This window comes from Lithobates pipiens, unplaced genomic scaffold (assembly GCF_037356315.1).
Source record: "Lithobates pipiens isolate NorthernLeopardFrog02 unplaced genomic scaffold, aLitPip1_a1.2 Scaffold_30, whole genome shotgun sequence".
NCBI lineage: Eukaryota > Metazoa > Chordata > Amphibia > Anura > Ranidae > Lithobates > Lithobates pipiens.
In genome coordinates this window covers 39,239,718-39,311,806 of record NW_027507791.1, presented here as the reverse complement: position 1 = coordinate 39,311,806, position 72,089 = coordinate 39,239,718, and the positions used below count along the sequence as shown (strand labels likewise).

Here is a 72,089-nt window from a genome sequence, read left to right as displayed (position 1 = left end):
GTCCTGTCTATAAAAGAGTGGGCTCACAATGGCAGCCATATTGTCTATTTATGTTGTAGCTTTTAGAGAGAGCTGATAATTCTGTGTGGGCAGAGATACTTTTTTAAAATTAAATATTATTATTTTATTTATTTTTGCCATTGGTACATGACCCCATGGCAGTGCCCAGCTTCCTATACCTTCTGTTTAAGAATAGCTTGCTAAAAAGCCCTAAAATGGCCAGAATAATAAGATTTGCCTCCCATCCATTGACTTTACTAGTGTTTGCTTCCAAGTTTGTGAACTTTGAGCAAGATTCATGAACTGCTTGAGAACTGAACCCAAGCTGATTTGCTCATCACTTATTAGTTCATACTGAAATAATCACAATACAAGGGGTAGGGTTTGGTAAAGGGAAGTCATAACAATAAAGGCCTTCTTCTTCTCCATCATTCAGATGGACTTACAGCAGCATTGTGTCCAAATAGGGCCCTGATGTTGGGGACTTGTATCTTCTCTCTTCATTAACCAACAGTTATATTTAACCACTGATCCCAGCCCAGTAATAGTTCAGGCTCTAATTAAAAGATATTAATTTTTGACACTGGGCAGAAAATTATTGCAGAAGCTCTACATAGTAAAAACGCTGCCATAAAGGAGTCAATACTGGTCAAGTGTCAATGGCCAGAGTCCCTAATGAACATTAATTGGAACCCTAATTGGGGCACTAATTCCACATGGAATAACCCGCATGGAGTAGAATTAGCGCTCCCACAAGAACTCCATCTACATGGACTAACCCTAATTGGGGCACTAATTCCACATGGAACCCTAATTGAATCTCTCACAATTTAATTTCCTTTTATGTCATGGTCAAGTCAATAATGCGTCCTAAAAGAGAGGTCCATAATATGAAGATACTGGGCAGAGAAATTATTGTAAAAGCTTTTCATAGTAAAAAAATCAGTTAAATTTAAAGTGGAAATGCATCTTTTTAATGGTTTGCCAACAAATGGATTTGTAGGATTGGTCAGCCAGTCTTGTGATTTATGCTTCTCTTGAGCAAGTGACACACTTATCTCCCAGTTCAGCTTCATTTCTTCCCGTGTCACCTGTCCTCCTATTATTGGAATAAGTTAGAACATATTACTGGAAAATAAAACAGCGTCATTTCTTCTGTCCAATGAGAAGGAAGCTAATCCAGATCCTTCATATACATTCAGAATTTTTAATAGTTCAAAATTGCATAAATAGCATTTTTTAATTATCTAAAAATCACATGACTTCCATCTCTGGTTCTCTCTTCAGATTACACGGTGCAGAATATTATACGCCTGGTGATCTCTGGATTTGTATTATCTGCTGCCGTATGTTTCATCTACTTCCACAACAAGTGGTAGAGAAGAAGATCATCTAGGAATCTGAAGACCTCAATGAAACATCTAAGTGAACATGGAAAAGGTCTTGGCTGAATTCCAGGGAATTTCATCTTTATTACATGAACTTATATTGACAAAAAACTTGATCTGATTAATCTGAAAAAAATAATGAGTGATTAAACTAATGTGCTTATAAAGTGAATACGGTGAGCGTTGGAAGTAGAAGTGGTGACTGAGATCACACATGGAGGAGAGAATAACAGGAAGGAAATAAAGTGTTTTCTTAAACTAAAAACTGAGAAGAGACCCACAACACAAATGTCACACTTTACTGATCACGTTGTTTATTCTAAGTTCTGAAAACTAAAGAAGATGTGAAGTGGGTTTTGTATATATTGGTGCAGATTTACTAAAACTGGGCAGTACAAAATCTGGCGCAGTTGTCCATGGTAGACAATCAGATTCTAACTTCAGATTGTTCAATTCAACTTTGTAAAAAAAAAAAGGGAAGCTGCTCCAGATTTTGAACTTTCTAGTTTTAGTAAATCAACCTTATTGTCTTGTTTTATTAATGGTCAGGTAATGTAGAATTATTATATGTTAACATTTTATATTCTTATTTTTAGCCAGCAGATAACATTGTAGGCTAATATTCATTCTTCCGCAATCTTCTTACCTCTTTTTGTAAAAAGCTTGTAGCCTTGTACCTACTTTTTAAGATTCTGGTTGGCGCATGCAAGGGTTAATGTAATTGTATGATATGTCTTCCCCTCTATGTGTGTGGTACCTCCCTTCTTCAGGGCCTATATATACAAGGGGAGCCGGCCTGGTGGTACAGTTTGGTGTAGAAGACCAGAATCATACAGTGAGGATCTGTGTATTATGTAAACCGTTCTACCGGCAGCATCCCACTTTAATGTGACCTGTTTTTGGGCACCCATGTAAATGGATTTTATATATCAGAAATGTCCTAATTTTAAGGTATGGGCAGCACCACTATAGAAACAGCACAGCCAAATCAATGTACAGCCAAATGTAATGTAAAGTGAAATCATCTATCACCAGCCCTACAAGTGTTTGCAAAAACTGTCATTGTGACGGGAGACACTTTGGTTGTGGTTGTATTCCATTGTTCTGTTGTGTCTGTTGACCTTGGGAGAAAAGTATATTATGGGATGTATGTCTAGATGGAGGGGAATTACTCCAGCAGCCCCTCCCTGCTGATAAGACTGTTTACTGAGGAAGTTTGAATAGACCTGACCTGTGTGTCTATTGTTATTGGACAGTTTACCCCACCCTAAATACAAGGGAGGGGGGAGTGTCCCCTAGTTGTATATCTGTTGTTACATGTGTTTGAATAAAGAGTCTGATGTTTTTCACCCTACACTGTTACGGCTAGTGACTGGGTGGGCTAAAGGGTCTTGGACCGTGTGGTACCAGACAGAGAAAGCATTTACGGCAGACATAGTCCTGTTGAGGACGGAGGTCCATTACAAAATCATACACCAAATATGATTATCCATTGAGAAAACATAAGTGATCTCTGAGCTCACACATTTAGGAAATAAAGTGATGTTCATGAGAAAATCGAAGATGAGATGAAGATGGGTTTTGTTTATATTTCCTAATATTTGCCGATGTTCTGGAAATGACAGTAAAAAATGAGCATGGTAAATTTCGATACTGAATGGAGAGAAATACAAATCCTTTGGCAGGATAAACCTCTCCCATATACAGTATATATCCCATCTGTGTATATTCAGCCATTTATCCGGAGGTCGGCTTTAATGTGCAAATCAGTACAATGTGGTAAATAGAAAAGGTGGTGGAAATTATTTCCTCCCAGGACCCGTCTCCTGAATTTCACTCATCCACTCTTGTATTACACTTAAAGACATTGTTCAAAGAAACATGTAAAATTTAAGAGGCCCTGTCACCAAATCAATTGCAGGTAAAGCACAGACTAATCAAGTATTTCAAATTTGTACTTGCAATGTATTTGCCTTATATCAATGATGTTTTATTCACTTGCTTGGTGCCTTTGAATTTGCTCAAAACTTTGACTACTCCAGAAGAGCCAATAGCCTAGCTCAGCCACCTCCATCATTGCTCAACCTAGCCCTCTCTCTTCTGGGAGTGTCAGTTACTGTCCATGCTGGCCCAGCTCCTCCAACCTTCACCTCTCTAGAAAACCTTTTATGTAGCAGCTGGGAGAGGAGAGAAGGGAAAATACGATTAAATATTTATTTATTATCATCAGTATATATCTTCCAAAAGGGTGCTTGTGGCTATTCCTATCAGTACATCTACCCCATAGGATTTCCTGTAGGTTGTAACTTAAGTTTACAATTCTTTGCCCTTGTACACACGGTCGGACATTCCGATGGACAATGTCCGATAGGACCGTGTTGTCGGATAATCCAACAGTGTGTGGGCTCCATCGGATTGCTTCCGTCAGAGTATCCGACGGACCAAGTTTTCCAGCTGGGCTATAAAATTTTCCAACAACATGATCTGATCGGACTTTGTCCGATCATGTGTAGAGAATTCCGATAGGGCAAAGTGCCACACATGCTCAGATCAAATTCCTAGACCAAAGCTATTGGCTACTAGCCTGAACGTAGTCCCGTCGTAATGAAATAACGTCATCACATTAAGTACGATTGGATTTTCTGACAACTTTGTCTGACTGTGTGTATGCAACAGTTTCGGACAAAATCCGTCGGACAAAATCCGACGGATTTGGTTGTCAGAATGTCCGACCGTGTGTACAAGGGCTTACGGGTATATCTTCGCCAAATTTTCACCTGTTTCTATTCCTATCAGTACATCTACCTCATAGAAGTTCCTGAATGTTGTCACGTATGTTTACAATTCTTATGGGTATATCTATCCCAGAGGTGCACCTGTTTCTATTCTTATCCATACATCTGCCCCAGTAATCTAAGTTTACAATTTGTATCAATACATCTACCCCAAAGGCTTGTCTATAGATTGTATCCTAAATGTACAATTCTTATTGGTAAATCTACTCCAAAACAGAACCTGCTTCTATTCTTTTTGTAACATCATCACCAATAGATTGCCCCTTGGTTATTGGTACATTTACCCCAGAGAAGTGCCTAATGGTGTCATCTGAGTCTACTATTCAGGGAGAAAGGAATGGAATTTATACCTTGACATAATGACAACATTGGACTCCATACAAGGTCCTTACTATCACGTAATCCAGCTAGACCAGCAAACCTGGGTATAAGACCAGTGGTACTCACCCTAAAATGTCATATGAGTTTTGTTTAGCATATCATATCAGATAAGGCTGAAATGAGATCTTATTGGCTATCATAGATTATTCATCTTTCTACATTCTCACAACATTGGTGTTAAGTCTGGTGAAATGTCCATAAATAACACTCATGAAGTGAGAAGACGTTCATAACTTCTTCTACTCAGGAACACCATCACAACTTTCAGGTCTCGGCTACCATGTCCGTCTTTCTCGCCATTGTGTTTCTATGTAAGTAGAATTATTATTTTTTTTTTTTAATACTTAGTATTCTATTATTTTATTGTAAGTATCAAAGTATCGATGTCTTTACTTTGAGATTGTGTTCAACATAAAATAACTCATTACTATGAACTTGTTAGAGGCTCAATGTAAAGCACACTTATTATAGTTGCATCTCTTGTGGACAAAGTATGATGACCCCTCTTCTTCTTCTTCTTTTTCTTCTGCATCTTCCATCGTATTCACCATCCAATGGGCACTGTATGAGCTGTCTAGTTCCATGAGAAATACTGTACATCATGTTACAGTTGTTAATTAGTATCCATTCTCAGTAATGGTGGATTGTATATTATAGAAAGGAGCTACAGAAGGCATCTAAGCAGAGCATTTCTTGACTTGTGCTGTTATTATCATTGATTGTAAGCTGTGTTCATGGTCTTGTCATGCACGCTGGAAGGTTCACATTAATCTAGATAAGTCAGAACCAGGTGCGGGTTAGTTACAATTGCACAGAACCAAGATTAAATTATCATTACATTTACTTAAAAGTATCACACAAATGCTTGCTGGAAAGACCCGTAGTGGTGAGATTTTAGTTTGTTTCAAACTTAAATTGATCTGAAACCTCCAAAGTTCAAATTTGAGTAAATCTTTAGGAATATATTTTTTGAGTGCATTGAAGTGAATGTGAGGTGTTTTTTGATGGTTGCACTTGGCCCTTCAGAGAACTTCTAAATGAACTACTGTCTCCCAAATGGAGGGAATACGGGAACAGTTGGGGGAGATCTTTGCAAGGTACATGACCTGATTAGACCGGCAGAAGAACTAGACTTCAATTTTTTTATTTATTTTGATGGACAAGATTTTTTTTCTTTTACAAAGAAATTTCCCTGTGGCTTGTGTCTTTGTATATGGGCCTGTTAGTTTTGTCAGAAAACTGTGGTGCCACTAATTAATGTCAAGGTCCATACCTGGGGGCTTTTGCTCTAATGTTTAGATGCCTCCCTGTGGATTGTGTGGTCACGTATAGGTCTGTTGGTGTTTAATGCCAATGCATCTGTCTCCTGTCAAAAACAAGAAAAGAAAAGCCCCTTTCTATCAATAAACACATTTAAGCATTTCGGGGCTACAACTTCTTCAGTTTATAGTATAGTATGAGACCCACCTCTAAAATTAGATTAATGAGATTCAGCTGGTTCAAATTGCGGTTGTATCAACACTACAGGAATCTGCTGAGATGAAATTGGGTTGTCTTGTAATGTTCCAGTGCCTTCAGATATGCAGCTGGCTGAAGCTGGCCATGAAGAGCCATTCCCAACATCCCTCCTAGCAAGCCTGTTAGAAGCTTTGTTTGTTGCGTCCACAAGGTGATGGTCAACTGCGATCCTGTAACCCAGATGAGATGGCAGGCCCTCGCTTACCATTCGAAGAGGCCAGCTCAGCTGATTGGTGTGGCACAGCTACATTCGGGGCCGGACTATAGCTTTGTCTCTGAAAACGCTTCATCTTCCCAAGAATGCCTCTGTTAGTCTCGACTACTGATTCATTTGGCTTCCTGGACAGCAATAGCTGGTCAGCTGACGTAAGTATTTTGGTTATCTCCGGCCTCTGTCCATTTCCGAGATGACCCAGCACAGAAACCGAAACAGAAGGGGCGGAATCCATGGAATCCACGCTTGAGATCCCTTGAGTAGCCATACTTGAAGTTAACGAAAGGCAAGTTTTTAACCAAGCCATGTCTTCGGATCCAGCTCTTTCAAGCAGTTGCTGCATAAGAGACCCGACAGTGCCAGAAGAGCTGTTGGAAGCCATCTATATTATGGCTGAAGAAAGGAGTGAGAAAGAAAGCTGTCCTCTTCAATTTCTTCTGGCAACGGTCTATAACCGTTAGCCCATATTTATAGGGGTACCCTGCTACTCTAAATCATTCATTGGTGGAATGCATGGTTTAGCTGACCTAGCCTATATTAAATTTACAATTTATTTGTTTTTATTGGATACTTTTGCTCTCAAATGAAATCACCCCCTTTTCAAAATGTTTTGAATAGATTTAAGAACAACTGCCACTGCGTCAGATCCCATGAAGAAAGGGGGGCCTATACATTCCCCAAAAACTTGATATTCATTTTGAAAAAAATATAAAGATTAAACTAATGAGTTTATACGCTGAATATAGTGAGCTGTGGACAAAGAGGAAATGGTCACTGAGCTCACACCTTGATGAGAGTTTGTCAGGAAGGAAATAAAGTGGTTTTCTTTGAAAAAAAAAAACTAAGATAAGATGCAAAACACAAATGTCACACTTTACTGATTATGTTGTTTATTCAAAGTTCTGAAAGCTAAAAAAAAGTATGAAATGGGTTTTATATATATTGTCTTTTTTTTTAATAATGGCCAGGTAAAAATGAATTATTTTATATATATATCTTGTATTCTTATTTTTAGCCAGCAGGTAAAATTGTATGCTAATTTTCATTTCTCTACAGTAAAGTTAGCCCAATTTTTTTTAATATTGTGAAAGATAATGTTACACCGAGTAAATTGATACCCAACATGTCAAGCTTCGAAATTATAACCGCTCGTGGAATGGCGACAAACTTTAACCATTAAAAATATCCATGAGCGACATTACAGGTTACCAGGACTACTGCTAGAATTATTGCCCTCACTCTAATGATCGTGGTGATACCTCACATGTGTGGTTTGAACACCGTTTTCATATGTGGGCGTGACTTAATTATGTGTTCACTCCTGCGCGCAAGCTTGGTGGGACAGGGTACTTTAAAAGAAAAAAAAAATCTCATTTATTTTACTTTGTATTTTTTATTTTTACACTAGCCTTTAAAAAAAAAATGGGTCACTTTCATTCCTATTTACAAGGAATGTAAACATCCCTTGTAATAGAAATAAAGCACGACAGAACCTCTTAAATGTGAGATCTGGGGTCAAAAAGACCCTCAGGTCTCACATTTACACTTAAATGCAATAAAATAAATAAATAATTTTTATTAAATTTTCTCCCCTAAATTTTTTTCCATCTTTAAGACCCTTGGGCGGAAGTGGCGGTTGACTTGACACTTCCGCCATCCAATGTTATGGAGCCGAGTGGGGACCATCTTTCCCTCTCTTGACTCCAAGCTGTTGAGGGGAGAGGACGCGTTGATCTTCGCTGCTACCGACGCCTCCAGTAAGCGGAGTGGAGATGACTGGAGGGCGGCAGGAGGGGGGCCCCTCTCCCTCCCCCGATAAGTGATATTGCTGCGAATCTGCCACAGAGACCACTTTTATCTTGAAAATATACAAAAAGCTGCGCCAACAAGGAAATGGTCTATACCTAACTACCCAGAATATGAAAAATGTTAAAGGTTCTAAATGATTAACACAAAAATAAAAAATGACAGTTAATATGATTTCCTAATTAAAGAGTTCATAAAAAGTCCATAGGCAATCCACAATTGCGATCCTTTATGAGAACACCACGGTGGTTACACACACACGAATGCGCACAAGTGCCCGTCACCATGAAGTGAGTGCGCTTACCAGATGGAAGCTTATTTAACCTCCCTGGCGGTATGATTCAGTCTGGAATAAGGTGCTGAAAGCGGTACAATTATTTTGCATGGAAATCTGGCGTTTTATTTTGTAGTCCTGTAATTCTTAGGAATAACGCTCTTAAATCTGTTCAAACCAGAGTCTAGCAGACATCCCGGGTATGATAAAGTTTATAATATAATAAAGAATAATAAAAAATATTCAATAATGTAATCAAATCCTAAAACACTGAAAAAGGGACACTTTTTGGTTGCTATGGACAATCTCCAAATTTCAGGCAGAAAAAAACAGTATTTATAATATAAAAGTGCATGCAGGGCACTGCACAGACCACTAGGGACAAAGGGGGTGTGTATTTTTTAATACAGCAATGTAATCTGTAAGATTACAGTGCTGTGTGTGTTTTGTGTACTTTTACTTTTTTGAATTTGCCGCCGTTCTCCGCTCCCGTGCGCCGTAATGTCGCAGGGAACGGAGCTCGGCGGCATTCGGCACTGTGAATCGAGCGCAGGACGGCTCGATCACACAGCGCGGGGGACATCGCTGGATCCAGGGGACAAGGTGAGTAACTCTCCCTGTGTCCTCCCCTGCATCGAGCGAAGCGATCCCGAGTCTGGCTCGGGGTTACCGCTCCTGTAATTAAAATCTCAACCCGAGCCAGACTCGGGATTACCGCTAGGGGGGTTAAAGCGTTGTATGCAACTCCTCAGTCTCCTCAATATACTCCTCCTTATAATGGATCAGCTAACCGTGGTGAAAAGCAGCATTCACATATAAATATCTCATTCCGCGATCCCAAAAAGTGCTAGCAATGGCTCCAGAAAGGAAAAGGAAACCAACATAGTGTAACACCGTTTGGAAATCTTATTTAAAGCATAAATAATGCACTTACATGGGCATCGATTCAGATACAGCATGCGGAGTAATAAAAAGCCGGCCGGCATTCGGGAGCCCGTCCTCCCCTTCTACAACGTGATGGCGTCACTGCGTGCCTTCCCAGACGCGTTTCGTCATAAATGACGTTGTCAATGCCCCATTATAAGGAGGAGTATATTGAGGAGACTGAGGAGTTACATACAACGCTTTAATTAAGCTTCCATCTGGTAAGCGCACTCACTTCATGGTGACGGGCACTTGTGCGCATTCGTGTGTGTGTAACCACCGTGGTGTTCTCATAAAGGATCGCAATTGTGGATTGTCTATGGACTTTTTATGAACTCTTTAATTAAGAAATCATATTAACTGTCATTTTTTATTTTTGTGTTAATCATTTATAACCTTTAAAATTTTTCATATTCTGAGTAGTTAGGTATAGACCATTTCCTTGTTGGCGCAGCTTTTTGTATTTTTTCATTGCTGTTTGGAGTGTGTATATCACTTACTGCTGCTGCCTTCTTTATAGATTATTGTACATTTTTTTTGTTTGTTTAGCTGTTTTACTCAAGCGCAGTTTATTTTTTCTTTTATCCACTTTTATCTTGTAGCGAACCTCCCACTGTTGAAGAGGATACTGGAGGTTATTGCAGCCAGCTGCTGCCATAACAATGGTTTTCCACTTCAAACAGCCGACATACAACAACGACAACTAAGTGGTTAGGTTTCTAGCTATGCAGGGATTAATGTAATTGAAAAGCAAGCAAAGAATGATTTGGGACTGTACAGGCCACACAAGGAGTAAACTATTTGTAATATAAAATCATACAACCTATTAAATAACAATTGTTAAAAGAATTTCATACAATACATATATATTTTTTAGTTAAAAATAATACTAGTGCTAACAGAATTCACTGTGTATATTCATACACTAGAAGAAAATGCTGGTAAAGTGAGTCTTCAATATGCCAACGTGTTTCGCCAAACGCTGCTTCATCAGAGCTTATGAAGACATTACAGCACATTGAGCCACAAGCGATATTGACCTTCTGTAATCGGAGGTCAACACAAGCTGGTAAGCAAGCATTGTGTAAGGTGAAGTCAATCGCTAAGGATCACGTACCCTTTCTGGTGACGGACGGTGTATTTAACTGTCAATGACAGTAATTGCTGAACTTATTCCTGTATTAACAATTGGCCCCTTATTTGCCTCTATATTTTAAGAAAATAAAACAATTTATACTGACAATATGTGATCAAATGGACTAAAAGTGTAAAAAACGCCTAAACATCACCCTCCCCAAATATACCCTCTAAATACATTTTCAGGAAACCCCCCCGCCCCCCCCCCGGCACTATATTTAAAGGACTTTTTTGTTTTATTGTTGCACTTCAAAATAATGGTTGCATAATTAAAATAATTTCTTCTGATTAAAATTTGCATTGATACATGTCCCCAAGGGCAGTACCCAGACCCCATACCCCTTTTTATGGCCAATTACATGCATATAAGCTTTAAAAATGGGGGGTATTGATTTTTCAAGTTCGGGTCCCATAGACTTTAACCACTTGAGATCCGCGCTATAGCCGAATGACGGCTACAGCGCGGATCTCCTTTTCCGGGACTACGTCTATTGACGTAGTCCCGTGCACGAGCGTCCTGAACGCCCCCTGAGGGGCGCACGCGGCGCGCTCTGTGATCGGCGAGTCTACAAGACTCGCCTGATCACCGATCCGTGCAAGGGGTCGATCCCAGCTGATCATGTGATATAACGGAGCCGGTAATCGGCTATTATTCCTCCTCGCGCTGACACCGCGAGGAGGAAAAAAAAAAGCCGATCACCGGCGACCGTGATCGGGACATCAGTCCCGATCACGGCCAGCCCTGCCAGTGCCCACCTGCCCCCTGCTTTGCCTGCCTAAATAAAAAATGTGTCCCCCCTGTCAGTGCCACCCAGCAGTGCCCATAGTGCCACCCAGCAGTGCCCACAGTGCCACCCAGCAGTGCCCACAGTGCCACCCAGCAGTGCCCACAGTCTGCCTCAACAAAAGTGCTGCACCCCAGTGCCACATATCCATGCCCAGCAGTGCCGCCCATCAGTGCCCATCAGTGCCCAGCAGTGCTGCCCATCAGTGCCCAGCAGTGCCACTTATCAGAGCCACCTACCAGTGCCACCTATCAGTTCCCATCAGTCCCATCTATCAGTGGTACCTATCAGTGCCCCTTAGTGCCACCCATCCGTGCCACCCATCTGTGCCACCCATCCGTGCCATCTTATCTGTGCCCGTCTTTGCCCATCAGTGCCGCCTTATCTGTGCCCATCGGTGCCGCCTTATCTGTGCCTATTAGTGCCGCCTTAACTATGCCTATCAGTGCCCGTCAGTGCAGCCTATCAGTGCCCACCAATGCAGCCTATCAGTGCCCACCAGTGCAGCCTATCAGTGCCCACCAGTGCAGCCTATCAGTGCCGCCTCATCAGCGCACTTCAATGAAGGAGAAAAATGACCTGTTTGCTAAATTTTATAACAAACTATTAAACATGATTTTTTTTTTTTTTGCATCTTTTTTTATTTGTTTAGCAAAAAATACAACTCCCAGCTGTAATTAAATACCACCAAAAGAAAGCTCTATTTGTGGGAAAAAAATGATAAAAATTTCATTTGGGTACAGTGTTGTATGCCCGCGCAATTGTCATTCAAAGTGCATCAGCGCTGAAAGCTAAAAATTGGTCTGGGACTGAGGGGGGTTTAAGTGCCCAATAAGCAAGTGGTTAATAGAGTTTGCGGTTCGGGTCACAACTTTTTTTCTGTTCGGGAGTTCTGGTGCTAACCAAACAAGGGGATGTTCAGCCCAACTCTACCGGGTACAAGGCCAGCATTGTCCACCCTAAAATGTAATATGGGCAGCACTGTGGTGTGCCTGCTAGTTTCACCTAGCTGCAAAAAGGGTTGCTGGTTCGAATCCTGACCACAACACCATCTGCCTGGAGTTTGTGTGTTCTCCATGTGCCTGCGTGGGTTTCAACCGGGTACTTTCCGGTTTCCTCCCACACTCTCAAAAATACATGCTGGTAAGTTAATTGGCTCCTGTCTAAAATTGGCCCTAGTATATGTATGAATGTGTGTTAGGAACCTTAGGTTGTAAGCTCCTTGAGGGTAGGGACTGATGTGACTGTACAATGTATAGATAAAGCGCTGCATAAATATATACACCATATAAGTACCTGAAATAAAAATAATAAATAAATATGAGTTTTGTTTAGACTATCATATCAAATAAGCCAGAAATGACATCTGATTGGCTATAGTTATTCCACGTACTTCATTCTCATGACATTAGTTTTTAACCTTGATAAAATGTCTATAAATAACACTCAGGAAGTTAGAAGATGGTCAAAACTTCTGATTCTCAGAAAGACAGTCACAACTTCCAAGTCCCTGCTACGATGTCTGTCTTCCTCGCCATCGTGTTCCTGTGTAAGTAGAAGGTTTTTTATTCTTTACATTATCTGAGTATTGGTTGAGTGTCTTTTCTTTGAGATTATGTGGAATACTCAAATCATCTGATTTCTATGAACCTGTTGGAGGCTCTACATAAGATACACTTATTATATTTGCATCTGTTGACTAGTGCTGCTTTATAAGTATTGATTGTAAGCTCTGTTCGTGGTCTTGTCACACAGGCTGGAAATCTCCCAATCACGGGGGTATGTGTCCTCATTCTTCTGCTGAGTATCCCTTGTCTCATGACATATTTTCCTAGTAGATCCCTGCCTTGTAACGCCACCCCTCGGCGTATACAGCTTTTGAGGGGTGGGGGTCTGATCCCTCCATAGGGGTGCCTGGTTTAGGGACAAGATGAATACATAATTCAAAGTCTGATTGCTGTTTGATTTGAACCGAACACGGGTGAAAAGGAAGTCAATGATAAAAAAAAAAGAGCTTCATATAAGTGATGGTGGTGGGTTGGATGGTGGATGCATAAGGCATAAAAGACGAGTTACGATGGTTACGATGGAAGAATGGAAGGATTTGAAGGGTAATATGCCCGATTACTGTTATAAGGGGGCTTATGGGGTGAATATGAGGGCAGTTGATGCCTACACTATTGTGGAGTGGCTACACAAGGTCTGATTGCTTAATCCAACCTCACCAAACCATGCTTTCGTTATTCCATGTGTATTTGTGAAGAAAGAGTGACAGTTCCAATCTTTTTTTGACTTGAGAAAATCGGGATCATAACAATATTCTTGTTAGAATTGTATACATTTATTCCCCCCCCTTTCCCCCTTTCCTTATCCCCCCCCCCCCAACCTACCAACCCAACTCCCCCCCACCCCCCCCCCATATCTATATACACCAGAATTCATTTTCACCAGCTACTTCTTGGATGCCTTAATACCGGCATCCAGGTTTTCTCGAATGCATAGACACGCAGACTTGTTATACAGGTACTCATCCGACTGCTCAGATGAGTAGGAACCGTCTCGGACATCTACACCATGACACGGACACAGACGCATTACTCTTTGGAAATACTTACCTTAGGACTACCTCGGTATAGATTGTACAGTTTATCTAACACCTACCCTTCGCTAAAATCTTCCGTTGTACGCTTGAGAAACTCAATGTCGCGATAAATTAATAGATTGATGTCCCTCCACTACAATATGTACTAACTATATGGCTACTTTGTTATAATTGGACATATGTATGACAACTCTGTTATTGTGATTGACTTACGTTTCTTAAATAAAATCTTTCTTTTGGAAAAAAAAAAAAAGAATTGTATACTTTTTCACTGAAATTGGAAGAGAACAAAATGACTGAAACACATAATGACATGTACTGTACATAATATTTTCTAAATCGTGTATTTTTTATTTTCAGCTTTAAACATGGGAAAATCTGGTGAGTACAGAACTAAAACCGATACCATAAATATCACTAATGATATATGTATGTGAGCCTAAAGTTTTCTGAGTGATCTATGTGAAGGGGGTTGGGTCATTGATTACCATTTTCTAGAAGTCTTTTCGAAATCAGCGCGGGGTAGCCAAAATTTGCACCCAATTAAAATTAAACTTTCATTTGAATATATCACAGAAATGCTTGTTGGGAAGGTCCATAGTGCTGAGATTTTAATTTGGGTTGAACTTAAATTCAGCAAAGTTTTTTAAAGTTCAAATTTGATAGAATTTCTAAGGAATTCGATTTGTGAATGCTTTGAAGTCAATGGGAGACCTGGATAAACAAGACATCCAAATAGTGTGGAAAGATGGGCACAGTTGTGGGGGATCATTTCAACATATAAGGCAAGCTTAGACTAGTAGTAGAAGTCCTATAAAGTGTTTTCTTTTTATGGACACAATTTTGTTTCCTTTTTTGACAAGACATCGTCCTGTGGTTTGTGTCTTTGTATTTGGGCCAGTTGGTCCTATCAGCAAACTGTGGTACTACTAGACAATTTTTACTTATCCATAGGTGAGGGCTTTAGCTAGGGATGAGCCGAACACCGCCGTGCCCGCCCCCCGCCCCCCCCCCCCCCCCTCCGGTTCGGTTCGCATCAAGAACATGCGAACAGGCAAAAAATTTGTTAGAACACGCGAACACCGTTAAAATCTATGGGACATGAACATGAAAAATCAAAAGTGCTCATTTTAAAAGTTAATATGCAAGTTATTTTTATAAAAAGTGTTTGGGGACCCGGGTCTTGCCCCAGGGGACATGTATCAATGCAAAAAAAGTTTTAAAACGTCTGTTTTTCGGTAACAGTGATTTTAATAATGTTTAAATTGAAACAATTAAAGTGAAATATTCCTTTACATTTCACACCTGGGGGGTGTCTATAGTATGCCTGTAACGTAGCGCATGTTTCCCGTGTTTATAACAGTCCGAGAGCAAAATTACATTTCTAAAGGAAAAAAAAGTAATTTAAAAGTGCTAGCGCTAGTGCTGGCTATTACTGAATTGTCGGTCCCGGCAATACACATAAAAGTCATTGAAAGTCAACCGGATGTGATGTCACCTCCTAACCCAGAGCAAGCTAAATTTCCAGCAGTGGGGTCCCATCCTTACAGGGTACAGGGGCGCTGCCCCTCTAATCCATGTGCCCAGCCCCTAATCTACATGCAGGGCGCCAGACACATGTATTCCAATTATATAGTATAATATGAGGGATGGAGACGGGCACCCCTTTGATGCTCACTTCAGTCTCAAAAATGTATTTTCCTTATTTGATAATGTAGTCCAATTGTTTTTTTTTTTTTTTTTTTTTTTAGAATTACATGATTAGAGCCTGAGGCGCTATCTGGCTTCAAAAAAGGATGGGCTCGGGGTGCAGAGCACAGTGCCCCGAGCCCACCCAGTTGTGTGACATTTTCAAATTAATATTCATTATTGTCTTCCTGATTCACCTCCCAACAAAATAGGAAATGGGTCCTGAGACCTGTCACCCAATTGGCTGAGAGGAGAAGCGATCCTATTGGCCGCCTACTAGGAGGAGGAGGAGGAGATGTAGTGGAGGTCACCGCCTGCCATCCAGAGGAAGCGCTGCCCATAACCTAGATGGGGTGAGTGCGGGGCGGGATGAATGATCCACCAGGGGGGAGGCTGTGAGTGCATGGTTTCTGCTGCCCCCCCCAAAAAAAAGAATATGTACCACCAACTGCCACTGGTTCCCAGCACAGCTAGGGAACTGACCATGCTGTGCCCTCCTGTTCAGTATAGTCAGTTTGTTATAAGTAAGCAGAGGGACTGATAGGATCACCAGGGATTTCACATAAAGAAAACAACACAAAGGGAATAGGAGACTTCCTCATACAAGTACATGGTACAGCAGACACATATCAGGAGTATGAAAGGTTAGGATAACCTATTCTATAAAGTGGCTTTAAAGTCTAAACATGTTTTACCTTAAAGCATTCCTTGTATTAAGGGAAGAAAATGTGTCAGTCCCCCCCATTTTACTTACCTGACCTCATTTGAGGGCCATTGCACAGAGCAGGTAAGTATAGAGATGTTTGTTATTTAAAAATAAAAATTACCTTTACAATCATTTTAAGATTTGATAGGTTGGGAATCTATCTTCATTCGAAGCACCCTCATCTTTTGATTTTACCAAAACCTGGATAATATATTGCTTATGCTAAGATTGCGTGACATAAAAAATGAAACTACCACCATTTTATTCTTCAGGATCTCTGCTTTCAGAAATGATGTCATGTTTTGGGGATTTTAGAAAGTCTTCAGGCCTAATTTTTTTTTTTTTTTTTAATGGCTCGGGCAGGAAAAGTTAACCTTCAAGGTTTTTTTTTACCTTAATGCCTTCTATGCATGAACTTAAAAAAAAACCTTCAGGATGCAGCAGCCCCCTTCCCCTCCCCCTCCACACCTGCAATACTTACTCTATCCCGATCCAGCGATGTACATGAGAGCAACTGCTCTCCCAGGTCTCTTCCTCCTCATTGGCTGGGCCATTGGCTCCTGTTACTGTCAGTCATATCCAATGAGCCAATGAGGAGAGAGTGGAGGTGGGGTAGAGCTGTGCTATGTGTGTGAATGGACACAAAACAACGGCTTGGAAACAGGCCTGCTCAGATGCCCCCATAGGAAGCCGCTTGCTATGGAGCACTTGGCAGGGGGGGGGGGCAGGGTTGCCTGCGAGGGACCTGAGAAGAGGAGGATCTGGGCTGCTCTGTGCAAATCCATTACACAGAGCAGATAAGTATAACATGTTTGTTATTTAAAAAAAATCTGCCTTTAATATCACTTTAAGGGAAGTAGTTTTCATTGTTTAAAATAAAGATCTACCAACATGTTGGGAGATTTCAGTGCCCAGGACTATAAACATTCCAATTTCTATAGAGAATGTATTTTTCTCATACAAGATGTGTTCACCTCTCTGTGTTTTGCTGCACACTGTGCTCTCTATGTGTTCTGTGTGATCTCTTTTCTTCTATAGGAGGGGCCATCAAACCTGTGGTGACCTTCACACCCAACTGGGGGAATATACTAGAAGGTGACGATGTGACTCTAACATGTGTTGTGCCGTCTACTGTACCAGAGGAGCCCCGGACCTATCAGTGGTACAAAGATAAGAGACCAATACCTGGAGATCAACAGAGACGTTTCATCGTTATTTCTTCAGTAGAGTGGCACGAAGGAGATTACCAGTGCCAGACCATCGGTGGTGATATCAGTGATCCCGTCTTCCTAGATGTTACACAAAGTGAGTCGTCCATCTCATCTCCATCATTACAGATTGTTGGGTGTGAATAGAACAACCTAAAGTATCATTTTATTACATTTCAGGTCTTGTCCTCCTGCAGAGACCTCCATCTGCCATCTATGAAGGAGACCCCCTGACTCTGAGATGTCATCATCGGAGATTTTATGATGTAATAAACACAACATTCTACAAGGATGATCAGGAGATAAAATCATCAGAATCCGACTCCACATTCCATATTCCTAATATAATGATGAGTCAGTCTGGACGGTACAAATGTACTAAACAAATACAACTCAATGATAGTCCATATGTGATGGAGCTCTCAGATGTATCCTTTATCACTGTGAAAGGTAAATTAATGTCCTATTTAAATTTTATTCTTATACCCCGTACACACGAGCGGAATTTCCATCGCAAAAATCTTGGATGGTTTTTCCAACAGAATTCCACTCAAGCTTGGCTTGCATACACACGGGTCACACAAAAGTTCTCGGAACTTTCGACCGTCAAGAACGCGGTGACGTACAACACTACGATGAGCCGAGAAATTGAAGTTCAATGCTTCCGAGCATGCGTCAAATTGTTTCAGATCATTGCGTCAAATTGTTTCCGAGCATGCGCAAGGAATTTTGAACGTCGGAATTGGTACAGACGATCGGAATTTCAGACCAAAAAATTGAGAACCTGCTCTCAATCTTTTGCTGGCTGGAATTCCCCCAGCAAATGTGCCGATGGAGCCTACACACGGTCGCATTTTCGGACTGAAAGCTCTCATCTGACTTTTTCTGGCGGAATTTCTGCTCCTGTGTACAGGGCTTTATTAATATTAGTAGATCCAGAGGAAGGTGATCTCTAGAGATGGGCGAACGGTTATGCTCGGGCCGAACAATATACGGTGTTCGGGGCACATTCGAAAGCCACCGGAAGACCATTAAAGTCTATGGGACACTAACATGAAAAATCAAAAGTGCTCATTTTAACCAACCCGACAATTCATTACAGCCGCAATCAGTTTTAAATGACAATTTTTCCTTTAGAAATGTAATTTTGCTGCGGGAACTGTTCTAAACATGGGAAAAATGCACCAATTTATAGGCATACTATAGACACCCCCCAGGCACAATATTTAAAGTAATATTTCATTTTTATTGTTTCGCTTTAAGCATGAAAATAATCACTGCTCCCGAAAAAATGGGGGGTTTTTAAAAAATGTTTTTGCATAGATACATATCCCCTGGGGCAGGACCCGGGTCCCCAAACACTTTTTATGACAATAACTTGCATATTAGCCTTTAAAACTAGCACTTTTGATTATTTATGTTCGTGTCCCATAGGCTTTAATGGTCTTCGCATGTTCTGCCAAATTTTTTGCCTCTTTGCATGTTCTGCTGCAAACCGAACGGGGGGGGGGGGGGGGGTGTTCTCATCCCTAGTGAACTCCCATAAATACTATGATCAGGTAAAAGAACGTTCCCTTCTGTGCATCCCCCAAACACTTACCTGTCACCTCTCTCTATCCAGCACTGACCCCACCAGCACTCCTCTCTCCTCTCCTCCTCCAATCACAGGATACAGAGGCAGCCATTGGCTCCTGCTGCAGCCAATCAAATTCTGTGAGGAGGGAGTGGGGTGGTGTCTATGGACAGTGGGGGTGTAATCACATGAACCCCTCCATAGTACACAGCTTGTTATAGGGGTACTCAGAAGGGAGGAGGAGCCGAGAGCGCCAGCAGGGGACCCCAGAAGAGGAGGAGAGAGATTATTACAGATCAGGTAAGTATCACATGTTTATTATTTCATTAAAAAAATGAAGCTTTGGAATCACTTTAATTATCACCCCCATTTATTGACTCTTTATTTCAAAATCTTCCCACCCAACATCCAGCACTCCCGGGTGTGTCAGATGTCTGAGTCCCCGCCATGTGTTGTGCTTCGTCTACTGGTCCCCATGACTAATGCTCCCCAAACAAAAATGCTAAAATTCCCCAGTCCAAATTCCCCTCCTAATACAAATCCACTAATTCAACCCCCCCCTCCTAGCACAAATCCTCTCCCCCAAATCCCCCCTCCTAGCACAAATCCTATTCCCAAAATCCCCCATCCTAGCATAAATCCTCTCCCCAAAATCCCCTCTCCTAGCATAAATCCTCTCCCACAAATCCCTCCTCCTAGCAAAAATCCTCTCCCCCAAATCCCCTCTCCTAGTGTAAACTCCCCCCTCCCGAAACCCCCACTACTAGTGTAAATCTTTCCCACAAATCCCCTTCCTGGTGTAAGTTCTTCCTGCAAATTCCCTTCCTAGCTCAAATCTTCTCCCCCAAATCCCCCCTCCTAGTGTAAACCCCCTCCAAATTCCCCTCCTAGAACAAATCCTCTCCCACAAATTTCCTTAAATCTGTCCTCTTAGCACAACTCCCTCCAAATTACCCTTCCCAGCACAAATCTCTGCTCCCCAATTCTCCCTTCCTAGCACAAATCTTCCCCAATTCTGCCCCCTAATACATACGCCCCCCCATTCCTCCTCCTAGCACAAATCCCCCCCATTACCCTTCCCTTCTCAACACTAACAGCCCCCCTTCCAATTTTACAGGAGTAGTGAGGAGTTGGAAGGCTCTCTCTGCCCCCCAGGCCAACCCCCATGAACATTGTACCAACACTCAATAAGAGTACAGACAGGAGAAGTGTCAGTGAGGAGAGCACTGGGATAACAGCGCTCCTCCATACAGCAGATAACACAGGATTATCTTAGATTGGACAGTACACGGCTTGATTTCCCCGCCCCCTTCTCCTCCAATGACTGCTCCTCTCCCAGAAATGTGTGTAGGGAAATCAAGCCGTGTACTGTGTGATCTAAGAGGATCTGTGTAATCCACTGTATGGAGGAGTGATCCACTGACAGGAGCAGGGGGGAGCACAAGAAGTCCACACCTCCCCCCAGCTCTCTCTTTGCTGACAATTCTCCTGTCCGGACTTGCAGTGGGCGTGGGTACAATGTTCATCGGGGGGACCTCGGGGGGGCACAACTGAAATCTGGGGGGGGGGCTCAGCCCACCCCAGCACCTCCTAGATCTGGTCATGTACAGATGGGTGCCCCTCTAAGAAACGTTCCTGTAGGCACTAGTGTGCCTAATGGGAAATCCAGCCCAACTTACCACACTACAGTACCTTACTACATAGAAACATTTTTGTTTAAATATTGTTTTCTTAAGGCCCCTTTCACACGGACGATCCGTTCAGGTCCGCCTGTCAGTTTTTCAGGCGGACCTGAACGGATGCTCCATAGAGGTCTATGGAGCGTCGGATGTCAGCGCTGATAAGTCCGCTGACATCCGACCCGCTCCAATCCGAAAAAGTGTGACGGAGGAAAAAGCTATTTTTCCATCCGTCATCGGATCGGATTGGGTGATGACGGACACTGCAGCCCGTCGTCACCCGATCTCCTATAGGGGAGAGCGGCACTGTGACAGGTCTGTTCCTGCGCAGTGTGCAGAGACGAACTTGTCCTCTTCCTGCACAGCGGAGATCGCTCCGGCGATCCCCGCTAAGCAAGCGGATATCCACGGGGCGGATCAGCACTGATCCGCCCTGTGTGAAAGGACCCTTAGTGTTGACCATACAAAAGACAATTCAGTATGTAAAAAAATTAATTTATTTTAATTTCCTTAGTCTATCCTCATAATCCTTCCTACTCCTTATTAGTTATTAAGTCTGTTAATTTATTTATTTTGAAATCGAAAACAATGTCAGTGCTGATGTGATCATTACACGGCTTTATTTATCAGAAACCTCCGCTGATAGATGGCGTTCTATTTATACACTAAAACCTATAAAGGACAAGGAGAGGATGGATGGGTAACAGGAGGGACGGATCAGGTACAAGCAGGGCCGGACTGGGAATAAAATCTGAATCAATATTCCGTCTATCACACAAGCACGTCTAGGGGGGCGGGACCGTGTTACAGCACGGCCTGCCGAACACAGACTCAGCCAGCTCTGTGATACACAGGAGAAGGAGAGAGTAGCAGTTAGGGATGAGCCAAACACCTCCGGTTCGGTTCGCACCAGAACTTTCGAACGGACCCCAAATTCGTACGAACTTTAGAACCCCATTGAAGTCTATGGGACTCCAACGTTTGAAATTAAAAGTGCTAATTTTAACGGCTAATATGCAAGATACTGTCCTAAAAAGGGTTTGGGGACCCGGCTCCTGCCCCAGGGGACATGGGTCAATGCCTAAAATGTTTTTAAAAATGGCCGTTTTGGCGGGAGCACTGATTTTAATGAAACTGAAAAAAAAGTGAAATATTCCTTTAAATATCATGCCTGTGGGTTGTCTGTAGTATGCCTGTGAAGTGCCACATGTTTCCCGTGTTTAGAACAGTCCCTGCACAAAATGACATTAAACGGAAATAACATCATTTAAAACTGCTTGCGGTTTTAATGTAATATCTGGTTCCTGCAATATGGTTGAAAATCATTGAGAAAAATGGCATGGGTAGCCCTCCCTGCCCATTACCAGCCCCTTTGGGTCTTGTACGCATATTAAGGGGAACCTCGTACCCATATTAAAAAAAGGAAATGCGTGTGGCCCCCAGGCCCTATATACTCAGAACAGCAGTATACAGGCGGTGCAAACAAGACAGGGACTGTGTAGGTTTGTTGTGTTAAGTTGAATCTGTTTGTAATTTTCAACTGGTACATTTTTAAAGTGTAGCTCCAGTCACAAAAACTATTTTTAAGCTTTTTGGAAAACATAGGGAAGGGTTATCACCCCTGTATAATTAGTTTTGTCGTCCATCTTTTTTCATCTCACTTGCTGCTGTCTCCTTCCGTTTGCAAGTAGGGCAGTTTGCCTGCCCTATATGCTCTGCGTAACAAGGTGTTGGTTTTGCCACAACATTGTAAGCCCTCAAAGTGACTCTTGGTGGGCGCTGGAGCACCCTGCTGCAAACGATTATATCAAGAATTGTAATTATATGCCATTGTTGAACAGTGGTAGAAAAATTGACCTTTGGTGGTTGTGGTGCTGGTGCCACAACACTATAAGTCCTCACAGTTACTCTGGGTGGGCACAGGAACGGGCCCTCCTGTGAAATATTATATCAAAAATTGTAATTAAATGCCCCTGTTAAACAGGGGCAGAAAAATTGGGCCTTAGGCACTGGTGCTGGGGCTACCACACTGCAACCTCTCCAATATACTCTAGTTTTATTGCAGGAATTAGCCCTGCTGCAAAGCATTGCATCAAAAATTGTAATTAAATGCCCCTGTTAAACAGGGGCAGAAAAATTGGGCCTTAGGCACTGGTGCTGGTGCCACGACACTGCAACCTCTCCCATATACTCTAGTTTTATTGCAGGAATTAGCCCTGCTGCAAAGCATTGCATCAAAAATTGTAATTAAACGCCCCTGTTAAACAGGGGCAGAAAAATTGGGCTGATGGCATCACCCAGAACCAGAAATGTTCTTCCAACATATCAGCGGAGGAGGAAGAGGATAGACAATCAACATAACAGGACAGTCACTCAGCATCAGCATAGGCAGTCTTGAAGGGATGTGATATTTCAAAAAAATTATTCGGTTACATCAGCTTCAGTTGCTTGGTAGCTGTGGGTTATCCAAGACTGATTCATCTTGATGAAGGTCAGTCGATCAACTAATTCGGTGGACAGGCGCACCCTGTGATCGGTAACAAAGCCACCAGCAGCACTGAAGGTGCGTTCCAAAAGAACGCTGGATGCAGGACAGGCCAGTAGCTCAATTGCATACTGTGCAAGTTCTGGCCAGTGATCCATCCTCAAGACCCAGTAAGCCAGAGGATTTTCGGGGGGAAAGGTGTCCAAGTCTGACCTTGCCCCTAGGTATTCCTGCACCATGTAAATCAGACGCTGGCGATGGTTGCTGGAACCGATCATACCTTGGGGCTGCGGACTAAAAAATTGTCTGAAAGCATCAGTCAGACGGCCACCTTCTCCACCGCTCCTTCTGACCGATGCCTCAGCAACACGTTGTCCAGGACCAGGAGTTTGTAACCTCCCAGTCTCTGGGAACGCGTTGCACAGACCTTTCTGCATGGCCTCCCGGCTTTGCAGGATCAGGGAGGCCATGCAGCATAGGTTAGCTGAGGCATTCGGTCCGGAGTCCACTGGGTCACTAAGGACAACATGATCCGCAGCTACCTCCTCCCAGCCACGTACAAGTCCACGGGTTTCTTGGGACTGTAAATCATCCCTACAAGACTGCTGCTGCTGCTGATGTTGAGTGCCAGCCTCCACCTCCATGCTGACACAATCATCCTCCTCCTCCTCTTCCTCCTCCTCATCCTCTTCCTGTGTGATGGGTGGCACAGCAGGAACACTGTCTGGATAAAGGGGGCCTTGAGAGGCAAGGAAGTCCTCCTCTTCCTGCCTCTTTTCTGCCTAAAGTGCCCTGTCCATTATTCCACGCAGCGTATGCTCCAAGAGGTGGACAAGAGGTACAGTGTCACTGATGCATGCACTGTCACTGCTCACCATCCTTGTGGACTTCTCAAACGGTGACAGGACAGTGCATGCATCCCTGATCATGCCCCACTGGCGTGGTGAGAAAAAACCAAGCTCCCCTGACCCTGTCCTGGTGCCGTAGTCGCACAGGTACTCATTGATGGCCCTCTGCTGCGTGTGTAGCCGCTGCAGCATGGCCAACGTTGAGTTCCACCTGGTGGGCATGTCACATATAAGGCGGTTCTTGGGCAGGTTTAACTCCTTTTGGAGCTCAGCCAGCCGAGCACAGGCATTAAATGATCAGCGGAAATGCACACAGACTTTCCTGGCCTGCTTCAGGACATCCTGTAACCCCAGGTACCTGCCCAAGAACCGCTGCACCACCAGGTTAAGGACGTGAGCTACACAGGGCACATGGGTCAGTTGTCCCTGTCGGAGGGTGGAGAGGAGGTTGGTGCCATTGTCGCAAACCACCATTCCTGGCTTAAGCTGGCATGGCATCAACCACCTCTCGGCCTGCCCCTGCAGAGCTGACAAAACATCCGCCCCAGTGTGGCTCCTGTCCCCCAAACAAACCAGCGCAAGCATGACATGGCATCGTTTTGCCTGCGTACTTGCTTAGCCCCTGGAACGCCTAGCACCGCTGGTTCTGAGGACAGAGCATTGGAAGAGGCCATGGAGGAAGAAGAAGAGGAGGGGGTGGAGGAGAGAGGTGTGTCATAACCAATAGTAGCATTTTGGAGGCGTGGTGGCGGAACAACCTCCAACACTACTGCACCTTGTCCTGCATCCTTCCCAGCTGCCAGAAGAGTGACCCAATGGGCCGTGAAAGACAGGTAACGTCCCTGCCCATGCCTGCTGGACCATGAGTCAGCGGTAATATGCACCTTACCGCTGACCACCCTTCCACATGCCGGTAGAGAGCCGGAATCGCCTTCCGTGAGAAAAAGTGGCGTTTGGGGACCTGCCACTGAGGAACCGCCCATTGTACAAACTCATGGAAGGGGGCCAAGTCTACCAACTGAAAAGGCAGCAGTTGAAGTTCTAGCAATTTAGCCAAGCTAGCATGGCTGGGAATGAACTTCTTTCGCCGGTCCAGCAGCTGGGGCAGGGACATTTGCCTGCTATAATCGGACGTGGGTGTACTGCTAGCAGAGTGCCCGGAAGCACTTGGCTGTGACACACCTAATTCTACACCTTCATTCTTCTCAGAGCAGGTTTCAGAGAGGACTGAAGGTCTAGTGGGGTTGGAGATGCCAGCTGATGAGGAGCAAGGAGAGGTCCGCTTTGTTCTTTGGTGTGGGTCTTTGAGGTACGCTTGCCAACGAGCTGCATGGCAGGTTAACATATGTCTGGTCAAGCATGTGGTGCCCAAGCGGCTGATGTTTTGGCCACGCGAGATACGCTTGAGACATATGTTGTAAATAGCAGCGGTGCGATCTGATGCACTCGTCTCAAAAAAGGCCCACACCAAAGAACTTTTAGAATAACGCGCAGAGACAGCGCCCTGCACAGGTGGAGCTGTGCGGTGTGATTCAGTCGGTGTGCTGCCCCTAAGCTGGCCCCCGGAGGGCATCCTGCCTCGTTGGACATGTGCCTCCTCCTCCTCTCTCCTACCAGGCACCCACATGGAGTCAATGACCTTATCATCCCCTCCCTCTTCATCGCTGTAGCAAACCTGGCAGTATGCTGCAGCTTTTGGAACATGACTGCCAGATTGCTGTCCTTCTTGAGCATCCCCTCTCTCTGCATTCACGCTACTGCCTTCCTCTAGCTGAGTGTCATCATCAGAGCCTACAAAACACTGGGCATCCTCCTGGAGAATGTACCCAACACTTTGCTCAAAGAGTTCAGGAGACTCCTCAGGAGGACATGGTGGGTCTAGGGAAGGAGTCACTGACGATGACATTGAGACGAGGGAAGACGATGCGTTGGCAGCTGCTTTGCTAGTACCCTGAGACTGGGTGAGAGAGGATGAGGAGGATGAAGAGGGCTTGGTCATCCACTCTACCAAGTCGTTGGCATGTTGCGGCTCAACATGTCCAGCTGCCAAAAATAAGGACAAGCATGTCCCATGGCCACGTGCTGATGATGATGCACCGCGTCCACGACCAGCACTGTTGTGTCTAGACACAGAGCCTGCTTGTTTGCGGAGGGACCAGGAGCACTGGCGGGAGGATCCGAAAAGAGGAGGTTCCCGTCCCCCGCTCTGTGTGATTCCATTGCACAGAGTAGATAAGTATAGATGTGTTTATTATCTAAGGCTGGGTTCACACCTCCGAGGTATGCGGCTCGCAGCAAGGGGTCCAGTGCGCCCCTGTTCTCCACTTCAGGGACAAATCAGGGATGAATTTTTGCCTGAATTCGGAGATGAAACGGAGCCAAAGACGTACAGCGTTCATGTCAAGGAGCTCTGCAGCCACAACGGAGAAATGTGAACCGGCTCCATAGAGAGACGGTCACAATCTCCTGTCATGCGAATTGGATGCGAGGAAAGCCACATCCATTTCACATAAGTGTGAACACAGCCTTAACCACTTGCTTACTGGACACTTAAACCCCACTCCTATCCAGACCAATTTTCAGCTTTCAGTGCTCTCACACTTTGAATGACAATTACTCAGCCATGCTACACTGTACCCAAATTAGTTTTTTGTCCTTTTTTCATACAAATAGAGTTATCTTTTGGTGGTATTTGATCACCTCTGGGTTTTTTATTTTTTGCACTATAAATTAAAACAATTGAATTTGAAAAAAATATGAATATCTCTTAATTTCTGTGATAAAATTTAGCAAATTTGTAATTTTTCTTCATAAATTTTGGCCACAATTTATACTGCTACATATCTTTTTAAAAAATAACCAGAAATTTGTGGAAATTATTTGATCTGTGTGAAAGTTTTAGAGTCTACAAGCTGTGGTGCAAATCATAAAAGAAATATCACATCTGATGAACTGGTCTCATTTCTTGAGACCCTAACAAGCCAGGAAAATACAAATACCCCCCAAATTACCCCTTTTTGGAAAGTAAGAATTTCAAGGTATTTAGTAAGAGGCATGGTGAGTTATTTTAAGTTGTAATTTTTTCCCACAATTCTTTGCAAAATTAAGATTTTTTTTCCACAAAATTGTCATTGTAATGCCTTATTTCTCTCACATGGCATGTGTATACTACAAATGACACCCCAAAATACATTCTGCTATTCCTCCTGAATAATATTATAGCACATATGTGGGACTTTTTCACTGCCTGGCCACAAACAGAGACCCAACATGCGAGGAGCACTGTCTGGTTTTCTCGGAGCATAAATTACACATCACGTTTCTCAACCACCTATTACACTTTTGAAGGCCCTGGAGCACCAGGACAATGGAAACACCCACAAAATGACCCCATTTTGGAAAGCTAACACCCCAACGTATAATCTATGAGGCATAGCGAGTCTTTTGAATGGTTCATTTTTTTCCAGACGTTTTTGGAAGATGTGGGGAAAAATGAAAACACATTTTTTTAACACAAAGATGTCTGTTTATAAGATATTTCCAACACATAGCATTTAGATAGCAAAAATTACACCCCATATTAGACTTCTACACAGCCTGGCCACATACAGAGATCCAAAATGCAAGGAACACCATCAGGTCTTCCAGGGACACATAGCATGCACATACCAATAATTACACCCCAAAATACATTATGCTGAGCAAAGGGTAAAGAAAAGATTACCTGTGGTTGTAGTAGCACAGTTGTATACAGGAGGATAGCTCTGGTCCAGGCAACAGGCAGGGACTTGGTCAGCAACGGCGAACACAATTCTCCAGGCAGGAATACTGTCCATATAAAGTCCAGGGTCAGTGCAGGCAGAGATTTTGTCAGCAGTACCAAAAATATTGGTCCTGGTAGTAGGCAGGAACATGTGGTGTGGTCAGTACGACAGGCAGAAACATAATGGCAGTAAGTCTTACAGGCAGCAGGCAGAAGTAGGGCCTTGTTCAGGACAGAGTGGGATAGGGATAGAGGCTTCTCCCACCCAAATCTCTTTGAAGCCTCAGAGTCTCCAGATTCTAATCTAGGATTGAGAAAACAAAAAAATTGTTTTCTTCATCCAGAAAAACAATTCTGGAGCCCTTCACATATGTGAGACCAGTTCCATATCAGGCAGAAGTATGTACAAAATCATTAGGCAGAAGCATGGTCGAATAACAGTCCAGGGTCAGTTCCAGATCAGGCAGAGATATGTACAGAATCGGTAGACAGAAGCGTGGTCGAATAACAAGCCAGGGTCAGTTACAGAGCAGGCAGTGGCATAAGTGTTGTGAAGGTGTGTGAAGGCAGGAACTGAGGACTATGTTTACCATACTTCACTAATAGGGATGAACTGAGTGATCGAGTCGAACCCATGTTCGACTCGAACACCGGCTGTTCGCCCGTTCGGCGAAATCCGATTATGGGCCGTTCGCGCCAAATTCAAGTTGCGCTCACTGCCCATAATTCACTGTGGCATCGGAGTGCATTGCTGGCTGATGATTGGGCAAGCAAGCACTATGACCCGCATGCTTGGCCAATCACAGCGCCATCAGCAAAGAGAGACATAATTGGCCACAGGCAGGATGCCTGTGGCCAATTATGATTCAGGGGGTTTAGTACACGCCCCACACTATACAAGGCTGCCTGCGCTGCGGTCTTGCATAGTGTGTTGCGTCGCTAAGAGAGAGAGAGAGAGAGATAGACGGAGAGACAGTGTCTGAATTTCTTTTTAAGCTATTGCAATTACAGTCTTGTATTGTGCCACCTGCACAGTGTACACCCAAAGCTACTCCAATTGCTGGTGTTTTTCTGATCCTATACCAAAGGCAGCTTCTGCAGCAATTACAGTCGGTGTATTGTGTCGACTGCACAGTGTACACCTGAAGCTACCCCAATTGCTGGTGTTCTGCTGATCCTATACCGCAGGCAGCTCCAGTAATTACAGTTGGTGTACTGTGTCATCTGCACAGCGTACGCCTAAAGCTACCCCAATTGCTGGTGTTCTGCTGATTCTATCCGCAGGCAGCTGTAGCAATTACAGTCGGTGTACTGTGTCATTTGCACAGTTTTCAACTGAAGCTACCACAATTGCTTGTGTTCTGCTGATCCTATACCGCAGGCAGCTCCAGTAATTACAGTTAGTGTATTGTGTCATCTGCACAGTGTACAGCTAAAGCTACCCCAATAGCTGGTGTTCTGTGGTTTCTATCCGCAGGCAGCTGTAGCAATCACAGTTGGTGTACTGTGTCATCTGCATAGTTTGCACCTAAAGCTACCCCAATTGCTGGTGTTCTTCTGATCCTATCCACAGGCAGCTGTAGCAATTACAGTCGGTGTACTGTGTCATCTGCTCAGTGTGGACCTAAAGCTACCCCAATTGCTGGTGTTCTCATAGTAATTATACTACAGGCAGGCAGTTGATTCTGCTAGCTGCAGTATAATCAGTATATACGTCCCAGCTTTGTGCAGCTACATCTCCCTGCAGGCCATTAGTATATCTGGAAGGCAAACAAGGTGAAAGAGCCAAAGTGCTGAGAGCAGCTTCCCTTGCAGCTGGGTGCACAGTACCCCTGAGGATGGGGTACTTCGAAAGGTATAACTAGTGTAGGAGGATTTGTTTAATCTCTGTGTATCACCTGAGACCAGTCCCTTCAATGGGTATATAGAAGGGTTTACAACCACTTTAATACTTTATACAGGGGGACTTGCAGCACTGGAGCTCTGGGCCCAGTTATCATTAGGTAGATTGACCGATTGAAGTTTGTATGTTTGTGTTGGCTTCCTCCCATGTCTCGGTTTACCACTCACCATCCAGATATACATACAGATAGAATAAATGACAGTGACAAAGCTGTCCTTACTGGGTTCTCTAATGACGTGTATTATTGTGGTGGATACAACAGGTCAACTTAGCCAAACATGGATAGAAATTGTTTTACATCCATTGCACAGCATTGTGTGATTATCAACATTTAGAGAATAAATAATGTATTCCCATAATTTATGATTTATAACAATTTCCTCCAGAGCTCTTCTCTCCTCCGGAAATAAAAGTGCCCCCGTTCAGTGTAATAGAAGGAGATGAGATGATGGTGAGATGTGACACCAGACTGGATCCGCTCAGAGGCGGCACAGAGCTGCACTTTGCATTCTACAGAAATGGACAGACTGTGCGGGGATACGATGTATCTGATACATACAGAGTGCCGTCATCTCAGCTGGAGAATTCCGGGAAATATACCTGTGAAGTGAGGACAGCGTCCAACACTGTGAGGAAGATGAGTGATGGGCTCTATATCCAGATAATGCAGATACATGGTGAGCTTGAAGAACTGAATAACCACCTGATCTGTCTCAAATATCACTTTATACGAAAGCATTCCTCCTGACACACGGTCTGTATTGATAGTTTGACAACTTACTGACTTGAGAAGATCCGCAGGCAGTGTTAACTCACCAAGACAATGCTGAAGACAGTCCATTGTAGCTCGTCAGCTCTTGAAGAAGATACCAGGGTTATGGTAGCTAACTGCTACCATAACAACGGTATTTCTCTTCAAAGATAGAACGTTCAGGAACATCCTAAGGGAAGGAAGTGGTTAAATGAAATATTATTATTATATTTCTTTTTGCCATTGGTACATGACCCCATGGCAGTGCCCATCTTCCTATACATTCTGCTTAAGAATAGCTTGCTACAACACCCTAAAAATGGCCATAACAAGATTTTCCTCCCATTATAGTGTTTGCTTTAAGTTTGTGAACTTTGAGCAAGATTTATGAACTGTTTGAGAACTGAACCCAAGCTAATTAGTTCATACTGAAATAATCATAATACAAGGGATAAAGTTTGGTAAAGGGATGTCCTGACAATAATGGCCTTCTTCTCCATCATTCAGACGGACCTATGGCAGGATGGTGTCCAAATAGGGCCCTGATATTGGAGACTTGAATCTTCTGTCTTCATTAACCAACAATTATATTTAACTTTTGATCCCAGACCAGTAACATTTCAGGCTCTAATTAAAAACTAAGATCTTTTGTTACCTCCATAAGGTCAAGACATCGGGTAGTAAAAATCTACAGTTAAATGTAAAGTTTAAATACATATGTTTAATGGTTTGCCAACAAATGGATTTGTAAGTTTGGTCAGCCAGGCTTGTGATTTATGCCCCTCTTGAGCAAGTGACACACTTATCTCCCGGTTCAGTTTCATTGCTTCCCGTGTCACCTGTCCTACTATTATTGGAATAAGTTAGAACATATTGCTGGAAGATAAAAAAAAAAAACAGCATTGCTTCTGTCCAGTAAGAAGGAGGCTAATCCAGATCCTTAACATACATTCAGAATTTGCAATAATTCAACATTTTTCTTATCTAAAAATTGTAATACTTCCATACTTCTCTCCTCAGATTATACGGTGCAGAATATAATACGCCTGGTGATCTCTGGATTTGTATTATTTGCTGCTGTATGTTTTACCTACTTCCACAACAAGTGGTAGAGAAGAAGAAGAACTTCTAGGAAATTTAGGACCTCAATGAAACATCTAAGTGAACATGGAAAAGGTCTTGGCTGAATTCAAAGGAACTTTTTAAAATGAATTTATATTCACAAAAAACTTGATCTGATTAATCTGAAAAAAATATGAGTGATCAAACGAATTGGTTTATACACTGAATACAGTAAGCAGTGGAAAAGGCAGAGGTGGTCACTGAGCTCACACATTGAGGAGAGTATAACAGGAAGGAAATATAGTGTTTTTTGTTTTAATAAAAACTGTGAAAAGATCTAAAACACAAATGTCACACTTTACTTATTATGTTTTTATTCTAAGTTCTGAAAACGAAAGAAGATATGTAGTCGGTTTTGCATATATTGGGGTTTATTTACTAAAACTGGAGAGTACAAAATCTGGTGCAGTTGTGCATGGTAGCCAATTAGCTTTTAACTTTAGATTGTTCAATTAACCTCCCTGGCGGTATGGTTATTTCGGATTTTAGGTGCTAAAAGCGGTACAATTATTTTGCATGAAAATTTGGCGTTTTATATTGTAGTCCTGTAATTCTTAGGAATAACTCACTTAAATCTGTCCAAACCAGAGTCTAGCAGACATCCCGGGTATGATAAAGTTTGAAAAATTAAATCATAAATTATAATATAATAAATAACTATAAATAATTATACCAAATAATAATATAACAATAATAAAAATTATTCAATAATATAATCAAATCAAAAACACTGAAATTTGCTCAGTTGCAGAATTGTCACTGTCATTACTTTTCAATATTTGATGATGGATCTCCCACAAATCCCTATCGCTCAATTCTGCGAGTGATTACAATTTATTATCGCTGTTTTCTAGCTGGTCTAAAATCCTTTTTGATGTAAAGGGACAGTTTTGGTTGCTATGGACAATCTCCAGTTTCCAGGCATAAACAACAGTTTTTATAATATAAAACTGCATGCAGGACACTGGGCAGACCACTAGGGACAAACGGGATGTGAAATAATTACATACAGCAATGCAATCTGTAAGATTACATTATACTGTATGTATACTGTGTGTTTCACTTTTTGAATTTGGCGCCGATCTCCATCCCCGTGCGTCGCAACGCTTGCAGGGAACGGAGATCGGCTCCGTGATGAATTGAGCGGAGGACGAGCGGCTCGTACAGCGGGGGGGACTTTGCTGGATCCAAGGGGGGAAGGTAAGTAAACCTCCTCCTAGATCCAGCGATGCGGTCCCGAGTCTGGCTCGGGGTTACTGCTTTTGGTGTAAAACTTCCACCCCGAGCCAGACTCAGGAATACCGCCAGGGGGGTTAAACTAGGCTGAAAAACTGGAAGTTGCTCCAGATTTTGAACTTTCTAGTTTTAGTAAATCAATCCTTTTTTTTTTTTAAATAATGGTCAGGTAAAATAGAATTATTATACTATAACATTTTATATTCTTATTTTTAGCTAGCAGATAATATGTGCCAAAATATACTACAGTGTCATGGAAAAATTACATTTGACCTGTTTTTGATGGGAATATGGGTAGAATTATTATTTCTTATGGGATTTATGCGAGGAATATTATGTTAACACCTGACAATGAACATATATAACACATTACTGATAATAAAATGCATGTAATTATTTTTCTACATGGGGATGATGGGTAGAATATTGTACTTAAACATACATAGGAATATATTAAACCCATTTCTGATAAGATAATGCATATAATTATTTTTCTACGTGGGGATTATAGGAGGAATATCATAGTTAAACATACCTAGGAACATATTTAACCTATTTTTGATAAGAATTTGCATATAATTGTTATTCTACATGGGAATTATGGGTGGAAAATTATAGTTAAGTATTCGTAGGAACATATTTAACCTATTTCTCTTATAAAGAACATGATAAATATGTTTCTTGTCAAGTGTAACCATGATATTCCATCCATAATCCCCATGTAGGAAAAAATTATACCAATAATATTTTCAGGCACAAGTTAAATATGTTCCTTGTTAAGCATAACCATGACATCCCCCCCATAATACATAACAATGTATAATAATCATTATTCTTATCAGAAACAGTTTAAATATGTTTATTGGAATGTGTAACCATGATATTCCACTCATAATACCAATGTAAACAAATAAATATGTGCATGTTTGTTTCAGAAATAGATTAAATATGTTAGTTGTTAAAGCAGAGTTCCACTGAAAAAAAAAATTAAAGTCAGCAGCTACAAATTCTGCAGCTGCTGAATTTTAAAATAAGGACACTTACCTGTCCAGAGCACCCGCAATGTCCTCACCCAAAGCCAACCTGTCCCTTGGCTCCTGGGTGCAGGCACCGTCATCTTCAGTAAGGGTAACAAGAAGTGAAACCTTGTGGCTTCAAATCCTGGTTCCCTACTGCTCATGCGCGAGTCGTGCTACACATCCTGACTGGTCCCTGCTGCCTTCTGGGACCTGTGCGTCTCCCAGAAGACCGTGGGGGGACAGAGGAGGGGCCGGACATGGTGTAGATGGTCACAGATTCTTTAGCGATCTATCGCCGGAAGTGGGAGCAAAAACTTGCATTAGATAGGTATCTGCTCCCACCTGAAAGGTGCCAAATGTGACACCGGAGAGGAGCAGGAACCGGATAAGCGGAAGTTCCATTTTTGGGTAGAACTCCGCTTAAAGTGTATCCATAATAATTCATCCATAATCCCCATGTAGAACAATAATTATAGCCACATTCCTATCATAAACAGGTTAAATATTTTATGTAGGATGTGTGATGATAATATTAACCCCCTAATCCCCCTAAATAATTATACCAATAATCTTATCAGACACAGGACAAATGTGGTCATTGACATGTGTAACCACGATATTTCACCAATAATCCCAATGCAGAAAAACAATTAAACACATCATTCATCTTTTCAGAAACAGGATAAATATATTACTTGTTAAGTTTAAAGGACATCTAAAGGTTTATTTAAAAAACAAAAAAAAAACAAACATGTCATACTTACCTCCTCTATGCAGTTGGTTTTGCACAGAGTGGCCCTAATCCACCTCTTCTGGGGTCCCTCAGCAGCGCTCCTGGCTCCTCCTCTTCTCGAGTGCCCCGTTGGAGAGCCACTCTCCCTCGATGCACTCATGCGGGCATGCTCCCGTGTCCTGATGCTGCGTCCATTGACACAGACAGTAGGACACACCCCCTCGCATTTGCATCACTGAATTTGCTCTGTCCACCTCTATGATAAAGGAAACAATTAGCCTACATTACTTCCAGTTTCCCCAGTGCCAGTTTTAAAAATGGAAAGCATTTGATCACACTGATTTTGGTGGGATCAAATGCTTTTAATGGCAGAGGAGACATCTGGGGTCTCCATAAAGAGTATCTGTCACTGCCTATTAGTGTCACATGGCATGTTTGCATTGTTTGTGACAGCAATTCTTTGTGACAGTTCCTATGTATTTTTAACTAAAATATTCCACCCATAATCCCCATGTAGAAAATAATTATATGCATATTCTTATCAGAAATAGGTTAAATATGTTCTATGTATGTTTAACTGTAATATTCCACCCATAATCCCCATATAGAAAAAAATGATATGCATATTTTTATTAGAAATGGGTTTAGTATGTTCCTAGGTACGTTTAACTATAATATTCCACCCATAATCCCCATGTCGAAAAATAATTATATGCATATTCTTATCAGAAATGGGTTAAATATGTTCATATGTACATTTAACGATAATATTCCACCCATAATCCCCATGTAGAAAAATAATTACATGCATATTCTTATCAGATATGGGTTTAACATGTTCCTATGTATGTTTAACTACAATATTTCACCCATGCACCCCATGCAAAAAAATATGCATATTCATATCAGAAATGGGTTAAATATGTTCCCAGGTATGTTTAATTACAATATTCCACTCATAATCCCCATGTAGAAAAATAATTATATGCAAATTCTTAAAACAAAAAGGTTAAATATGTTCCTAGGTATGTTTAACTACAATATTCCACCCATAATCCCCTTGTAGAAAAATAATTATATGCATATTATTATCATCAGAAATGGGTTAAATATGTTCATATGTATGTTTAACAATATTATTCCACCCATAATCCCCATGCAGAAAATAATTACATGCATATTCTTATCATATATGGGATTAATATGTTCCTAGGTATGTTTAACTACAATATTCCACTCATAATCCCCATGTAGAAAAATAATTATATGCAAATTCTTAAAAGAAAAAGTTTAAATATGTTCCTAGGTATGTTTAACTACAATATTACACCAATATCCCCCATGCAGAAAATAATTATATTCAAATTCATATCAGAAATGGGTTTAATATGTTCCTAGGTATGTATAGCTACAATATTCCACCCATAATCCCCATGTAGATAAAAAATTGTATGCAAATTCTTAAAAGTAATAGGTTAAATATGTTCCTATATATGTTTAACTACTATTTTACACCCATAATCCCCATGTGGAAAATAATTATAAGCATATTCTTATCAGAAATGGGTAAATATGTTTTATGTAAATTTAACTGTAATATTCCACCAATAATCCCCATGTAGAAAAATAATGATATGCATATTCTTATGAGAAATAGGTTAAATATGTTCCTAGGTATGTTTAACTAAAATATTCCACCCATAATCCCCATGCAGAAATTAATTATATGCATATTCTTATCAGAAATGGGTTAAATATGTTCTATGTATGTTTAACTGTAATATTCCACCAATAATCCCCATGTAGAAAAATAATTATACGCATATTCTTATCAGAAATGTGTTAAATCTGTTCCTAGGTATGTTTAACTACAATGTGCCACCCATAATCCCCATGTAGATAAGAAAATGTTTGCAGATTCTTAAAATAAATAAGTTAAATATGTTCTATGTATGTTTAACTGTAATATTTCACCCATAATCCCCATGTAGAAAAATAATTATATGCATATTCTTATGAGAAATAGGTTAAATATGTTCCTATGTATGTTTAACTACAATATTCCACCCATGAACCCCATGCAAAAAAAATATGCATATTCATATCAGAAATGGGTTAAATATGTTCATAGGTATGTTTAACTACAATATCCCACCCATAATCCCCTTGTAGAAAAATAATGATATTCATAGTCATATCAGAAATAGGTTTAATATGTTCCAAGGTATCTTTAACTACAATATTCCACTCATAATCCCCATGTAGAAAAATAATTATATGCAAATTCTTAAAAGAAAAAGTTTAACTATGTTCCTAGGTATGCTTAACTACAATATTTTACCCATAATCCCCTTGTAGAAAAATGAGTATATGTATATTCATATCAGAAATAGGTTTAAAATGGTCCAAGGTATGTTTAACTACAATATTACACCCATATTCCCCATGCAGAAAATAATTATATGCAAACTCATATCAGAAATTGGTTTAATATGTTCCTAGGTATGTTTAACTACAATATTCCACCCACAATCCCCATGTAGATAAAAAATTGTATGCAAATTCTTAAAAGTATAGGTTAAATATGTTCCTATTTATGTTTAACTACTATTTTACACCCATAATCACCATGTAGAAAATAATTATAAGCATATTCTTATCAGAAATGGGTAAATATGTTTTATGTAAGTTTAACTGTAATATTCCACCAATAATCGCCATGTAGAAAAATAATGATATGCATATTCTTATCAGAAATGGGTTAAATATGTTCCTCAGTATGTTTAACTATGATATTACACCTATAATCCCTGTGTAGAAAAATAATTATATGCATATTCTTATGAGAAATAGGTTCCTAGGTATGTTTAACTACAATATTCCACCCATAATCCCATTGTATAAATATAATTATGTGCATATTCTTATAAGAAATTGGTTTAATATGTTACTATATATATATTTAACTGTAATATTCCACCCATAATCCCCATGAAGAAAAATAATTATATGCATATTTATATCAGAAATTGGTTTAATATGTTCCAATGTATGTTTAACTAAACTATTCCACCCATAATCCCCATTCAGAAATTAATTATATGCAAATTCTTATCAGAAATGGTTTATATATGTTCTATGTAAATTTAACTGTAATATTGCACCGATAATCCCCATGTAGAAAAATAATTATATGCATATTCTCATCAGAAATGGGGTAAATATGTTCCTAGGTATGTTTAACTATGATATTATACCTATAGTCCCCATGTAGAAAAATAATGATATTCATATTCTTATGAGAAATAGGTTAAATATGTTCCTAGGTATGTTTAACTACAATATTCCACCCATAATCCCCATGTAGAAAATAATAAAATGCATATTGTTATCATGATATTCCATCTATAATCCCCATTTAGAAAAATAATTATATGCCTATTCTTATGAGAAATAGGTTAATTATGTTCCTATGTATGTTTACCTACAATATTCTACCCATAATCCCAATGTAGAAAAATAATTATATGCATATTCTTATCAGATATGGGTTTAACATGTTCCTACGTATGTTTAATGACAATATTCCACCCATAATCCCCATGCAAATAAAAATATTTGCATATTCAAATCAGAAATGGGTTAAATATGTTCCTAGGTATGTTTAACTGCAATATTCCACACATAATCCCCATGTAGAAAAATAATAATATGCAAATTCTTAAAAGAAAAAGGCTAAATGTGTTCCTAGGTTTGTTTAACTACAATATTCCACCCATAACCCCATGTAGAAAATAATTGTATGCATATTCTTATCAGAAATTAGTTAAATATGTTCATATGTATGTTTAACTACAGTATTCCACCCACAATCCTCATGTAGAAAAATAATGATATGCATATTCCTTTCAGAAATAGGTTTAATATGTTCCAAGGTATGTTTAACTACAATATTCCTCCCATAATCCCCATGTAGATAAAATATTGTATGCAAATTCTTAAAATAAATAGATTAAATATGTTCTATGTATATTTAACTTTAATATTCCACCCATAATTCCTATGTATAAAATAATTATATGCATATTCTTATTAGAAATGGGTTTAATATGTTCCTAGGTATTTTTAACTACAATATACCACCCATAATCCCCATGTAGAATAATAATTATATGCATATTATTATCAGAAATGGGTTAAATACGTTCATATGTATTTTTAACTGCAATATTCCACCCATAATCCCCATGTAGATAAAAAAGTGTGCAGTTTCTTAAAAGAAATAAATTAAATATGTTATATGTATGTTTAACTGTAAAATGTCACCCATAATCCCATGTATAAAAATAAGTATAAGCATATTATTATCAGAAATGGGTTAAATATGTTCCTATGTATGTTTACCGATAACATTCCACCCACAATCCCCATGTATAAAAATAATTATATGCAAATTCTTAAAAGAAATAAGTTAAATATGTTGCTATGTATGTTTAACTACAATATTCCACCCATAAACCCCTTTTAGAAAATAATTATATGCATATTCATAACTGAAATAGGTTTCATATGTTCCAAAGTATGTTTGACTACAGTATTCCACCCATATTCCCCATGTAGAAATTAAATATTTGCATATTATTATCAGATATGTGTTTAATATGTTCCTATGTATGTTTAACTACAATATTCCACCCATAATCCCCTTGTAGAAAAATAATGATATGCATATATTTATATGAAATTGGTTTAATATGTTACTATGTATATTTAACTGGAATTTTCTACTCATAATCCCCATGCAGAAAAATAATTATATGCATATTCATATCAGAAATTGGTTTAATATGTTCCCCATGTAGAAATGAATTATATGCATATTCTTATCAGAAATGGGTTAAATATGTTCTATGTATGTTTAACCGTAATATTCCACCAATAATCCCCATGTAGAAAAATAATTATATGCATATTCTTATCAGAAATGAGTTAAATGTGTTCATAGGTATGTTTAACTACAATATGCCACGCATAATCCCCATGTAGATAAGAAAATGTTTGCAGATTCTTAAACGAAATAAGTTAAATATGTTCTATGTATGTTTAACTGTAATATTTCACCCATAATCCCTATGTAGAAAAATAATTATATGCATATTCTTATTAGAAATGGGTTTACTATGTTCCTAGGTATGTTTAACGATAACATTCTACCCATAATCCCCATGTATACAAATAATTATATGCAAATTCTTAAAAGAAATATGATAAATATGTTGCTATGTGTTTAATTACAAAATTCCACCCATAATCCTCCTGTAGAAAAATAATTATATGCATATTCATATCAGAAATAGGTTAAATATGTTCCTATGTATGTTTAACTACAATATTCCACCCATAATCCCCATGTAGAAAATAATTAAATGCGTATTCTTATCAGAAGTTGGATAAATATGTTCCTAGGTATTTTTAACTATGATATTCCACCTATAATCCCCAGGTAGAAAAATAATGATATACATATTCTTCTGAGAAATAGGATAATTATGTTCCTAGGTATGTTTACCTACAATATTCCACCCATAATCCCCATGTAGAAAAATTATTATATGTATATTCTTATCAGATATGGATTTAACATGCCCCTATGTATGTTTAACGACAATATTCCACCCATAATCCCCATGCAAATAAAAATATTTGCATATTCAATTCAGAAATGGGTAAAATATGTTCCTAGGCATATTTAACTACAATATTCCACACATAATCCCCATGTAGAAAAATAATTATGTGCAAATTCTTAAAAGAAAAAGGTTAAATATGTTCCTACGTTTTTTAACTACAATATTCCACCCATAACCCCATGTAGAAAATAATAGACATGTGCATTCGTTTTCATCCGAATGCATTTTCTTCTGAATTTCAGCTATTTTCGTTTTCGTTTTGACAAACGATAACGAAAGCACAGAATCCGAAAAACGAAAGATCCGACATGGTCTGGTATGGATATTAAGGGGAACCCCGCGTCAAATGTAAAAAAAAAATTACGTGGGGGTCCCCCTAAAAATCCATACCAGACCCTTTATCCGAGCACGCAACCTGGCAGGCCGCAGGAAAAGAGGGGGGGACGAGAGCGACCCCCCCTCCCTCCTGAACCATACCAGGCCACATGCCCTCAACATTGGGAGGATGCTTTGGGGGTCTGTGACCCCTCAAAGCACCTTGTCCCCATGTTGATGAGGACAAGGGCCTCATCCTCACAACCCTGGCCGGTGGTTGTGAGGGTCTGCGGGCGGGGGGCTTATCAGAATCTGGAAGCCCCCTTTAACAAGGGGACCCCCAGTTCCCAGCCCCCCCCTGTTTGAAATGGTAAGGGGGTGGTACCCCTAGCATTTCACAAAGAAAGTGTAAAAAATAGTTAAATAAGACAAACACACTTTTGAAAAATTCCTTTATTAAAAATAAAAAAAAATAAAAAAAAGATTCCAGCGGTGGTAATCCACTCTTGCTATCCAGCGACGGACGGTCATCTCTCCAGCGATGGCTCATCTCATCCAGCGCAGCGTATCCATCCTTCTTCTGTCTCCGCGGTGGAGACACTGCAAGGATTCCGGCAGCCTGACGTTTCTTATATACAGAGGGCGGGTGACGTATGGGTGACCCCGCACCCCTCTGATGTAACACAGGCAGGTTTCCGTTAAATCAGAGGGGGCGGGGTCACCCATATGTCACGGGGAACCCCTGGTTTCCCCTTGCGTCAGAGGGGGGCGGGGTCAGGTGACAGGTGGCTCCGCCCTCCGTATATAAGAAACGTCAGGCCGCCGGAATCCTTGCAGTGTCTCCACCGCAGAGACAGAAGAAGGATGGATACGCTGCGCTGGATGAGATGAGCCATCGCTGGAGAGATGACCGTCCGTCGCTGGATAGCAAGAGTGGATTACCGCCGCTGGAATCTTTTTTTTATTTTTTTTATTTTTAATAAAGGAATTTTTCAAAAGTGTGTTTGTCTTATTTAACTATTTTTTACACTTTCTTTGTGAAAAGGTAGGGGTACTTTTGTACCCCCTTACCATTTCAAACGGGGGGGGGCAGGATCTGGGGGTCCCCTTGTTAAAGGGGGCTTCCAGATTCTGATAAGCCCCCCGCCCGCAGACCCTCACAACCAGGGTTGTGAGGATGAGGCCCTTGTCCTCATCAACATGGGGACAAGGTGCTTTGAGGGGTCACAGACCCCCAAAGCATCCTCCCAATGTTGAGGGCATGTGGCCTGGTACGGTTCAGGAGGGAGGGGGCCGCTCTCTCGTCCCCCCTCTTTTCCCGCGGCCTGCCAGGTTGCGTGCTCGGATAAAGGGTCTGGTATGGATTTTTAGGGGGACCCCCACGTAATTTTTTTTTTACATTTGACGCGGGGTTCCCCTTAATATCCATACCAGACCTGAGGCAGGGCACGCTTTTTTTTTTTAGCAATGACTTTCAATGAGTGTTCTCTGTATTACGGAGCTGACAATTCATAATAGCTGCGAGTGATTTTAAAGGACTTTTTTTCCTGCATAAATGACACTTTGTGCAGGGACAGTTCTAAGCACCAGAAACATGAGCCCCTTCATAGGCATACTATAGACAACCCCCCCTATGAAATTTAAAGGAATATTACACTTTTATTGTTTCACTTTAATCATTATTAAAATCACTGCTCCCGAAAAAAGGGCCGTTTTTAAAACTTTTTTTTGCATTGATACATGTCCCCTGGGGCAGGAAACAGGTCCCCAAACACTTTTTAGGACAGTAACTTGCAAATTAGTCTTTACAATTAGCACTTTAGATTTTGAACGTTGGAGTCCCATAGACTTTAATAGGGTTCTAAAGTATGCTCCATCGAATCTTCTTTATACATTCAACAGACACCATAAGCCTTCCAAGACAGATTCGATCGTAATTCATGTGGATTTTCGGACGAATGCAATTTTTGAACGAAAAACGAAATAAATAAAAACGAATTTCGGGAGTAACTAAATAAATTAAGTTTTCGGACGAAAACGAAATTACGAAACAAAATATTTTACTCTGCACATGTCTAGAAAATAATTTTATGCATATTCTTATCAGAAATGGATTAAATATGTTCATATGTATGTTTAACTACAGTATTCCACCCATAATCCTCATGTAGAAAAATAATGAGATGCATATTCCTTTCAGAAATAGGTTTAATATGTTCCAAGGTATGTTTAACTACAATATTTTACCCATATTCCACATGCAGAAAATAATTATATGCAAATTCATACCAGAAATGGGTTTAATATTTTCCTAGATATGTTTCACTACAATGTTCCTCCCATAATAGATAAAAAATGTTATGCAAATTCTTAAAAGAAATAAGTTAAATATGTTCCTATGTATGTTTAACTACAATATTCCATGCATAATCCCCATGTAGAAAATAATTATATGCATAGACTTAAAATAAATAGGTTAAATATGTTCTATGTATGTTTAACTACAATATTCCACCCATAACCCCATGTAGAAAAATAATTAAATTCATATTATTATCAGAAATTGGTTAAATATGTTCCTATGTATGTATAGCTACAATATTCCACCCATAATCCCCATGTAGATAAAAAAGTGTGCAGTTTCTTAAAAGAAATAAGTTAAATATGTTATATGTATGTTTAACTGTAATATTTAACCCATAATCCCCATGTAGAAAAATAAGTATAAGTCTATTATTATCAGAAATGGGTTAAATATGTTCCTATGTATGTTTAACGATAACATTCCACCCATAATCCCCATGTATAAAAATAATTATATGCAAATTCTTAAAATAAATAAGTTAAATATGTTGCTATGTATGTTTAACTACAACATTCCACCCATAATCCCCATGTATAAAAATAATGATATGCATATTATTATCACAAATGGGTTAAATATGTTCCTATGTATGTTTAACGATAACATTCCAACCATAATCCCCATGTTTAAAAATAAATATATGCAAATTCTTTAAAGATATGTTTAACTACAATATTCCACCCATAACCCCCTTTTAGAAAAATAATTATATGCATATTCATAACAGAAATATGTTTCATATGTTCCAAAATAGGTTTGACTACAATATTACACTCATATTCCCCACGTAGAAATGAATTATATGCATATTCTTATCAGATATGTGTTTAATATGTTCCTATGTATGTTTAACTACAATATTCCACCCATAATCCCCATGTAGAAAATAATTATATGCATATTCTTATCAGAAATTGGTTAAATATGTTCTGTGTATGTTTATCTGTAATATTGCACCCATAATCCCCATATAGAAAAATAATTATATGCATATTCATATCAGAAATGGGTGAAATATGTTCCTAGGTATGTTTAACTATGCTATTCCACCTATAATTTCCATGCAGAAAAATAATTATATGCATATTCTTATGAGTAATAGGTTAAATATGTTCCTAGTTATGTTTAACTACAATATTTCACCCATAATCCCTATGTAGAAAAATAATTATATGCAAATTCTTATCAGAAATGGGTTAAATATGTTCCTATGTATATTTAACTGTAATAGTCCACCCATAATCCCCATGCAGAAAATATTTAGAAGCATATTCATATCAGAAATTGGTTAAATATGTTCCTAGGTATGTTTAACTACAACATTCCACCCATAATGCCATGTAGAAAAATAATTATATGCAAATTCTTAAAAGAAAAAGGTTAAACGCCTAAGTGAACATAATATAACTGGGTACTAACATTTATAGGTAAAGTTTCCCCTGCTTTAGCAAATTGGATCATGCTCTGCTGGGGTTTTTTGCCTTCTTCTGGATCAACTGTGGGTATAAAATTGAGTATATGGGATTGTATGATATTATTATTTTTTTTGGACTTGTGTCTTTTTCAACCTGACTAACTATGTAACTATGTAAACGACTTTCAATGTATGTTTAACTACAATATTCCACCCATAATCCCCATGTAGAAAATAGTTAAATACATATTCTTATCAGATATGGGTTTAATATGTTTCAAGGTATGTTTAACTACAATATTCCACCCATAATCCCCATATAGAAAAATAATTATATGCCTATTCTTACCAGAAATTAGTTAAATATGTTCCTAGGTAAACGACTTTCAATGTATGTTTAACTACAATATTGCACTCATAATCCCATGTGGAAAAATAATTATATGCAAATTCTTAAAAGGAAATGGTTAAATATGTTCCAATGTATGTTTAACTACAATATTTCACCCATAATCCCCATGTAGAAAAATAATTATGTGCATATTCTTATCAGATATGTGTTTAATATGTTCCTATGTATGTTTAACTACAATGTTCCACCCATAATTCCGATGTAAAAAAAAAAAAATGCATATTCATACCAGAAATTGGTTAAATATGCTCCTAGTTATGTTTAACTACAATATTCTACCCATAATCCCCATGTAGAAAAATATTTATATGCATATTCTTATCAGAAATGGGTTAAATGTGTTCCTAGGTATGTTTAACTACAATATTCCACCCATAATCCCCATGTAGAAAAATAGTTATATACATATTCTCATCAGATATGTGTTTAACCACTTAACCACTTTCAGACCGGACCATTTTGCTGGTAAATGACCAGAGGTCTTTTTACACTTTGGCACTGCGCTGCTTTAACTGGTAATTGCGCGGTCATGCAATGTTGTACCCAAACAAAATTTGCGTCCTTTTCTTCCCACAAATAGAGCTTTCTTTTGATGGTATTTGATTGCCTCTGCGATTTTTATTTTTTGCGATATAAACGTAAAAAGACCGCAAATTTTGAAAAAAAATGATATTTTCTACTTTTTGTTATTAGAAAAATCCAATAAACTCAATTTTAGTCATACATTTAGGCCAAAATGTATTCAGCCACATGTCTTTGGTAAAAAAAAAGTCAATAATTGTATATTTATTGGTTTGCGCAAAAGTTGTCACATCTACAAACTAAGGTACGTTTTCTGGAATTTACGCAGCTTTTAGTTTACGACTGCCTATCTCATTTCTTGAGGTGCTAAAATGGCAGGGCAGTACAAAACCCCCCCAAATGACCCCATTTTGGAAAGTAGACCCCCTAAGGAAATTGATAAGAGGCATGTTGAGCCCATTGAATATTTTATTTTTTTGCCTCAAGCGATTGAATAATGACAAAAAAAAAAATTTTTTTTTTTTTTTACACAAAGTTGTCACTAAATGATATATTGCTCACACATGCTATGGGCGTATGTGAAATGACACCCCAAAATAAATTCTGCTGCTTCTCCTGAGTATGGGGATACCACATATGTGGGACTTTTTGGGAGCCTAGCCGCGTACGGGGCCCCGAAAACCAAGCACCGCCTTCAGGCTTTCTAAGGGCGTAAATTTTTGAGTTCACTTCTCACTACCTATTACAGTTTTGAAGGCCATAAAATGCCAAGATGGCACAAAACCCCCACAAATGACCCCATTTTAGAAAGTAGACACCCCAAGCTATTTGCTGAGAGGCATGTTGAGTTCATGGAATATTTTATATTTTGCCACAAGTTGCGGGAAAATTACAAACTTTTTTTTTTTTTTTTTTTTTTTAACAAAGTTGTCACTAAATGATATATTGCTCATGCATGCCATGGGCATATGTGAAATGACACCCCAAAATAAATTCTGCTGCTTCTCCTGAGTACGGGGATACCACATATGTGGGACTTTTTGGGAGCCTAGCCGCGTACGGGGCCCCGAAAACCAAGCACCGCCTTCAGGCTTTCTAAGGGCGTAATTTTTTGATTTCACTCCTCACTACCTATTACAGTTTTGAAGGCCATAAAATGCCAAGATGGCACAAAACCCCCACAAATGACCCCATTTTAGAAAGTAGACACCCCAAGCTATTTGCTGAGAGGCATGTTGAGTCCATGGAATATTTTATATTTTGCCACAAGTTGCGGGAAAATTACAAACTTATTTTTTTTTTTTTTTTTTCTCACAAAGTTGTCACTAAATGATATATTGCTCACGCATGCCATGGGCATATGTGAAATGACACCCCAAAATAAATTCTGCTGCTTCTCCTGAGTATGGGGATACCACATATGTGGGACTTTTTGGGAGCCTAGCCGCGTACGGGGCCCCGAAAACCAAGCACCGCCTTCAGGCTTTCTAAGGGCGTTACAGTTTTGAAGGCCATAAAATGCCAAGATGGCACAAACCCCCCCCAAATGACCCCATTTTGGAAAGTAGACACCCCTAAATTTAGGGGTACACTAGTGAGACTAGGTAATAAATGGCGGGTGCCCTGAAACTATAAAAAAATAACTAACCAACCAGCGTCACCTGTAACAGTTATATGGTGATCACTGGTGAAAGGGTTAACTAGGGGGCAATCAGGGGGCTTTATGCGGTAGTATATGGGGGTCCCTGGCGCTATAAAAAGCTGCAGCGAACCTAAATACCTACCTGCCTAACTAGCGTCACCTGTGACACTAATACAGCGATCAGAAAAACGATCGCTTATTAGGCTGGGTTCACACTGGAGCGATGCGGGAACGCCACGAATGCGCGGCGGGTTCCCGCATCGCATGCCTCCCGGCGGCAGTTCACACTGCCCTATGCGAACTGCTGGGAGTGTCAGTGAAATGTTACTGACACCCCCAGATCAGTTCGCATATCGCAGTGCGATCTGCAAACTCGGATCGCATGGTGTGAACACCCATGCGATCCGATTCTGCTGCGGGCCAAAAAAAGGGTCCCGTGCGAATTTGCGGCGGGTGCGGCGGGTGCGGCGAATGGCTGAACTCGAATCGCACAGAGATCGGATGTGATTTGCACTGCAGTGCGGTGCGAATCACATCCGTTCTCATAAACCGCTGCAATGTGAACCCAGCCTTAGTGACACTGGCGACGGGGGGTGATCACGGGGTTAAACCTTTATTGGGGGGGTTAGGGGGGTACCTTAGAACTAAAGGGGGCTAACCCTAACTGCCCTAACAGTTATTAGTCACAAATGACACCCGCCGGGTGATCAGGGGGTTAAACCTTTATTAGGTAATAAATGGCGGGTGCCCTGAAACTATAAAAAAATAACTAACCAACCAGCGTCACCTGTAACAGTTATATGGTGATCACTGGTGAAAGGGTTAACTAGGGGGCAATCAGGGGGCTTTATGCGGTAGTATATGGGGGTCCCTGGCGCTATAAAAAGCTGCGGCGAACCTAAATACCTACCTGCCTAACTAGCGTCACCTGTGACACTAATACGGCGATCAGAAAAATGATCGCTTATTAGGCTGGGTTCACACTGGAGCGATGCGGAAACGCCGCGAATCCGCGGCGGGTTCCCGCATCGCATGCCTCCCGGCGGCAGTTCACACTGCCCTATGCGAACTGCTGGGAGTGTCAGTGAAATGTTACTGACACCCCCAGATCAGTTCGCATATCGCAGTGCGATCTGCAAACTCGGATCGCATGGTGTGAACACCCATGCGATCCGATTCTGCTGCGGGCCAAAAAAAGGGTCCCGTGCGAATTTGCGGCGGGTGCGGCGGGTGTGGCGGGTGCGGCGGGTGCGGCGAATGGCTGAACTCGAATCGCACAGAGATCGGATGTGATTTGCACTGCAGTGCGGTGCGAATCACATTCGTTCTCATAAACCGCTGCAATGTGAACCCAGCCTTAGTGACACTGGCGACGGGGGGTGATCACGGGGTTAAACCTTTATTGGGGGGGTTAGGGGGGTACATTAGAACTAAAGGGGGCTAACTCTAACTGCCCTAACAGTTATTACAGTCACAAATGACACCAATGCAAAAAAAAAAAAAAAAAAAAAAAAAAAATGACATTGGTGTCACTGTGACTGGGGGGCAGGGGTAATTGGGGGGGTGATCGGGGGGTAAAGGGGGGGTGTGAGTGTGCCTGGCATGTTCTACTGTGTGTGTGAGTGTTGGTGCAACTTACTGATCCGCTCTCCTCCGTGTCGGAACGAAAAATACCGACACGGAGGAGAGAATACATCACTTCCTCTCCTGTGTTTACATTACAGGAGAGGAAGTGATGTCACCGGGGATTTCTATTCGTCGGGAGCGATCGCGAGGGGGTGGCCATGAATGAATGGCCGTCCCCTCGTCCGGGATCGCTCCCGTACGAATACCGACCGCCGCAGGCACCGGGCGGGGGCCCGATCGGGCCCCCGACCCGCGGGAGGCAAGGGACGTACATGTATGTCCTTATGCCTGCCCGTGCCATTGTACCGACGTACATCGGCGTGCGGCGGTCGGCAACTGGTTAAGGACCGCCGCATGTAATTCTATGTCGGCAGAATGGCATGTACGGGCACAAGCACGTACCCGTACGTGCCTGCCTTCCAGCGGGTGGGGGGTCCGATCGGACCCCCTCCCACTGGCTGCGGTGGTCCGTTTCGCTTCAGAAGCGATCCGGGATGAGGGGATGGCCATTGGTTTCTGGCAAATGAGAAGCTTCCCCCGCCTGTGTAGTGTAAACACAGGTAGGGAGGAAGTGATGTCATTCTCCTCGGGATGGTCTTTTTGACCGGACTGCGAGGAGAGGACATAGTAAGTGTGCACCAACACTACACTGACATGTAGGTACACAAATAATCCCCCGAAACCCCCCCTGACCACCCCCCAGTCACAGTGTTATTGATTGCAGTGATCATTTATTTACTGATCACTGCATTTAGTGTCAGTTGTGACAGTAAAAAGTGTCAGGGCAGTTAGTGTTAGGTCCAGGGTAGCCCCTACACCCCCCAATAAAGGTTTAACCCCCTGATTGCCCCTAGAGTTAACCCTTTCACCCCCTTTTGCCAGTGTCACTAAACAATCGTTTTTCTGATCGCTGCATTAGTGTCACTGGTGCCGCTAGGTAGCTAGTTATTTTTTTAGGTTCACCACCAGGTTTTTATAGCATTAGGTACCCCCATATACTACCCAATAAAGGTTTCAACCCCCTGATTGCCCCTAGAGTTAACCCTTTCACCAGCGATCACTGCATAAGTGTCACTGGTGACGCTGGTTAGCCAGTTAGTTATTTCGTTATTTAGGTTCCCCGTCAGGTTTATATATAGCATCCAGGACCCCCCATATACTACCTAATAAAGGTTTTAATCCCCTGATTGCCCCCAGGTAACCCTTTCACCCCCTTTTATCAGTGTCACTAAGCAATCGTTTTTCTGATCGCTGCATTAGTGTCACTGGTGCCGCTAGGTAGCTAGTTATTTTTTAGGTTCACCACCAGGTTTTTATAGCGTTAGGTACCCCCATATACTACCTAATAAAGATTTTAACCCCCTGATTGCCCCTAGAGTTAACCCTTTCACCAGCGATCACTGTATAAGTGTCACTGGTGACGCTGGTTAGCCAATTAGTTATTTCGGTTCCCCGTCAGGTTTTTATATAGCGTCAGGGACCCCCATATACTACTTAATAAAGGTTTTAACCCCCTGATTGCCCCTAGTTGACCATTTCACCAGTGATCACCATATAAGTGTTACGGGTGACTCTGGTTAGTTAGTTTGCTTTTTATAGCATCAGGGCACCCACCATTTATTACCCAATAAAGGTTTTACCCCCTGATCACCCGGCGGGTGATATCAATTAGGTTTTAGGGTCAGATAGGGTCTGCGTCGCCCCAGGCAGCACTAGGTTAGTGCCAGTACCGCTAACACCCACGCGCAAAGCATACACCTCCCGTAGTGGTATAGTATCTGAACAGATCAATATCTGATCTGATCAGATCTATACTAGCGTCCCCAGCAGTTTAGGGTTCCAAAAAAACGCATTGTTAGCAGGATCAGCCCAGATACCTGCTAGCACCTGCGTTTTGCCCCTCTGCCCAGCCCACCCAAGTGCAGTATCGATCGATCACTGTCACTTACAAAACACTAAACACATAACTACAGCGATCGCAGAGTCAGGTCTGATTCCTGCGATCGCTAACAGTTTTTTTGGTAGCATTTTATATTTAAATCCAGAAGGCAGTGCTTGGTTTTCGGGGTCCCGTACGTGGCTAGGCTCCCAAAAAGTCCCCCACATGTGGTATCCCCGTACTGGGGAGAAACAGCAGAATTTATTTTGGGGTGTAATTTGACTTATGCCCATAGCATGTGTGAGCAATATATCATTTAGTGACAACTTTGTGCAAAAAAAAAAAAAAAATTGTAATATTCCTGCAACTTGTGGCAAAATATAAAATATTTCATGGACTCAACATTCCTCTCAGTAAATAGCTTGGGGTGTATACTTTCCAAAATGGGGTCATTTGGGGGGGGGTTTGTGCTATTTTGGCATTTTATGGCCTCGTACTCAGGAGAAGCAGCAGAATATATTTTGGGGTGCAATTCCACATATAACTATGGCATGTGTGAGCAATATATCATTTAGTGACAACTTTTTGTAAACTTTTTTTTTTTTGTGTGATTATTCAATCACTTGGGACAACAAAAAAATATTCAATGGGCTCAACATGCCCCTCAGCAATTTCCTTGGGGTGTCTACTTTCCAAAATGGGGTCATTTGGGGGGGGGGTTTTGTGTTATTTTGGCATTTTATGGCCTTCGAAACTGTGATAGGTAGTGAGGAGTGAAATCAAAAATTTGCACCCTTAGAAATCCTGAAGGCAGTGATTGGATTTCGGGGTGCCGTACGCGGTTAGACTCCCAAAAAGTCCCACATATGTGGTATCCCCGTACTCAGGAGAAGCAGCAGAATATATTTTGGGGTGCAATTCCACATATAATTCCCTGCCATTTTAGCACCTCAAGAAATGAGATAGGCAGTCATAAATTAAAAGCTGTGTAAATTCCAGAAAATGTACTCTAGTTTGTAGACGCTATAACTTTTGCGCAAACCAATAAATATACGCTTATTGACATTTTTTTTACTAAAGACATGTGGCTGAATACATTTTGCCCTAAATGTATGACTAAAATTGAGTTTATTCGATTTTTCTTATAACAAAAAGTAGAAAATATCTTTTTTTTCTCAAAATTTTTGGTCTTTTTCCATTTATATCGCAAAAAATAAAAATCGCAGAGGCAATCAAATACCATCAAAAGAAAGCTTTATTTGTGGGAAGAAAAGGAAATTTGTCCGGGGCTGAAGTGGTTAATGCTACATTTTAAAAATTAATTTGAAGACATGTTCAGGTATGAATAGACCACACCGCAGGTTGAGCAGAAGACGCGATCCTTCTACAGGTGTGTGGGTTTCTAGAGTTCAACTTGACCTCTGGCCTGAAGGTGCAATCAACCCACATTGAAGCTGAGTCTAAGTTAAAGCGGAGCTCCACCCTAAAGTGGAGCTTCTGCTAATTGGAACCCTCACCCCCTCCGGCACCACAATTGGCACCTTTCAGGGGGAGGGGGTGCAGGTACCTGTACAGTACAGGTATCTGCACCCACTTCCAGCATAGATATCTGCAGAATATACGCCCCTTTCCGCAGAATCTACGCCCCTTTTCCGCAGGTCCCCCGCTGTCTGCTGGGAAACACGCGGATCCCAGAGACAGTGGGGACCATCCTTATTGCGCAGCGCGACTCGCGCATGCGCAGAAGGGAACCGGGAAATGAAGCCGCAAGGCTCCACTTCCTGATTCCCATACCCAAGATGGCGGTGGCAGCACCCGAGACAATCGAGAGATCGGCTTCGGGTGCCGACATCATGGGCGTGCTGGGCAGGTAAGTGTCCTTATTTTAAAAGCAGCTGCAGTAATTGTAGCTGCTGGCTTTAAAAAAAAAAAAAAAAAAAAAAAACGGCGGAACTCCCACTGTAACATACAATGGCTTATCATACTTGGAGGGCAACTGCTAACAAAATTTCTGTTTACAGCTCTTAATAGCTGAAGCTAACATTGTTCAGTGACTCCTCCCTTATCAGACACATCCAGATGCGGTTCCAGTCAAAATGACTTGTATCAAAAAGCCTCTATCCATCCAAAGGGACTTAGGGTGAAGTAAGGAAATCTGCCATGATTGAGTCTCCCCAAGTCGCGGATTTCCTTAATTCAACCTAAGTCCCTTTGGATGGATAGAGGCCCTGGCTGGGTTTTGAGCTACAAGCCATATCGACCTTCTGTAATAGGAGGTCAACACAAGCTGGTAAGCAAGCATTGGGTAAGGTGAAGGCATTCTCTAAGGATCAGGTACCCTTTCCTGTGACGGACGGTGTATTTATTTCTGAAGAACTATTTTATCACATTTGGACTTCCTTTCTTTCATTTTTTTATTACAGTTTTCTTGCTCTCTTTTTTTTGGTTTAGCGCAACTCTTTAATGGAAAATATCCAAAGTGAGCCTTAACCCTTTAACTGTCAATGACAGCAATTGCTGAACTTATTCCTGCATCGAAAAGAAAATAAAATAAAACAATTTAGACTGACAAGATGTGATCAAATGGACCAAAAATGTTAAAAATGCCTAAACATCACCCTCCCCAAATATACCCTCTAAATACATTTTCAGTAAAATTCAGCTTTCACTTAAGCAGAAAAATGAACATAATTGACAGTCTTTGCTTAGAAAATTTTAGGAAAATGTGTAACTTTGCTGAAAAACTATGTTTGCAAAAGTAACTCAACTCATCCCTACCAGCAGGGGTATTAAAAAATTTGATTGTATAAATATGAAGTTAGTAAATGTAGTCAGGCGGTTTGGCTTAGTTGACAGTGGAGCATTTTTTTATTTATCTTTGGGGTCCGGTGGTGGGGGCGGGTGGCGGAATTGACAACATTTTTTTTACATTTTAAAAATGTTTCTATTGTATTCTATTCTATTGTATTGCTGCCAATTTAAATGTCATTTCATGCGATTTTTTTTTTTCTTTCGAAATGTCATTTCTATACACGGCACAGATGCTCCACTTTACAGGCAGACTAAGGGGACCCCGAAGACACTATATTTAAAGGATTTTTTATTTGTTTTATTGTTGCACTTTAAGCATCATTAAAATAATTTCTCCTCATTAAAATTTGCATTGATACATGTCCCCCAGGGCAGTACCCAGGCCCCCATGCCCCTTTTTATGGCCAATTACATGCATATACGCTTTGAAAATGGGGACTTATGATTTTTCAAGTTCGGGTCTCATAGACTTTAATAGGGTTTGCTGTTCGGGTCAGAACTTTTTTCTGTTCGGGAGTTTTGGTGTTAACCGAACAAGGGGGTGTTCAGCCCAACTCTACCGGGTACAAGGCAAGCATTGTCCTCCCTAAAATGTATTATGAGTTTTTTTTAGACTATCATATCAAATAAACCAGAAATGACATCTGATCGGCTAGACTTTTTCCACGTACTTTGTTCTCACGACATTGGTTTTTAACTCTGGTAAAATATATATAAATAACACTCAGGAAGTGAGAAGATGGTCAAAACTTCTGATTCTCAGAAAGACAGTCACAACTTTCAGGTACCAGCTACCATGTCTGTCTTCCTCGCCATCGTGTTCCTGTGTAAATAAAACGTTTTTTATTCTTTACATTATCTGAGTATTGGTTGAGTGTCTTTTCTTTGAGATTATGTTGGAATACACAAATCATCTCATTTATTTGAACCTGTTGGAGTCTCTACATAAGATACACTTATTATATTTGCATCTGTTGACTAGTGTTGCTTTATAACTATTGATTGTAAGCTCTGTTCGTGGTCTTGTCTGGAAGTCTCCCAATAACGGGGGTATGTGTCCTCATTCTTCTGCTGAGTATCCCTTGTCTCATGTCATATTTTCCTAGTAGATCCCAGCCTTGTATCTTATACAGCTTTTGAGGGGTAGGGGTCTGATCCCTCCATAGGGGAGCTGAATGAGGGTGCCTGGTTTGGGGACAAGGTGAATACATAATTCAAAGTTTGATTTGAACTGAACAAGGGTGAAGAGGAAGTTGATGATAAAAAAAGAGCTTCATATAAGTGATGGTGGTGGGTTGGATGGTGGATGCATAAGGCATAAAAGACGAGTCTTGGTAAGAAGGTTACGATGGAAGCATGGGAGGATCTGAAGGGTAATATGTCCGATCACTGTTATAAGGGGGCTTATGGGGTGAATATGAGGGCAGTTGATGCCTACACTATTGTGAAGTGGCTACATAAGGTCTGATTGCTTAATCCAACCTCACCAAACCATGCTTTCGTTTTTTAAATTGTATTTGTGAAGAAAGAGTGACAGTTCCAATGTTCTTTTGACTTGAGAAAATCGGGATCATAACAATATTCCTGTTAGAATTGTATAAATTTTCAATGAAATTGGAAGAGAACAAAATGACTAAAAACACATAATGACATGTACTGTACATAATATTTTCTAAATCGTGTATTTTTTATTTTCAGCTTTAAACATGGGAAAATCTGGTGAGTACAGAACTAAAACCGATACCATAAATATCACTAATAATATAAAAAAATATCCATGTGAGCCTAAATTTTTCTGAGTGATCTATGTGAAGGGGTTTGGGTCATTGATTACCATTTTCTAGAAGTTTTTTCAAAATCAGCGCGGGTTAACCAAAATGTGCACACAATTATAATTAAACTTTTGATTGAATATATCACAGAAATGCTTGTTGGGAAGGTCCACAGTGCTGATATTTTAATTTGGGTTGAACTTAAATTCAGCAAAATTTTTTAAAGTTCAAATTTGATAGAATTTCTAAAGTGCCCAGACCAGCATCAGCTCGATCGGCCTGTATGCAGCCACAGTCAGCTCCACCGGCCCAATCATCCTCTATGTGTGTAGAGAAACCACCCCGCCGTCCTCTCCAGAGATTCGTCATGTGCTCAACCGGATGTGACGTCACCCCCTAACCCAGAGCAGGCTGAGATTCCAGTAGTGGTGGTCCATCCATACAGGGTATAGGGCGCTGCCCCTCTAATCCATGTGCCCAGCCCCTAATCTACATGCAGGACACCGGACGCATGAATTCCAATCAGGGTTTTTTTTTTTTGGAATTACATGATTAGAGCCTGAGGCTCTAATAGGCTTCAAAAAAGGATGGGCTTGGGGTGCAGAGCACTGTGCCCCTAGCCCACCCAGTTGTGTGACATTTGCAAATTCATATTCATTATTGTCTTCCTGATTCACCTCCTGGCAAATCAGGTTACGGGCCCTGAGACCTGTCACCCAACTGGCCGAGAAGAGAAGTGATCCTAATGGCCACCTATTAAGAGGAGGAGACGCAGTGGACGTCACTGCCTGCCACCCCGAGGAGGCACTGCCCGCGATCTAGATTGGGTAACTGTGGGGCTGATGACTGATCGACTGGGGGGGCTGGATATGAGTGCATGGTTTGTGCCCCCCCAAAAAAATATACTGCCAGCTGCCACTGGTTCCCAGCACAGCTAGGGAACTGACCATGCTGTGCTCTCCTGTTTAATGTGTTCAGTTTGTTATAGGAAAGCAGAGGGACTGGTAGGATCACCAGGGATGTCACATAAAGAAAGCAATACAAAGGGAGCAGGAGACTTCCTCATACAAGTACATGGTACAGCAGGAACATATCAGGAATATGAAAGGTTAGGGTAACCTTTTATTTTTTAAGTTGTTGTAAACTCTAAACATTTTTTTACCTTAAAGCATTCCTTGTATTAAGGTAATAAAATGTTTAAGTGTCAGCTTTTTTTTTTTAAATGGCTCAGGCAGGGAAAGTTAATCCTCAAGGTTTTTTACCTTAATGCCTTCATGCATGAACTTTAAAAACTTTCAGCATGCAGCAGCCCCCCTCCCCCATCAGACCTACAATACTCTATCCTGATCCAGCGATGTACATGAGAGCAGCTGCTCTCCCAGGTCTCTTCCTCCTCATTGGCTCATGTTACTGTCAGTCATAGCCAATGAGCCAATGAGGAGAGAGTGGAGGTGGGGTAGAGCTGCGCTAAGTGTGTGAATGGACACAGAACAACGGCTTGAGAACGGGCCTGCTTGGATGCCCCCATAGGAAGATGCTTGCTATGGGGCACTTTGCAGGATGGAGGGGCCAGGGGTGCCTGGGAGGGACCTGAGAATAGGAGGATCTGGGTTCTAATATCACTTTAAGGGGAGACGTTTTCATTGTTTAAAATAAAGATCTACCAACGTGTGGGGAAATCTCTGTGCCCCGGACTAGGGATGGCCGAACGGTTCGCCCGGCGGTAGTTTCGCAGCGAATTTTGGCTGTTCGCGGTCCGCCCGATCGGCGGACTATTGCCGCTGTTTGCCCGGGGGACTTCCGTGTTTACTGTGTAAAAGAACTTTGACCTATGATGACACATCCATCATGTGGTACAGGACAGCCAATTGAGACATTACAGCACATGGACACTTGGACATTCCCCCTAATTTATGAATAGACCCGATCCGGCGGCCATTTTACATTCTTTCGTATGTCAGTATAGGGAGAGGTTGCTGTGTGGAGCAGGGAGAGACTGCAGTGACCCAAATCGCTAGCTATTAGGTCCACAAAAGTTCTTTTAAGGACTGGTATGGTATAGGTGTTAGGTGTAGTTCAGGATATAGGTTTGAGGCACTGCTATTCAAGTCATTGTTGCTGCAGCCTGTCAGTGTAGAGAGAGGGACAGGACGCTGTGTGCAGCAGGGACAGTCAGTTTAATCATTAGCTGTTACTATTAGGTCCACAAAAGTCCTTTTCAGGACTGGTATGGTAAAGTAGTACAGGATATAGTTTTGAGTGCTATTCAAGTTCGTGTTGCAGGAGCCTGTGCTTTGTTAGTTTAAATAGGGACAGGCAGGAAGCTGTGTGTGGCAGTGAGGGACAGTCAGTTTAATTAGTAGCTGTTACTATTAGGTCCACAAAGGTTCTTTTCAGGACTGGTATGGTAATAGGCTTGTACACGTAAAATATTCTTTCTTACAAATATAGAAAGAATATTATACTTGACTGCTGCCCTTTTGCTGCAGTAGTCCTTTATGAGTATAGGGACTGAGGTACAGTCTGCTAATCACAACTTACTAGTTCCACAAAGGTCCTTATAAGGACTGGTAAGGTTTGATGTACTACAGTACATAGGGTTGAGTGAGGTACAGTCTGCTATTCCTTAAGGACTGGTATAGGTCCACAATATATAGGGTTGAGGTGCACTACTGCTGACTGCTGCCCTATTCTGCAGCAGTCCTTTATCAGTATAGGGACTGAGGTACAGTCTGCTAATTACAACCTACTTGTTGCACAAAGGTCCTTATAAGGACTGGTAAGGTATAGTGTACTACAGTATATAGGGTTGAGTGAGGTACAGTCTGCTATTCCTTAAGGACTGGTATAGGTCTACAATATATAGGGTTGAGGTGCACTACTGCTGACTGCTGCCCTATTCTGCAGCAGTCCTTTATCAGTATAGGGACTGGGAGTTTTGTCACAGGGTCATTTAAAAAATGACAGGCAGAGGAAGAGGCAGGCCCTTCCGCAGGGGTGGTAGGGGTAGGGCAGGAGCAACAGGCTTGAGCCAAAGTGGGAAGTTGCAGAAGGTGCGTTCAATTACTTTAAAGGACGCACCAGACTTGGATGAGTGGCTCACTCAGCCTTACTCTTCTGCACCCTCCTCATCCTCTCGACCTGCACCCTCTTCTTCACTCTTTGCTATGTGCACCCCCAAAGACACTACCACCAACAACACCACCACCACCACCACACACCTTCCGCTTAAGTCACAGGAATTATTTTCCGATCCATATTAAGACATTTCTGATGCACAGCCACTCTTGGCATTGGATCAGGAAGAGGAGGTAGCAAGAACCGCCACTCAGCAGTCTGACGACAGTACCCAGATCAGCCCAAGGAGGCGGTTAGTCCCCGGTGTTGCTGCCTACTCCGAGATCTCTACTTATAGCGGTGGGGAAGGTGACGTCGATGATGACGTGTCTAGTGATGTCACGTGGGTGCCCACAAGAGAGGAAGAGGAGGGAAGTTCAGAGGGAGATATGGACCAGCAGATAGGGAGGAGAAGCAGGAATAACTTACATTGCACAGGAGGGACAAAGCAGACTGCTAATGTATCAGGAGCGAGTCATCGACCATGTACGGTCACATCTGGCGCTCCCAGGACACCGGCACATGGCTCCGCAGTGTGGGCTTTTTTTAACGTGTCCGCTGCTGACAATAGTGTTGCCATCTGCAATCTTTGCAGTCAACGCATTAGTCGCGGTAAGCCCAACACTCACCTAGGGACGACTGCCTTAAGAAGGCACATGAGCAGCTATCACCGAGCCCAGTGGGAGCAACGGAACACACAAAGCCACACTCCAGGCTCTCACCGTCCAGCCTCGTCTTCTACTTCTCCTTCTCCTCTCTCCTCACAATTGTCCCCCACTCCACCTTCCATCACGCCAAGCTCACGTTTTTCTGCAAAAAGGCAGGCTTCCATGGGCCTAATGTTCGAGCGTAAAAAAATGATGACGCCGGATAACCCTCTTGCCCAACGGTTGACGGCTGGCTTGTCAGAACTGATAGCCAGTCAACTACTGCCATATAAACTGGTGGACTCGGATGCCTTTCGAAAATTTGTGGCCATTGGAACACCACAATGGAAGGTCCCAGGAAGGAAGTATTTCTCAGAGAAGGGCATCCCAGAGCTATATGGCCATGTTCAGCGGCAAATGAATGTATCTCTGGCACACAGTGTCGGTGCCAAGATACATCTGACCACAGACACGTGGTCTAGCAAACACGGGCAGGGAAGGTATATCACTTTTACTGCCCACTGGGTGAACCTTCTGACGGCCGTCAAGCATGTAACCCATGGCACCCGTGTAGATTTGGTTTTACCGCCACGGATTGCATGCAGGCCTGGCTCTTCTTCTCCTCCTCCTCCTACTCCATCCTCCTCCCTCTCCTTCTTGGCTGACTCCTCCATTTCCGCTGCTAGCGTCTCTTCCGCTGCGCCGCCCAAGCTCCCCAGAACCTATTCGACATGCCACGTGAGACGTTGCCATGCCGTGCTGCGTCTGTTGTGCCTGGAAGCCAAGAGCCACACTGGCCCGGCACTCCTTTCAGCTTTGCTAAAACAGGCAGATCAGTGGCTAACTCTGCTCAATTTGACAATTGGTAAAGTGGTGTGTGACAACGGTGCCAATCTGCTTAGCACATTGAAACAGGGAAAAATTACGCACGTGCCATGGATGGCACACGTCTTAAACTTGGTCGTGCAGCAATTCGTTGTCAAATACCCTGGGGTCCAGGACATCTTGCGGCAGGCAAGGAAAATCTCGGCCCATTTCAGAAGATCTTACACGGCCATGGCTCGCCTTGCTGACATTCAGCGGCGACATAATCTGCCGGTCAGGCGTCTTATTTGCGATTGCCCGACGCGATGGAACTCAACCTTCTATATGCTTGATAGGCTGCTCCAGCAGAAACGTGCAGTTAACGTCTACCTGTATGAACTCTGCGGCAGAACAGGTTCTGGGGAGCTGGTTTTTTTTCACCGCGACAGCTCTCATATACAGTATGTATATCATCTGTGTATTTAATTGTTTGCCTGAAGTTCACCTTTGTTGTACAGATCAGTGCAATGCAATTAATAGAAAAGGTGGGGGGAATGACTTCCTCCCAGAGCCAGTCTACTGAATTTCACATTACACTCAACCATTCTTCGACCTTGGCTTGTCCCCTGACCCTTGCTTCTATCTGCTCCATTGGCTCCTGCTTTACTGATCGGCTCCAGACCTGGCTTGTCTTGACCATTCTCTGAACACCTTTTGTAGGATCTGTAGATATGGTTTCAGGTTACGTTTCTCTGACTGGAGAAAGATCAGTGAACAACTGGAGAGAATGGTTCTGGAAGGAAAGATCAGGGCGTTCTAATGCCGCTTGCAGAAGCCTCTCTTTAGTGCAGTAAAGTGACCTTTTATAATAACATCCCTGGGAGGGCCATCTGTAGGTTTAGGCACAAGGGTTCTGTGAATCCGATTGAATTTCAGCCGCTCTAATGGCAGCTCAGATGCTAGTTCATAGAAAAAGGCTGTGGCGGGGCCTTGCAGGTCTGTTATAACCTCTGGGACCCCGTGTATTCTGAGATTTTGCCTGCGGGCCCTATTTTCAGCATCCTCAAGCTTATCATGTAAGCCTTCAAGTTCACCATTCTACCATCTATGCAAAGGAGAATTTTAATTGTTTTTTTTTTATAAAAAAAAAAATCATCTTATGGCAACAATAAATCGATAAATGGTTCTTCTTATTGATTTTTGCCTGTTTATCTGTCCGCACAAGACTGGCTCGAATAACGCTTTTCCTTATGGCTGCCATTGACTGTAAGTTCAGCATTCAGCCCATCCACTTCATCGTCATGTCCCTCTAGCACAGTAGTGGTTAAGTCCATCTGCTGCTCTGGTTTGTGTGGTGGTCTATCTCTTTAAGGCCTTGCATGAGATTAGAAGAGAGCTTGCCGGAGGCCGTGGATCTTTCATCCCGCACTATAGAGCGGAATTTTGAGAGCAGTGTCATTGAGTCAGTATAAGCTGGACTTACAAGATCAGTGGGGAACTGCAGCAGCAGGCTATCCATTAGGGAAGCTGGACCAGCCATCGAGAGCCTTGTGATATCATCAGGCTCAGGAGGCTCAGGCTCCATCTTGCCTTTCCCCACAGTGAGGGAGGCTTTTGGCTGTATCTTTACTTTTTGTTTATTTTTTTGTCCCTTGTACATACCCCCGGGTGCCTGGCAGTATGCGCGATCATAGGGGCTTGAGATGTCATGTCTGAGTGGAGTCTGTGCTCTGTGAGCTGGGTCTTTAGCGCCCGGTGGCGTGGAGCGTAGATTTCAGGCAGCCATCTCGCGCGATAGGGGGCATGCGCCCCATGTATTATTCACTTTCAATGTGCCTTTGAATTTGGTAAAAAAATTAACTACTCCATTAGTGTTGATTCCTTGGCACAGCCCCCTCGCTCATTGCACATCATAGCCCTCTCTCTTCTGGTAGCAACAGTTACTGTCTATGCTGGCCCAGTATATATAGCAGCCAAAAGAGGAATACTATAGAGTAGGGATGAGCCGAACACCCCCCGGTTCGGTTCGCACCAGAACTTTCGAACGGACCCCGCGTTCGAAACGAACGTTAGAACCCCATTGAAGTCTATGGGACTCGAACGTTCGAAATGGAAAGTGCTAATTTTAACGGCTAATATGCAAGATGCTGTCCTAAAAAAGGTTTGGGGACCTGCCTCCTGCCTCAGGGGACATGGGTCAATGCAAAAAAAGGTTTTAAAAACGGCCGTTTTGGCGGGAGCACTGATTTTAATGACGATTAAAGTGAAAAAAAAAGTGAAATATTCCTTTAAATATGGTGCCTGGGGGGTGTCTGTAGTATGCCTGTGAAGTGCCACGTGTTTCCCGTGTTTAGAACAGTCCCTGCACAAAATGACATTAAACGGAAATAACACCATTTAAAACTGCTTGCGGTTTTAATGTTATATCTGGTTCCTGCAAAATGGTTGAAAATCATTCAGAAAAATGGCATGGGTAGCCCTCCCTGCCCATTACCAGCCTATTTGGGTCTTGTACGCATATTAAGGGGAACCCCGTACCCATATTAAAAAAAGGAAATGCGTGTGGCCCCCAGGTCCTATATACTCAAAACAGCAGTATACAGGCGGTGCAAACAAGACAGGGACTGTGTAGGTTTGTTGTGTTAAGTTGAATCTGTTTGTAATTTTCAACTGGTACATTTTTAAAGTCGTTTACAGTTGGTGTGCTGCCCCTAAGCTGGCCCCCGGAGGGCATCCTGCCTCGTTGGACATGTGCCTCCTCCTCCTCCTCCTCCTCCTCCTCCCTCCTTCCAGGCACCCACGTGGAGTCAGTGCCTTCATCATCCCCTCCCTCTTCATCGCTGTAGCAAACCTGGCAGTATGCTGCAGCTTGTGGAAAATGACTGCCAGATTGCTGTCCTTCTTGAGCATCCCCTCTCTCTGCGCTCACGCTACTGCCTTCTTCTAGCTGAGTGTCATCATCAGAGCCCACCAAACACTGGGCATCCTCCTGGAGCATGTACCCAACACTGTGCTCAAAGAGTTCAGGAGACTCCTCAGGAGGACGTGGTGGGTCTAGGGAAGGAGTCACTGATGATGACATTGAGAGGAGGGAAGACGATGCGTTGGCAGCTGCTTTGCTACTACCCTGAGACTGGGTGAGAGAGGATGAGGAGGATGAAGAGGGCTTGGTCATCCACTCTACCAAGTCGTTGGCATGTTGCGGTTCAACATGTCCAACTGCAGAAAAGAAGGACAAGCATGTCCCATGGCCACGTGCTGATGACAATGCACCGCGTCCACGACCAGCACTGCTGTCTCTAGACACAGAGCCTGCTTGCCCTCTTTTATCGTCTCGCGCCTGTCTGCCTCTCCTTGCTGGCCTTCCAGACATGGTAATGGCCTGAAGGGAGTTGGGTAAAACTGTAGTTGGGTAGCTTATATTGTGCTGGAGGCACACAACACCCACTAACTCCTGCAGATGCCTTTTTTATAGAACAGCAGAGATAAAGGGGTATATACAGATGTATACTGTGCTGTGCTGGAAGCACACACAACTTCCAATAACTCCTGCAGATGACAATTGGGCCCAAATAGAGAACAGCTATGTAGGTGGATTATAGCGGTATGTACTGGGTACAGAGAACGCAGACAGCACGCACTATCTCCTAACACTACTGACTGCAAGCTCTATTATTAAAGATAGATCACTAGCTATATAGGTGAGGTGAATATAGTGGTGTATACTGCGGTCAGGGCACAGACAATAACCACTACACAAGAGCAAGATAGGAAATCAGCCAAAAACGATTGGTGTGTAACTGTGTTGAAGGTACACAGAACACCCACTGCTTCAGATGCCAACACACTACATGAGGCCGCCTCAAAGGCGGCCTTATATAGTGTGGGGCGTGCACTACACAGCCTGAGCTATGATTGGCCACAGGCAGGACGCCCGTGGCCAATCATGGCTCTCCTCGCTGCTGGCGCTGCGATTGGCCAAGCATGCGGGGTCACAGTGCATGCTTGGCCAATCATGAGCCAGCAATGCACTGCGCCATCGCAGTGCATTGTGGGCCACACGAATTTTGCCGCGAACGGCCCAAACGCTCGGAATTCGCCGAACGCCCGAACGACCAATGTTCGAGTCGAACGTACGTTCGACTCGAACATGAAGCTCATCCCTACTATAGAGTCTTTACTAGTCTTATCAGCATATTTCCCCCAAAAGGGTGTTCTCATTTCTATTCCTATCAGTACGTCTTACCCAAAGGATTGCCTGTAGGTTGTAACTTGAGTTTACAATTTCTATTGGTACATCTACATCATAGGATTTCCTGTATGTTGTAACCGAGTTTACAATTCATATTGGTACACCGAACCAAAAAGATCACCTGTTTCTATTTTTATCTGTACATCTACCCCAAATGATTGCCCGTAGGCTCCAGCCTGTGTATACAATTCATCTACAAAAAGGATTGTTTGTATGGTGTCACCCAAGTGTACTATTCAGTAAGATAGCAAAGGAAGCCAAACCTTGCCAAAGTGACAACAATGGACTCCAAACATGGTCTTTACTATCGTAAGAACTAGCTAGACCAGCAATCCTGGGTACGAGGCCAGCAGTGTTCGCCTAAAATGTAATATGAGTTTTGTCTAGCATGTCTCATATCAGATAAGGCAGACCTGAGATCTGATCGATCATAACAGATTATTCCTCTTTCTACCTTCTCACGACATTGGTTTTAGCTCTTGTGAAATGTCTTTACATAAAGTTCAGGAAGTACGAAGACGGACAAAACTTCTGCTTCTCAGAAGGACAGTCACAACTTCAAGGTCCCGTCTACAATGTCTGTCTTTCTCGCCATCGCGCTCCTTTGTAAGTAGAAAGATCTTTTTTTTTTTCAGTCTGAGTATTTTATTATTATATTCTGAGTGTCAGCTGAGTGTCTTTTCTTTTGAGATTATGTAAAACACAAAAAAAAAACTCATTACTATGAGCCTGTTGGAGGCTTTACCTTTAAACACAAGCATTATATTTGCATCTGTTGTGGGCAAAGTAATGTATGATGACCCTTCTTCTTCTTCTTCTTCTTCTTCTTCTTCTTCTTCTTCTTCTTCTTCTTCTTCTTCTTCTTCTTCTTCTTCCTTTGTGTTCACCATCTAAAGGGGAATGTATGATCTATCTTGTTCCATGAGAAATACAATATGTTACAATTGTTTAGTATAATCCACTCTCAGTGATGGTGGATTGCACGTTGTAGAAAAGAGCTCTTGGCGTCTGGGCAGAGCATATTTTTGACTCATGCTACTTTATAAGTATTATCTTGTTGTCGCACAGGCTGCAAGTTTCCCATTTATCTAGAAAAGTCAGAACCACAAATGTGATTTTGAGAAGATCTTTGTTTTAATTGTCAAAGTAAATGAAGACATAAGATGACTGTCAGCTCTAAGGAGAAAACTGTAGTAAGGTGGGGGCAATGCTAGGGCATGATACCGGGGTATGTGTTCTCGGTCTATTGCTGAGTGCTCCTTGCCTCATGTCATTGAAATATTGTTTTAAGTTATATTCACGTCCACAGTACATCTCAGAATCCCAGTAACTCCACTCCTGAACTTTTACAGCTTATGAAGGGTTGGGTGGACTGGTTGCTTGGTTAGTAAGGGGGGATCTGGTGGTTTCATAGTTCGGTTCTAGTAGTTAAGTCACTGGAACTGCATAAGGGTGAAGAGAAAGGTGCTGGTTGAAAAAAGCTTCATAAAGAAGGTGGTGGGTTGGCTGATGGCTATGTAAGGCGCAATAGAAGTGTCTTGGTAAGGGGGGTTATGGTGGATTCATAGAATGTTCTGATTGGTAAATAAACATGTCCACTGTGTAAGAGGGCTTATGGGGTGAATAAAAGGGCAAACGATGCCTACCCAATGGTGGAATTGCAACACAATGTCTGGTTGCTTAACACGACCTCTTCAAAACATAGCTTGTCATCTAATGCCGCGTACACACTCTCAGACTATCCAGCGGAGTTATTCTGCAGGACTTTGCAGCGGAGGTCCGCTGGACTTTCCAAACAAGCGGACTTGCCCACACACACCCACACATAACCGGACTTTTTTCGGAGGACTAGGTCCAGCGGACAATCTGCCAGACTATGGCTGGGGTCCGCCGGACTTTTGAAATGAACGGACTTGCCCACACACGGAGTAAAGTCCATTCATTTTGAACATGGCTCCAGGTAGCCGGGACAAGTGAAGGAAGTCAATGTCACCGCCTCCATTCGCGAGATTGACACCTCGGGAGCACCAACGCCTGGTATGGATTTCAAGGGGAACTCCTACCCCGAAAAAACGGCATGGGGGTCCCCCCAAAGTCCATAGCAGACCTTTATCCGAGCACGCTGCCCGGCCGGTCAGGAAAGGGGGTGGGGACGAGCGACTTTCACAAGTCCGCCGGAGCCCACACATGGACGGACCAGAGTCCGCCGGATAATCCAATCATGTGTACACGGCCTTAGAGAGAGTGGAAGTTCTGATCTTCTTCTGGTGACCTGAGAAAATTGGGATCCTAAGATCTTTGTTATAAATTTTTTTTTATAATTTCTAACTGAAAATGAAAGAAAGATAAATGATTGAAATGCATTAGATATGTTTTAATGACATGTACTGTACAAAATATTTTCTAAGAAGTGCATTTTGGCTTTTCAGCTTTGAACGTGGGAAGATCTGGTGAGTACAAACCTGATACTGGACAATGTGTCATCAATACAATAATACTAATGAGAAATAGTGAACAGGTTTGGATGATTGATTATAATCTTGTTATAATGTTGCAATAACTTTGTAATAAAGCAGTACTTAAACCCCAAAGCAAACATTTATTATATTGCAGCTTGTTAATTACATGCAATGGTTGTATTCGTTTAGGCTTTTTAATCTATTTTCATCTGGTTTTGATCCGGTCAGTAAATCTGTTGTTTTTCAACAGAAAAGCTCTCTTTAAGTTACAGGGATGAGACAGACAACATAACACTGACATGGGGTCCTTACAATGATCAGCTTTGATTTATTTATGTAAAACCTTTATCCTAGAAAGAAAAATATGTTTACTGTAACTGAATATAAAGTATTAACTGGAGTTTGGCTCCAATCTGTTTTACTGTATGTATATTTGCCAGTACTTCTAACAACCTCCCCTCCTCCCAGACTGACAAGACTGTTATTCAAATCTGCCCCCTGTGCTCCCTTTCATTCAGAGTGAAATATAGTGAAATATACAGATAGAACAACTGACCTTACCGGGTTCTCTATTACAGTGCATTACTGTAGTGGATACAATAGCCCAGGGGTCGGCAACCTATGGCCCGCCGCTGCTAAATGTCCGGTCTGTCAGTACACGTGGTGAATTCACGCAAAACCGGTCCATGGACATTTTAATCCCTTTGCGCTGACCATACGCAAATATGCTTCTTCGGCTTGAGGGGGTTGTACCGGGGTGATGCCTGCAGCTTCAGCTTCACCCCAGTACCATTTTTTTTCAAGCCAACTGTCGGCTTTCTTGGGATAATAACTGATGTGGCTAAGAAGCCACTCAGCTTTTATCTCAAACAGCGTGAGGGGACATCCCCCTCCCACTGCCTTCCGTGGTACGCCCAGGCTCTCCCGTTCCACCGGGAGTCCCGAGCTTCCAGCCGGCACATCCGCCGACTGCCCGTAGACCTGGATGAAGCTGAAAACAACCGGGTCTCGGTTCTAGTAACCCGGAAGCTATGTCATGACATCACTTCCGGTTTACAGAAGACTTAAAGGCGCCAAATAAAAAAAAAAATTGCAGCATTCAAAACTCCCAAACTTGGCATTTTGAATACTTTTAAGTGCAAAGGAGGAATTTGGAATTCTATAGACCCCCATCTTATAGTCACAAGGAATGTTTACATTCCCTCTGACAGCAATAAAAGTGATCAAAACATTTTTTTTTCAAAATAAAATGTGCGATCACTTTTGATCTGCGGGGGGCTGTGCAATATACAGGTGGGCTGTGTAATATAAAGGTGTCCAGAGCTACCTGGGCTGTGTAATGTAAAGGTGTCCAGAGGTACGGAAGCTGTGTAATGTAAAGAGGTCCAGAGGTGCAGGTCTGTGTAATATAAAGGGGTCCAGAGGTGCAGGGGCTGTGTAATGAAAAGAGGTCCAGAGGTGCAGGTTTGTGTAATATTAATGGAGTCCAGAGGTTCGGGGGCTGTGTAATGTAAAGGGGTCCAGAGGTGCGAGGCTGTGTAATGTAAAGGGGGTCCAGAGGTACGGGCTGTGTAATGTAAAGGGGTCCAGAGATGTGGGGCTGTGTAATGTAAAGGGGTCCAGAGGTGTGGGACTGTATGATGTAAAGGGTCCAGAGGTACAGGGGCTGTGTAATGTAAAGCAGTCCAGAGGTACAGTGGCTGTGTAATGTAAAGGGGTCCAGAGGTGCGGGATTGTGTAATGTAAAGGCGTCCAGAGGTACGTGGGTTGTGTAATGTAAAGGTGTCCAGAGCTGTGGGGGCTGTGTAATGTTATCTTCATTTACTAGCAGGTGAATGCGGCCCTCAATGCTGACCCCTGGCTTAGTCAAACACGGATGGAAATTATTCTGTGTCCACTGCAAAGCATTGTGTGATTTGTCAACATTTAGAGAATAATTGTCTTCCCATTCATTTCTATTTCTAACAATTTCCTCTTCCAGAGCTCTTCTCTCCTCCAGAAATAAAAGTGACCCCGTCCAGGGTAATAGAAGGAGATGAGATGACGGTGAGATGTGACACCATCCTGGATCCGCTCAGAGGCGACACAGAGCTGCACTTTGCATTCTACAGAGATGAATGGACTGTGCGGAGATACAATGTATCTGATACATACAGAGTGCCGTCATCTCAGCTGGAGGATTCTGGGAAATATACCTGTGGAGTGAGGATGAGATTTGGCTCTGTGAGGAAGATGAGTGATGGGATCTATATACAGATATATGGTGAGCGTATAAACCTAAATGAATACCTACCGGCCAGTTATACTGTACATTATCTTCATATTCACTTAACATTTTTTATTCCCTGATATTCATACGTTGAAGGAATATTGACCAATAATTGTCATCCATTTCTTTTGCCAGAGCTCTTCTCTCCTCCAGAAATAAAAGTGCCCCCGTCCAGGGTAATAGAAGGAGATGAGATGACGGTGAGATGTGACACCAGACTGGATCCGCTCAGAGGCGGCAAAGAGCTGCACTTTGCCTTCTACAGAGATGGATGGACTGTGCGGGGATACAATGTATCTGATACATACAGAGTGCCGTCATCTCATCTGGAGGATTCTGGGAAATATACCTGTGATGTGAGGACGGCGTCTCAGACTGTGAGGAAGAGGAGTGATGGGCTCTATATCCAGATACATGGTGAGGATGTAAACCTAAAAGAATGTCTTTGATCCAATCATACATTATCCTTACATACACTTTTAATTTCTTTATTCCCTGACAGTCACATGTTGAGGGTATAGAACTCATACTGACCAATTATTGTCATCCTTTCCTCTTCCAGAGCTCTCCCTTCCACAAATAAAAGTGAACCCATCCAGGGTAATAGAAGGAGATGAGATGACGGTGAGATGTGACACCAGACTGGATCCACTCAGAGGCGGCACAGAGCTGCACTTTGCCTTCTACAGAGATGGACGGACTGTGCGGGGATACAATATATCTGATACATACAGAGTGCCATCATCTCAGCTGGAGGATTTGGGGAATTATACCTGTGAAGTGGGGACAAGGTCTGGCTCTGTGAGGAAGATGAGTGATGAGATCTATATCCAGATATATGGTGAGTGTATAAACCTAAATGAATGCCTACCGGCCAGTTATACTGTACATTATCTTTATATTCACTGAACATTTCTTTATTACCTGATATTCATACGTTGAAGGAATATTGACCAGTAATTGTCATCCATTTCTTTTGGCAGAGCTCTTCTCTCCTCCAGAAATAAAAGTGCCCCCATCCAGGGTAATAGAAGGAGATGAGATGGCGGTGAGATGTGACACCAGACGGGATCCGCTCAGAGGCGGCACAGAGCTGCACTTTGCCTTCTACAGAGATGGACGGACTGTGCGGGGATACGATGTATCTGATACATACAGAGTGCCGTCATCTCAGCTGGAGGATTCTGGCAATTATACCTGTGAAGTGAGGAAGAGATCTGGCTCTGTGATGAAGAGAAGTGATGGGCTCTATATACAGATACATGGTGAGGATGTAAACCTAAAAGAATGGCTTTGATCCAATCATACATTATCTTTACATACACTTTTAATTTCTTTATTCCCTGACAGTCACGTGTTGAGGGAGTAGAACTCATACTGGCCAATCATTGTCATCCTTTTCTTTTGCCAGAGCTCTTCTCCCCTCCAGAAATAAAAGTGACCCCGTCCAGGGTAATAAAAGGAGATGAGATGACGGTGAGATGTGACACCAGACTGGATCCACTCAGAGGCGGCACAGAGCTGCACTTTGCCTTCTACAGAGATGGACGGACTGTGCGGGGATACGATGTATCTGATACATACAGAGTGCCGTCATCTCAGCTGGAGGATTCTGGGAATTATACCTGTGAAGTGAGAACGGTGTCTGACACTGTGGGGAAGAGAAGTGATGGGCTCTATATCCAGATACATGGTAAGGGTGTAAAAGTAAATGAGATCTCCAAACATTGTCAGAAAACACTTTCAGATTTCCCAGGATTCAATGTGTGGTGTCACAAGATCAATGACAAGATTTTCATCTGAATAAGATGTGTGTTGAACCATGTGGTGTCTTGGTGTCATTTGGTTGACCTGTACACACCAGACTATAGTAGAGGAAATCTTCACATTCTGGTGTCAGAAGTTTTTGTTTGTGTTCAAACATGAGGCATAGCATTGCACAGGTTAAAGCATGACCTCTGTCTGTAGTCTGAGAACTGACACTTCCTGTGAAGAAACGACATGTCTCACAATCCCTGGGTCCCTCAAACTAGTTCTCTGCAGGTAGAGGTCACACAGTAATTAGATCTGACACAGACACAAACAGAGCAATTAACAGGGAGATCACCATGCAGTCTTTCTTCACATTATCACTCCCACATTTGTGATACAACACAGAGGAAATGGTGAGGTCTGGATTGGAGGCTGTGTGACCTGACACAAAAAGTTGCCTCTTTACTGGATAAGGACAAGCTAGGTGAATGAATACATGGACATAAGGGGATTGATCGGCACTACAAATTACAGTTACAACATGTGAGCCCATCATTACAAGATGAGGCAAACAAACAGCAGAGGGAATATTCTACATAGTTAAAACCACATAAAACACTTGAAAGCATAAAATACCTTTATGTGATCGTACTGTATGCTCCGGCTGACCTTGACTACAGTCCATTGAAGTCTATACAGCTTTGTGCTGTTTCCAGATTGCATCCAGATATACAACATCCAAATTGGAAAAGTATTGTTTTTGTTTGCTGTGCTGAGAGCAGCCAAGATCAAACCAAGCTTAGTTACCATTTAGAAATCCATAACTTTTACTTCTAAAGCAATCAACTTCAACTTTGTTAATGTAAAAAATCCCTTTGGATCTATGATATGTACAATATATTACAAGGTGGCTGCAAACATTTTCTATTCTGCACACACAGACATAGACCACACCACTGGACTCGGGGGGAAATTAATGCTAAGTAAAAGGAAGAAATAGAAACTTTCTACTGAGATCACGTGATCCATCCCATAATAAGAAAAACTGCACCCCAAACATCCTTCTCAATGTGGGAGCATTGGGCAAATGCCCATTTTCGCCTATTATAAAAAACACCATATTCCAAAAAAGCACCTCTAAATATTTATGGCCAAAAGTTTGTGAGCAATGAGTCATCACAGCTATAGGGGTTTGTTGGACATCTCATTCCAAAGCCATGACCATTGATGTTGAGTAAGGATGAGCCGAACACTCCCCGGGTTCGGTTCGCACCAGAACATGTGAACAGGCAAAAAATTTGGACGAACAGATGAACACCGTTAAAGTCTATGGGATATGAACATGAAAAATCAAAAGTGCTAATCTTAAAGGCTAATATGCAAGTTATTGTCATAAAAAGTGTTTGGGCACCTGGCTCCTGCCCCAGGGGACATTTATCAATGCAAAAAATAGTTTTAGAAACGTCTGTTTTTTTGGGAGCAGTGATTTTAATAATGCTTAAAGTGAAACAATAAAAATGAAATATTCCTTTAAAAATCTTGCCTGGGGGGTGTCTATAGTATGCCTGTAAAGTGGCTTATTTTTCCCACATTTATAACATTACCACAGCAAAATGACATTTCTAAAGCAAAAAAAGTCATTTAAAACTGGTCGCGGCTGTAATTAATTGTCGGGTCTCGGCAATATACTTAAAACTCATTGAAAAAAATGCCATTGGTCCACCCCCCTAGTCCATTACCAGGTCCTTTGGGTCTGGTATCAATATTAAGGAGAACCCTGAATCAAAAATGTAAAAAAAAAT

At 41.9% G+C, this 72,089-nt stretch overlaps 4 protein-coding genes across 4 annotated transcripts in view; all 4 read left to right on the top strand.

Annotated features, from left to right (window-relative positions):
• Positions 1-1,379, top strand: part of LOC143942178 (Fc receptor-like B) — a 16,562-nt gene extending 15,183 nt beyond the window's left edge. Inside the window, exon 6 of the mRNA XM_077463435.1 lies at positions 1,288-1,379. Within this exon, the coding sequence (XP_077319561.1) occupies positions 1,288-1,379 (92 nt within the window). The remainder of the gene's footprint in view (positions 1-1,287) is intronic.
• Positions 1,380-17,156: 15,777 nt separating this feature from the next.
• Positions 17,157-60,409, top strand: LOC143942177 (low affinity immunoglobulin gamma Fc region receptor III-B-like). The gene is made up of 3 exons (XM_077463434.1): positions 17,157-17,524; positions 17,608-17,877; positions 60,276-60,409. Exons 1-3 carry the CDS (start codon positions 17,164-17,166, stop codon positions 60,407-60,409), a joined length of 765 nt encoding a protein of 254 aa, XP_077319560.1. The 5' UTR covers positions 17,157-17,163.
• Positions 60,410-67,706: 7,297 nt separating this feature from the next.
• LOC143942176 (Fc receptor-like B) lies at positions 67,707-68,984 on the top strand. Its single transcript, XM_077463433.1, has 3 exons — positions 67,707-67,758; positions 68,248-68,529; positions 68,671-68,984. Exons 1-3 carry the CDS (start codon positions 67,707-67,709, stop codon positions 68,982-68,984), a joined length of 648 nt encoding a protein of 215 aa, XP_077319559.1.
• A 118-nt stretch (positions 68,985-69,102) lies between these two features.
• LOC143942175 (Fc receptor-like B) lies at positions 69,103-69,832 on the top strand. The gene is made up of 2 exons (XM_077463432.1): positions 69,103-69,376; positions 69,519-69,832. The coding sequence occupies exons 1-2, from the start codon at positions 69,154-69,156 to the stop codon at positions 69,830-69,832; spliced, it is 537 nt and encodes a 178-aa protein (XP_077319558.1). The 5' UTR covers positions 69,103-69,153.
• The last annotated feature ends 2,257 nt before the right edge of the window (positions 69,833-72,089 follow it).

Excerpts from the sequence above, each read along its gene's own strand:
- LOC143942177 (XM_077463434.1), top strand. The coding sequence starts at position 17,164 with ATGTATTTTTCTCATACAAGATGTGTTCACCTCTCTGTGTTTTGCTGC. Across the intron at positions 17,525-17,607 it reads CTTCCTAGATGTTACACAAA|GTCTTGTCCTCCTGCAGAGA; the intron begins GTGAGTCGTCCA and ends ATTACATTTCAG. Across the intron at positions 17,878-60,275 it reads ATCCTTTATCACTGTGAAAG|GATCTGTAGATATGGTTTCA; the intron begins GTAAATTAATGT and ends CACCTTTTGTAG.
- LOC143942176 (XM_077463433.1), top strand. The coding sequence starts at position 67,707 with ATGAAAAGAGGTCCAGAGGTGCAGGTTTGTGTAATATTAATGGAGTCC. Across the intron at positions 67,759-68,247 it reads AATATTAATGGAGTCCAGAG|AGCTCTTCTCTCCTCCAGAA; the intron begins GTTCGGGGGCTG and ends TTCCTCTTCCAG. Across the intron at positions 68,530-68,670 it reads GATCTATATACAGATATATG|AGCTCTTCTCTCCTCCAGAA; the intron begins GTGAGCGTATAA and ends TTCTTTTGCCAG.
- LOC143942175 (XM_077463432.1), top strand. The coding sequence starts at position 69,154 with ATGACGGTGAGATGTGACACCAGACTGGATCCACTCAGAGGCGGCACA. Across the intron at positions 69,377-69,518 it reads GATCTATATCCAGATATATG|AGCTCTTCTCTCCTCCAGAA; the intron begins GTGAGTGTATAA and ends TTCTTTTGGCAG.